Raw genomic sequence first — 72,089 nt, 5'->3', positions numbered from 1 at the left:
ACCCAGGCGCCCCCAGCATTCTTTTTATCAAATTTTTAAAAATTCTAGTATAGTTAACATAAAGTTATATTAGTTTCACTGTATGATATTCAACAATTCTATACATTACTCAGTGCTCGTCATGAGAAATGTACTCTTTAATCGCCATCACTTATTTCTTCCATCCACCCAGAATGTTGTAAATATTCTTACAACAAGAATCAGAAGCATGAAAAACAAAGTTTTCTTAGAAATGACAAATATTTCCAGACTCCCTGGGTGATTAGATTCCCAATTCTATATCTTACCAGCAAGTTATTTAACCTCTCTGTAAAATGGGCATAGTAACAGTACCTTCCAGAAAGGTTTGGTGTGAGTGAGCAGTAAAAATGTTATTGTATGTAAAGTGTTCAGAACAGTGCCCAGTACATATTTAGTGTTGAATAAGTGACCCCATCCGAAGGAATCACTAAAAAGGGGGTTAGGGGTAGAGTAGAATAAGAACTGGAAAGGAAGAGACAACCATTATCTTTATTTGAAAATACATAGAGCTAGCAAGTTTTGTTTTGTTTTGTTAAGATTTATTTATTTATTTATTTGTCAGAGAGAGAGAGAGAGAGAGAGAGAGAGCGCACGCAAGCACAGGCAGGTAGAGCGTCAGGCAGAGGGAGAAGCAGGCTCCCTGCTGAGCAAGGAGCCTGATGTGGGACTCGATCCCAGGATGCTGGGATCATGACCTGAACCAAAGGCAGCTGCTTAACCGACTGAGCCACCCAGGAGTCCCCAGCTAGCAAGTTCTATGGCAAATCATGTTGGAATACTGATTGGAATTGTGTTAAACCTATGGGTTCTCTAGGGAGACCTGAGAGTTTTACATTTCTGAATGTTGCTGTCCATGATAATGTTATGTCTCTATACTTACCATTTAGTTCTAGTTTAATACCTTGCAGTAAAGTTTTGCAATTTTCTACATAAAGATGTGCCATATTTTTGTTAGATTTATCCTAGGTCTTATTTCCTTTTGTTGCTACTATGTACTTTTATTGTTGTTCTGAATTACAGCACTTTTTATAAGATCGTTTTTTGTTTCCAGCTGGTACCTAAAAATGCAATCTAACTTTAAAAGTCACTTTTATATCTTTCAAACTTGCTGAAGGCTTATGAATTATAATAACTTATGAATAGGATTTTAGTTTTCCCATGTAGACAATCATATCACCTATCAATAATTATAAGTTTACTTCTTTTCCAATCATTTCACGTTTCTTTCTTGTGTTATTGTATTGGTTGCAATTTCTAACATGCTGGTGAAGAGATGTGGTAACCAGCACCCCTTTTATGTACCTAATTTTTTACAGGGGGTTCACCTTTGAGTGGAATGTTTGTTCTAGGTTTTATAGATACTCTTTAACTTGATATTAATTTGAATTTAGTTTTAGTATCAGTTTCCCAGGGATTCTTTTCCTTTTCATTTTGTTGAATTGCACATAGTAATCTTGTCAACCTATTTCCTTGACATAGATTACTACCTCTAACTTTTTAATGGAATTGTATTTTATTTTTTGGGTAAGTTAGATTTTTAATAACTTTCAGTTATGAATATCATTACATGACAGTTCAGAGGTATTATTAATAATAATAATGACAGCAATTGACTTTTCATTTATCGGTTTTTCTATTGTAGGCAAAGCATGCTTCTTGGTTTAGTTGTATGATTTATTCCTGCTTCTTTCGATGATCTCCAAATAAGTGAGCATCAACAGGTAAAATACGTTTGTTCCAAGTCCCTGGATAAAAACTCAGTGTGATATATTTTTATTACTCATGCTGGTCAGAAAATGTGATACTGTCTTTCTTACTTGATAGCTATGATACAATACAAACAGCCACTTTCCTTTGTTTACTATCCTGTCTGGAAGCACATAACATGTCATTCCATTAGCATTCCTAATTTTCTTCCATATCTACTCTTAAAAATTGTATTTGTCACCATTGTATTGTTTTTCCTATGGATGCTATCCTAAATAGGATACGATTTTGCACTTCTAGCCCTGAACTCCTGGTACTGGGGTTGCTAAAATAGGAGCCATTGAAGCCGGAAAGCAGACTGGCAGAAACCCACGTCTAAGGAAAAGGCAAGGAGTATTTGTGGTGTAGCAACCCAGCACGTAACTGGCTGCGTTGTAGAGCTGACAGAGACATACCTTGCTGCTTTGCCGATAGAAGCCAAACTCAGAGATGAGGTCCCATTGTGAGCTTCATGACCCCATTCACTATAGGGACAGTGAGGCAAGACAGGAGTTTGAATGGCAGAAAAAAGGATTTGCCAGAACCATGATGAAGATGTAAGGTTCTAAGCAGATGTAACAATACAGCATTCATGGTTTCAAGTATGCTTGAGGGGCACTTGGGTGGTTTAGTCAGTGAAGCCGCTGCCTTCGGCTCAGGTCATGATCTCAGAGCCCCGCATTGGGCTCCCCACTCAGCGGGGAGTCTGCTTCTTTCCCTCCCTCTGCCCCCACACCTTGCTCATGTGTGCTCTCTCTCTCTCTCTCTCAAATAACTAAATAAAACCTTTTTTTTTTTTTTAATTATGTTTGCAAAAGCAGCCAAACTCCAGAGAATAACCATGACTATTTAGGAAAGTCTTTTGTTTCGGGATTCAAACTCATCTGATGTGTTTGCTTGACAGCTGCTTTTGCATTTCCCGAGTCACTGAGTGTGCACGGGAGGTGTATGTCCTCTGCTGAGGCCCCTCCCGGCCTCCTGGACTGGAAACAACAGGCTTCCTATGCTCACAATAGGATGGTGCACTGGAATCCTCTGAAATAGTGCCCAGAATCATAGCCCACATCATGTGGCATTGTCATCCCACTAATTATTAACAACAGTTGTTTACAGTCTTAGGAAAACAACTCAGGATAATTTGAACCCTATCAAAGGAGAAACTTGCCCTTCATCTTCTCTAATACTGCACATGACAAAAACAAAGTAATTCAAAAACCAACACTTTTCAAAAGGAGAACATACATTTTAAAAAGGTGGCTATTACCATCTAAATCAAGGAAATATTTCAACCGATATTCAAGTTTTTAAAAGTTAATTATGGGGCGCCTGGGTGGCTCAGTGGGTTAAGCCTCTGCCTTCGGCTTAGGTCATGATCTGAGGGTCCTGGGATCGAGCCCTGCATCAGGCTCTCTGCTAAGCAGGGAGCCTGCTTCCCTACCACCCCCCACCCCCGCCTCTCTGCCTACTTGTGGTCCCTGTCTGTCAAATAAATAAATAAAATATTTTTAAAAATTGCATCCATAAACTAAATGTCAAAAAAATTAATTATAGATGTTAGCCAAATTGGATTTTTCCCACACAACGGCAACATGAATCTGTTTCTATAAAGTCTAATTCATAGAATGGAAGAACAAACAACCTAAGGGCATTTTAAAATGAAGTTAAAAATTAAGTAACAAAACCAAAGCCACATTTTCTAACTTGGGTACCGATTCGGGGTTAGCAATATTTCACATGATACTTGAATTCAGGCGTTGTTACTCATTATCTCAGGGTCCAGAGTCCCTCCAACATGACTCAGGGAAAAATCTTTTACACAGGAAAGTGAAGTTGTCATCCCTTCCCCCTGCATAATGAACCGAGACTATCAGTGCTTAAATTCCCAAAGTGCACATGGACAAATCCGTTTTTCTTTTCTCTTACAAAGACTAAAAAAACTTAACCTGAAAAAAAAGTGTGATAATGACCTATAATGAATGCTTGGAAAACAGGAGCTCTGAATCCCTAAGACCCAGTCTCCTCCTTCTGAATTCTTGAGCTCAGGGATGGATTGCCAGGCTCCCACTCCTCTACCGGGGAGCTGGGAGGTGGTTTACTCCCCCACAACACAGTTCAAAATAGGTATAGAGAGTCAAACTGGAAATCACAAGGACGTCTCCTCTGGGGCCATAAAAGAAGAAGGAACTTAAAGTCAAGGTGACGAGAGGCCTTGAAGCAAGGAGGGCTCCCAGGAGTCAGAACCAGGTTTAATTTTCCAAGACTGTAGTTCAACCCGAATGTTCTTACAGAGAAAGGTGTGCAGGTGCTAAGCACGGAAGAGGGGGGTGGAGGTGGGGAGCTGGGAAGGAAGCATCTCCATAAAGCTGGCGATCTGAAAGCGTTGCCTCATCTCTGAGATAAGGATGAGCAGAATTATGAACGAGCTTGGAGAGCAGTGAGGATGTTTTCAACCATATGGGGGTAGAGATGAAAACAAGTCAAGCAAAAGAAATTGAAAGGGCTTGGCCTCCATGGTGCCCATGTGAGTGTTCCCAATTCATGCCGTCCATTGTCCAAAGTGAGTTACAGAGAAGTCCGTACTGCATGATAGCAGGTGTAAAAATTTGGAAATAAGAGAAAGCGTTATTTTATGTAGTTTCGGAGTGCATCTATAGATAGTATAAAATCAAAGAATATGGAGCAACCTAATTTATGTGAAATGTTTTTGTTCTTGGGGGGTGTGTGTGTGTGTACGTGTGTATGCGCACCAGAGGACCAGGGAAAGCAGGCGCGAAATCCACGTTTACCTGTAATGTTATATCTCATGGATTTCCAAGAAAAAATTTAACAAAATTTCAAAGGGGGAAAAAAAAACACAAAGAAGAAAAAACATATTCAACTTTGGCATTTAATTATAATCCTTTTCTTTCTTTCACCTTTCCAGAACGGAACTGAAGTCATTAAAGATACCACAAAGCAAAGCAAAGGCCTCATGAGGATGTCTGAACTAGAGGACACACCTCGGGTTTTGAGGAGACTCAAGACGCTCACATCAGTAAGGAAGAAGGCAGAGCCGCGGAGGCTCTTAGATTCCAGGTTCTGAAAGCACACATTTCTGGAAACTTCCTCAGAGGGGGCCTGACCAGAAGCACCATTCCTTCAATTTCTAGTTCGAGGAATCTCGTTAACGATTAGCAGTTCCAGCCCTAGGGTAGCGAAGAATCCTCTCTGGTGGGCCAGGAGGTGCAGGGCCAGAGCGTGAAGGAGGAGCGGGTTCTCAGAGGAAGTCCTCCCTCAGACGCTAAGTTGGTAAGTCACTTAGCCTGGTGCTGATACGCAATCTCTCTAAGGGTTCTTTCTGTGTAACAACAGACGGTTTTGATACCCTCCCCGAGTCCCAGGTTTTCTCATATTGATTTTTTGAAAGGTGAGTGAAAATGTGAAAAACCCCTATTTTCCTAACCAGGCAGTGGGGAGAGAGGTATAAGCAGGCAGCTGAAGTTTTATGCCTGATCATCCATAAACATGTGGAAAATGTCAACTGTGCAAGCCATTTCCAAGAAATAGGCACTCTCATGAGGTATTTAGAAGCTGAATTCAAGGGATTAAATTCGGGGGCACATCAACAAATATCAGCTCTTTTATTTACCAACTGGCTGGCCTGGACAGAGAGGGTCAACATCTCCATCTAGGGTTCATGGCTAGTAGTTAGCAACAGCAGCAGGGATAGCTTCTTATACGAACAGCCGGCGGAATACAGAGGAAGAGTTGTAGGTTGGTTGCAAATAAATATTTCAGATAAGAAAAAAATGGGCAACCACACCTCCATCCCTTATGCCAAGATTCATTGCCTTTGAGAAGTCTGTACTGGGCTTTTCTCCCGGACAGGCTCACTGCAATTCCTGGGGGCCCTGGAGGGCCCTGGGGGCCTGAAGGACTCCAGCCTTTTGCGGTCAAGTTCACCCTTCATTTCCCTCCCACATCAAGTAGGGTCCAGGACTTTGACATAGACGGGGCTGGGGGTGACTCTGGTCTAAGACGGCATCTAGAGGAATGCTGAGTCATGAAGCAAGGAGATGAGGGAGAGTTAAGCAAACCGAGACGGCAGGGATGGAAGGGGAAATGTAGCGATGGGGCAGTGAGGGACACTAGGGTCAGAAGATGGAGGGCAGGCTGAGAGGAGTTAATCCAGGAGAGCCCGCAAGGTGGGAATGCGGGAGCTACAGGTTTGTGACGGTACTTGTGACCTCACAGATGGCGTAAATAGGATGCTGTTAGCAGGACACCCACAGCCTTTAACCCTAATGGTGGGCAGGAAGCTGACCTTCCCTGTGATTCCCTGTGAACACCGTTTTGAAGCAGAAACATCTCAGGGTGCCATATATAGTCCCTGGCCCAAGGAACCAGCAGTTTTCTGGGCAGTAGTGGAAAATCAAGGTTGCTATTGAAAAAAATTGCATATGGGGACACCTGGATGGCTCAGTCGGTCAGGTGTCTGCCTTTGGTTCAGGTCATGATCCTAGGGTCCTAGGATTGAGCCCCGCATTGGGCTCCCTTCTCAGCAGAGTCCCCCCGTCTTGTGTGTATGAGTTCTCTCTCTCTCTCAAATAAATAAAATCTTTAAAATTTTTTCATATATACATATATATGTATATATACATGTACATATATACACACAAAACATATATGCCACACAAAACACACATATGACATGATGATATACAATATATGTGTGACAACTTTAAATTGTTTCTTTTGCACAGCCCTAGGACTTGAAGGCTAGCCAGGGTGCAACTGTGTTACTGTTGCAACCCCACTGCTGGGCCATCCTGCCACAAGACCTTTTTGAGGTCACCAAGCTTTACTGGAGTAATGCTTGCCTACATGCTTCCTTGGCAGCCAAGTGCTCTTGGAACTTTCCCTTACATGGATTTCCATTCACTGCCCATGCCCAACCACCTGCTTAGCTGTGTGAGTAAATGCTGACAAAATCTCCTGGGAGAATGACCATAGATATGGTTGCATCTGCTTGGATTGGGCATTCAGCTTTCCAGGACAAGGCACGTCTTAGTTTTCTAGTATAGAGACAGTAGAAGGCTACAAGTACTTCAGATTACTTTACCCAACTTATTATTTAAGTTTCTGCTTCTATGAAAGCTGATATTCTGAGCACACTATGGGTAAATACTGAGATTTTATTTCACGGGTATAAGTCTTGAAAGTAACTTGAAAATGGACAAATGTCCTCCATGGACTAGAGAGGGTTCACTGGGGCTGCCATCTGGATGAACAGATTTAAAACTGGAGAGTTCAAGAACCCACTCCCACCATGATAGAAAGGTCCCAGAGGTACACCTCCAAGAACAGGCCAAGTTGTGGTAAACCAGGAATAGACATCCCATAATATTTTCATCCCATGGAATTTAGCATCAAACCCCAGGACAGGAAATCGCTCTCCATCTTAAGAGGTCAGCTGCTAGGTGGTCCAGGCATAAAAGCAGAGAATAAAGTAACCTCAATCTCTGGATCACACTGGAATTGCCCTGTGTTTTTGCTTGTTGATGAAATAATCATGTTCAAAGTTTGGCTGGATAGAACATCACTGACACACTTCAGTTCATGAGACATAAGCACACAATTCTTACGGTGTCCCAGAAAACTGTGCTGAGTACAGTTGAAAGAAGCCACCTAAAGGAGATAGCAGGACATGAAATCCAAGTAGTCTGAGAACCCTGTCCAGGCAGGCAATAACCTGATTGCTCATAAACCAAAAGGATGGACAGTATGTTACACAGGTCGGATAACAACAGCCCTGGAAATGCCAGTGAGCTACTGGTGCATGTAAGGATCCTTGTTTCCTAGAACTGGTCCAGGAGCCATGAGTCAGTGGAATTGAATAACACCTGGAATTTAATTATGGTGCTTGTGTAGGATGGAATCCCTCCTTATACTTTTCAGTGAGAACCACCACCTCTATGGAAAGTTGGAGGGCCTAATGAATGTCCCAATATACTCATTTTTGTAGAGGAGTTTGGACCAAGTATCTTATGCTAGAAAAAAAAAAAAACCAAACAGTAATGAACACGGATCGCAGGCACCAGATTTCATATCTATTCCTTCTGTATAGAAACTGGCCCTTTGCTTCCTGCAGGGGGCCACTTCCCTATAAATTGCCTCTTTGGAGTTCCTGAAATAGGGTTGTCAAGTGATAGAAAACCCTCTAGGAAAATGCCTAAATGCTGGTGGCCAAGTAAAAAAAGGTAAGTTCATCAATAAATAATGGCACCAAGTACAGAGGCACAAGGGGGAGATGTGTTTCCTTACCACGGTGGTATGTTGATGAATATTTCACAACTGGCTTTCCACAGGAGGAAAAATGCATGCACAAACACAGATAGGTATATTATAAATCTTACTGATAGAATCTGGGTCACAGTTTGTGAATAATAATAAAATATACAATACTGTTATTATAAGTTCTATATAGTCAATTGATTCTCTTAGAATACTGTGCTTTTTTCAGGTTTATTGAGGTATAATTAACAAACAGACATTTTATGTATTTAAGATGTAAAACTTTCATGTGCTTTTGTTAAACTCTGCACCTACAGGCAACCTAAGGTTGAGACTCAGACACAATCTGACAAATGAAATTGAATCTCAATCTGCCAATTCTTCTCAATATATTTGTTGTCATTAAATATCATAGATGATCTACTGTTGAATGATTTCTCTCTCATACAAATTATATTCATCAAACTGGAACCATCCTCAGCTTTAGCACTCTGAATTACAATAATCCAAAATTTTTAGTTGATTTTTAGTTTTTTAATTTAAATTCGACTAGCCAACATATAGTACATGTAGCGTTTGATAATTCATCAGTTGCATATAATACCCACTGCTCATCACATCCCATGCCCTCCTTAATGTCCATCACCAAGTTACGCCATCCCCCCAACCCACCTCCCCTCCAACAACCCTCAGTGTGTTTCCTATAGTTAAAAGTCTCTCATGGTTTTTCTCCCTCTCTGATGACCTCCCACTTTGTTTTCCCTCCCTTCCCCTATGATCCTCTGTGCTCTTTCTTATATTCCACGTATGAGTGAAGCCACATGATAGTTGTCTTTCTCTGATTGACTTATTCCACTCAGCATAACACCCTCCAGTTCCATCTACGTCGATGTAAATGGTAAGATTTCCTCCTTTCTGATGGCTAAGTAATATTCCACTATATATATATCCCACATTTTCTTTACCCATTCAACTAATGAAGGACATCTTGGCTCCTTCCGTAGTTTGGCTATTATGGACACTGCTGCTATAAACATTGGGGTGCAGGTGCTCTTTGGATCATTTCATTTGTATCTTTAGGGTAAATACCTAATAGTGCAATTGCTGGGTTGTAGGGTAGCTCTATTTTTAATGTCTTGCTGGACCTCCACACTGTTTTCCAGAGTGGCTGCCCCAGCTTGCATTCCCACCAACAGTGCAGGAGGGTTCCCCTTTCTCCACTGTTTAGCTTTTTTTGTGTTTGAAGGGATTGCTCCTACATTACTATCTGCAAAATGCATGAATTGCCCAATTTAAGTTCATGTTAATGAAACTCATAATACCACTCAAGTGTAACATAAAATTTCTGTTACTAATATCTTTGTATCATTTTTAAAATAACATGTTTTAAGTTAAAATACTTAGACCCTGTTTTCCAGTTACATCTATAACTTTGGTGTAATTTTCTATTTCTTGCAGAATTCACTCTGAATTTTTACAATTTTCTCACCAGCCATAGTGCCACAAAATCAGGCCACAAGTACATTTTTGATTAATAATTAGTTAAGCAAAAACATCACTCACGGGAAACCTCGGTGGCTCAGTCGGTTAGATATCTGCCTTCAGCTCAGGTCATGATCCCGGGATCCTAGGATCGAGTCCTGCATCAGGCTCCTTGCTCAGCGAGGAGTCTGCTTCTCCCTCTGCCTGCCACTCCCCCTGCTTGTGCACGCTCCCTCTCTCTGACAAATAAATAAATAAAATATTTTAAAAAATCACTCACTTCATCAATAATGAGTCTAGCTCCAATATAATATTATTCAATAAATTTCTTAAGTACAGGAAATCAACAAATCAAGCCCAAATCTGTAGCATTTGTGTCTTTGTGTGTGTGTGTGTGTGTGTGTGTGTGTGTGTGTGTGAAATCTCCAATTATGGCCAACTTTGACCTACTAACATGACATCACTGAATTCAGACTTAGGAAGAAATAGGCAGCAGCATGCCTTTATATCATTTTCCTACCATATAGATGCAGGAAACATGAATGATCCCGAGAGTGTACCTGATAGTAAAATGCAGTGAAATAATTACAAAGTCATGAGCTGTAAACATTTCTTCCCTTTTAAAAGTATAATTTATTTAATTCTGAATTTATATAATTTAATTGCCAGCAATGGCTGTTTTCAACAACCAGCTTACAAAATTCCTAAAAATGTAATGGTCTGCTTTTGCCAGCCTATGCGAGCTGACTCCAGTACCCCACTCCTTACGCTGTACTCACCTCTTGGGCTCTCTTGTTTTCCTGTCTCAATTCAAGCTCTGCCATGCCTTTGTCTATTTATATAATTTTTCCCTATATAAATTAACATTCCTGAGGATGTCTGTTTGGTTGTCTCATTTTTTTTTTTTTAGGACATCCACATCAGGTGCTTCTACAAAAAAGCTGACCACCCTCCATCCAGAAATTGTTGAATTCTTGGTGAGACAACTGTGAGATGTCACACGGCCCTCATCAAAGAGTTTAAGGAAGGGAAAACTAAGAACATGATCCAACATTAAAAGCTTAGAGGACTCAGAGTCTTAAGCCTCCATTCATGGTGGCTACAATGGGGTATATTCAAACATGGCGGTATTTTTAATCTCAGACCCAACTGCTAAAGAATGACATTTTCATCATCCAGTTTTATCTCCATTTCCCCCTGCTGGATAGTATATATGGTTTCAGTTTTTCTTGCTATGGGTCAGTTAAAACCAACTTCATAATCCCAACTACTGGTTAATTAAACAAGAGGATATTTATAACCTTAAACCAAACAGATCCTGTTTACGACAGAACTTTGTTCATTTGAGGCAGTCATGGTCCAAACTGTAGGGACCCCAAACAATACTAGTGTCAAGATCTCCATGTTAGTTATTTCAGAACTTTGTATACACCTCATCATCTGTGGCCAGAAATAATATGGGATTAAAATGATATTATCATATCATATCACACCATATTTGTGGTCCCCAAGTATTGGCGACATACATACAGCAACAATCTCAGTGGGTCAAATGGGAAAGAAGTAGGGGAATCATCAGGGGCACCAGAAGCCAGGTTCTCAGTGTGGTAGAGCATTCCAGGAGAGTACAGCTCTGAGATGACCCACATGGGTGGTGGTTCAACAACGATGACAATAAACCATGTGCCAACCACTTGCTGGGTGCCAGACATGAGCAGTCTACGGAACTCTTCTCATCCTTGATGCCGGTGTGGCGGCAGTTGTGGGGCTGGTTATTATTATTAATAATGGTTAAGAAACTGAAATACACAAATTTGCTCCTGGTGGCATTTGGCACATCGCGTAAATCATGAGCCTGGATTTGAACTTGGCAATGCCTAGCTCCAAAGCCAGCACTCTTAAACCGGCACCCAGCAAGCACTCTAGATCCTTGTAATGGACAGTTCCACACCTTAAGCGCAGTGCACATGTTGTGATGAGCCAAGAGGGAATAATGACCCTCCCTATACCCGACCCTGATGGAATGGCCTGGCTTTGGTTTGCTTGTTGCCCACTGCTTATATGTTTCAAAAGGGTCTCTTTCTCTTGGCTGACACCTGCATATTACCCTGACAGGTGAAAAACATCAGGGGGAAAGAACACAATGGCAGAGTCGAGTGCCACACTGGGGAAGAGGAAGTGCTCCCAAGATAGGCAAGTGGATGAGAAGCCCGTTTGCAAGAAAGGTAAATGCAGCTGTGACCGCTTGGTTTTAGGATTCTGTGGTGGGTTCTTTATGGGCAGTGTCATAATACAAATTACACCACCTTGTAAGTCATTTAATTCTTTTTTAAAATCAGATAATATTAATGCATGTTTTTCAAATATATGAAGAAAATAAATACCACTGTACTAAAAAAACAAGCCTTTTGGGCAACCCCCTCAGGTCCCCTCCCTCCTCAGGAGCTTTGTACTATCACTTTGCTATTGCTCAATAAACCTTGCTTTTGTTACCCACCAAAAAATAAATAAATAAATAAATACAATAAAAACGAAGTCTTTTATTTTTGATGATTATCTTCTAATCTTGGTACATATGCATTTACCTTTTTTTGATAATTGCTACCAAATTTGTATACACCTAGCATTATGTATTCTGCTTGTCATTGCATAACAATATTGTAAATATAATTGCATTGCTTAATTAGGTAAATTCAGAACATTTTAGTTTGACCACACACACCTTTCCATATTGCTTTATAATACTCAATCATTCTTCTTAAAGGATGCATATTATTATTCTAATATGTCCAATAGATAAAGCATTATTTACCTGAAAAATCTTATGGTTGGATATTTAAGTTAGAGTTTTGTTTTGCTAGTTAGCTATTTTACATATATGTTTTATACATATATAATATATCTGTATTTTATATATATATATAACACGTGTCTACAGTTGGAATTATTATTTCCTCAGTGTTTATTCCTAAGAAATTTAAAATTTTGAGGCAAAGGGCATAACTATTTCATTTCCACTGGCCACTACAGAGACCTTAGTTTTTCATCTGAATAAAAGTGAAGCCACATAGAAGATTTTGAGTGGAAGAGGGGGTGATCTAACGTATGCTTTGACTAGAACACTCCAATTGCTGTATTGAAGATTGACTGGAAGCAGGAAATCAAGTTAAAGGCTATTGCAGAAATCCAAGCAGGAGCTCTTGGTAGCTAGAACCCACTGGAAGCAGCTCCAAACCAAAAGACAAAAACGGCCCTGGTGAGAAGGGGTTTGAGTCTATACACATTTTCAGTGTAAAGACAACAGTATGTTCCGGATAAATAGGATCTAACATGCGAAACAAAGAAATCAAGGATAATTGCAAAGTATGCGCAAGGTTGGGATTTCTGTCCGCTGAGCTGAGAAACAACCTGGGTGAAACGAGCTGGGGGGGTGGGGAACTCAGACCTTCAGTTTAGAATCTGTTATGTTTGATTTTTTTTGATTCGTTGATCAATTGATTTTTAGTGGAACAAAAGATGACACATCTCAAAATCAACGGCATCTCTAATTTGACAAAATGCACTGTTACTGTATTATATCTAGACTTTATTTTTATTTACAATATAAGATATTGTTCCAACTCCATTTCTCCATATAGTTAATCAGTTATCTCAGAATCACTTACTATATAATTTAGATCTCCTCCATCAATTGCCACAATGTCCTTTACTCATGTATGATTTCTTTGCATGTTTTTCTACTGTTCCTTAGATTTTTCTGCTTATTGATGTCTGATTTTACTCATGAAAATTTCATTGCAGCATAATGCAAATATCTTTCAATGCTTGCCCTCCCTTCTAAAAAAAAACCCTCTTGTATAGTCTATTAATATATATAACTCACCTTTATTATTTTTTGCCTACTGTATTCATTTTCTTTTTTTTTTTAAGATTTTATTCATTTATTTGTCAGAGAGAGAGAGAGAGCGAGAGAGCGAGCACAGGCAGAGGGAGAAGCAGGCTCCCCGCTGAGCAAGGAGCCCGACGCGGGACTCGATTCCAGGACCCCGGGACCATGACCTGAGCCGAAGGCAGCCACTTAACCAACTGAGCCACCCAGGCGTCCCCTGTATTCATTTTCTATTCCTGTATACATATTACCACAAACTTACTGGTCTAAAATGACGCACATTTATTATGTTATATAATCTGTGGGTCAGAGTTTAAGACATGCTTTGGTTTAGTTGGTTGTTCTCTGCATCTCACAAGGCTGCAATCAAGGAGTTGGCCAGGGTGCCTTCTCAACTGGAGGCTAGACTGGGGAAGGTTCCACTTCCAAGCTCATTCAGGTTGTTAGGAGAATTCATCTCCTTACAGCTATACAGCTGAAGGCCCTGGTTTGGGTCGGATTTTGGCTAGAGGTTACTCTCTTGTCCTAGGGGTAGCCCATAGTTCCTTACCGTGTGGGCTTCACCAACTTTCTGTTTACTTTATTAAGCCCATGAGGAAAGGATCTAGCTTCAGTTTGCTAAGATGGAGTCTTATATAATGTAATCACGAGAGGGCATCCCCTCACTTTCGCTGGCTAGAAGCAACTCATAGGTCTTGCCGCCATTCAGGTGGAGGGGATTACACAAATTCGTGAACACCATGAGGTGAGCAACACTGGAGTCACCATAGGATTTGTTTGTCACATTAAGTTAAAAAACAAGTCTCCTCGACTGTGATTATAGTATTGAATTCTTTGACATAAGATTCTAGTTTCAAAAGTCCATGACTTCATGGTACCAGGGCTCTCTTCCAGTGGTTAAGTATCATAACTCCAAGATATGTATTAATTTGCACACACTCTCTCTCTCACACACAGACACACAAACTCAGACATTCTCAGGTAATCCTTAAAAGGGCAATCCTTAAGGGCAATCCTTAAAAATATTTCAGTCAGCATGACACTGGCACCAACCTATTAGGTGGACATGGCCGGAACTACTCATTCAGAATGGACACAGGACAGAAACCATCCTTAAGGACACATATAATAGCAAGGAATACTTACTACTCAGCAAGCATCAGGCTTAGCCTTTTAAATATATCCTCTAGTTAGTCTTTCAGTAATCTAATAGGGCAGATGTTTGACCCCCTCATTTGTGAGCCATTAGCCTCTTGGTTCACTGGTACTACTTTTCAGTAGCCTTTGGTCTTTAGGACCCCTGGGCAACTTGGAGAAATCAGAGACACCAAGAACTCATGAATTAGTAGTTGATTTGATTGACATAGAGATCACTACTTGGCCTTGAATCAGGAAGGAAAATCCTTATAAAAATATTATATTTGAGCTTCTCACTCATCAAAATTCTGCCCCCACCTTCACTACAAAGGCTTCTGCTACATTTAAAGAGAAAACAGCATGGCTTTTTTTTTTTTTTAAAGATTTTATTTATTTATTTGACAGGCAGAGATCACAAGTAGGCAGAGAGGCAGGCATAGAGAGAGAGAGAGGAAGAGAGAGAGAGGGAAGCAGGCTCCCTGCTGAGCAGAGAGCCCGATGCGGGGCTCGATCCCAGGACCCTGAGACCATGACCTGAGCCAAAGGCAGACGCTTAACCAACTGAACCACCCAGGTGCCCCAACAGCATGGCTTTTTGAGGAAGGCTCTTTTGTTATCTCAAGGTGACTCCCTCCTTGAAGTTATGAGGACTTTTTGAAGACACAGGGTGTCGACCTTCTATTCTACACCATATAGCCATATAAACCCCACAGATGGGTGCACTTGGTTTATGGCAAACGTATTCACATGGTGTCATCCAGGACAAAGGAAAAGCCATCATATACTTGTGGTACAATGTTTAAGAGCATAGACACCTGACCTACACCGTTAGCTGGTCTCTCTATACCTATGTGAAACATAGGTACATCTGTAAAATAGGGATAGTAGTAGTAGCTTCCTCAAAGGTTTGTGTAAGGATTAAGTGAATTGATCCTCAGTCATTATGTTACATGAGTTATCAGGACCATCTGACACACTTGCTGACTCCCTTCTCCCTAAAACCATTTTCCCCTTGGCTTCCAGGATACCACACTCTCCTGGTTTTCTTCCAAACCCTCTGGCCATTCCCTGGCCATTTGGCTCAGGTCATGGTCCCAGAGTCCTGGGAATGAGTCCCACATCAGGCTCCCTACTCAGTGGGAATCCTCTTCTCTGCCGCACCCCTGGCTCGTGCTCAATTTCTCTCTCAAATTAAAAAAAATTTTTTTAAATAAAAATAAATAAAAGCACCTTTGGTTCAACTCAGTGATTTCCTCCTTTTGTATCTTCCTTTCCTAAAGCCAGCAGAGTGCCATTTAAACCATCAAGGGATGGCCTGTGGTATTTTTCTGTATTACAACTTGTGAGAAACAAATGATGGCTTAATGAGGAAAGCCCTAATGTCACATTATAATCGTTCTAGGTCTAAGCTTATGCTCCACTCACTATGGGATAGACTTTACCATGCACATGTGCAACTTGGTAACGACGGCACGGAGTACTGTCATAAACATCACCATGGTAGCCATGGTCAACAGCACAGACCATTGGTTCCAGTTTAATGACTCTACCGAGGGGCTGCCTGGTGACTCATTTGGTGGCCCGAATAACGCCCCAGACAGTCTCCCTGCAGGGGTATGCAATGCAAGATTGAAGCTGTGCTCTTGTTTTTGTTGTTCATTTCTTTGAATGCTTTTTTTTGGGGGGGGGGCTTCTATGTTAAAAAATTGTATTGGGGGAAATAGTGATGTGAAAGCAAGTGAAAGATCTAATAAGGTTTTTTCAGTTATGATAGCACCTTCCTGCAAATAGCTCACCAGAGCGTTCTCTTGTCTCTTTAAGGTCCCTGTGTACAACTGGAGCGCTCAAATTCAGGGCATCATCTTTAGTTCTCTCAGCTATGGCTTGATACCAATGATGTTTCTCAGTGGATACCTGGCTGGAAGAGTAGGAACAAAGAGAGTGGTTGGTGTTTCTTTGTTTGCAACCTCACTCTTCACTATCTTCACCCCTCTGGCAGCCGAGCTGGGACTAGTTTCCCTCATTGTAACTCGAATTGCACAGAGCATAGGCCAGGTATCCAGATATTTTACAACTATGAGCTGGATGGGAGTTTCCACATGGCACCACACATCAAGAGCTCTAACTATGTTAATTTCAGGGATCAGTATTAGGGGGTCAGCACTCACTGTGGGAGAAATGGGGTCCTCCACATGAACGAAATCGACTCTGCTCCATCAGTTTATCAGGTAAAAACACAGAACTGAAATGAGTACATTACCATGCAACATCTGCACCCTGGGTTAGTTGATAACTTTTCTATTGAATGTTTCTTTGTCTTCTCCTCAGTGTTAAGCAGGTATTTATAAATTAGGGAGATGGATCCTTTGTGACAGGACTTTCAGTTGTTTTTTCCCCAAATTGTCATTTGTAACATGACTTTGCTTATAATGATTTTTCCTATTCTGAAAGAAACATATTTTTGTGTAAATTGATCATTCTTTCCTTTTATGGATTCTAGATAAAAGCATCCACCTGTGTTTTTTCTTGAACTTGCATGATTTCATTTTTTATAGCTAAATTTCTGATATATTGGAGTCTATTTTAGAATTCTATGTATAAAGTATGCATTCAACTTAATCTTTGGAATTTCTCTTAGCTTACTGAGAACTGCTTTCTGATTGTGATATGCTTAGGCAGTGTATCTGAAAGGAATATTCTGAAGAAAGAAGTCTATATAATTTTGGGGAAGAATGAAAAATGGAAAGAATAGAGCTAACAAACATGAAATTGGTCAAGTAGGTGCTGGGTAAGAAAAGAAGGGTAACTCTCCAGCTAACTAATGGATACCAAGAGAGCCAAGGACTCTTCAGCCCAGAAAACAAACAAGCCCCCCACCCCGCCACTTACAAACACACACAGCCTGACCGACTTCATACCCCCACAGAGCCCTTTATAATCTTGGAGGATTATTTTCAATCACCAGAGCTTGTATTCAGTATTCACTGATAGGGAAAGAGTCCACCAACTTGGACAAAGGAAATTCACATCAGCTATCTCAACTGACTAATGGAGCTTCTAAGTTTAACATCCCCTGCCCCCAATCATCGAACACTTGAAAGAAACCAAGAGCACAAAAGAGAAAGACCAAACTCAAAAACTGTAAGAATGAATCCAAATGAAGGAGAAATTAAAAGAAAATTTTACATGATTAACAAATAACATGGGAGAGATCCCAGCAAATATGTATAGTAACATTTATTTAAAAAGAAAAAAAAAACTGTCAAAAAGGCATTGGAGAGGATGTGGAGAAAAGAGAATCCTTGTGCCCTATTAATGGGAATGTAAATTGGTGCAGCAACTGTGGAAAACAGTACGGAGATTCCTCAAAAAACTAAAAATAAGAGTCCCATACAACACAGTTATTCCTGTTCTGGGTATTTACCTGAGGAAAATGAAAAACACTCATTCAAAAGATATTTGCACTCATATCTTGCAGCAATCTTTACAACAGCAAAAGATATGGAAGCAATCCGAGCGTCCATCAATAGATGGATGGCAGGAGAAGATGTGGTATAGACATCATGGAACATTATTTAGTCATAAAAAAGAATGAAATCTTGCCGTTTGCAGCAATATGGATGGACCCAGAGCTGTATTATGCTAAGTGATATAAGTCAGAGAAAGACAATGACCATATGATTTCCCTTATATGTGGAATGTAAAAAACCAACCAACCAACCAAATAACAGTAACAATAGGAAAGACAGACAGACTCATAAATAAAGAGAACAAACTAGTGGTTGCCAGAAGTGGGAGGGTGGGGGGAGTGGGGGGGATCAGTCAAATAGGTGTGAAGGGGATTAAGAGATACAAACTTCCAGTTATAAAATAAATAACCATGGGAATGAAAAGTACAACGTAGGGAATAGAGTCAATAAAATTACTATTGTATGGTGATAGAGGGTTACTACACTTACTGTGTTTATTTTGCAATGTGTGACATTGTCAAATCACTATATTGTACACCTGAAACTAACATACGTCAACTATACTTCAACTAAAAGTGTGAAAAAATAATTAGAAAATAGATGGTTGTAAAATAGTTGTTGATAAAATAATATCAGTGCTAGTATTTTTAACTGCAATGAATGGTCTGAATACCTAAATGAAGGAAGATGACCATCAAATTAGCAAATTGGACAAGTAAGTTGAGAGATTATCCCAGAACACAATACAAGAATCAGAAGATGGAAAGCATGCAGGAAACGTTTAAAATCTTGGAAAGAAGACAGCTCCCTTCTCTCTCATTTCCTGTTATATAGGCATAGAGCTACTGGAATAGGACGACTGACTGTCTAGAAGTCTCAGGAATCCACAAGTCTGCAAGTTCCAGAGGCTTCCTTGCTTTTGGTGTTAGGGGAATACCTTAGTGTCTCCAAACAGGTAGTCTTCACTGGCCTCTAGAAACCTTTTCTGGTTCAGAGAACACAAAGCCAAGGCCATCTGAGGGGCCAATGGGAAGCCACTGGAGGAACCCACTGGCAGGTGGAGTGGGCTAAGCCTGTAAGAACTCAGTAGTTCTTATAGAAATGGCCATTTCTGGGTGCACCTGGGTGGCTCAGTGGGTTAAAGCCTCTGCCTTCGGCTCAGGTCATGATCCCGGGGTCCTGGGATCGAGCCCCGCATCGGGCTCTCGGCTCGGCAGGGAGCCTGCTTCCCTCTCTCTCTCTCTCTGTCTCTGCCTGCCTCTCTGCCTACTTGTGACCTCTGTCTGTCAAATAAATAAATAAAAAGAGTCTCTTATGGTTTGTTAAAAAAAAAAAAAAGAAAAGAAATGGCCATTTCTGGTGATTCTAGGGATTTCAGCAGGCTGCCCTGGTCAGCAGAATGACTCAGCCTGTGAGGCTGAAGGACTATTCCCAGAAAACACCCAAAAGAAGAAGGGCCCAGGTACTGCCAGGCTCTAGGACAGCACATACTCTATCTTCCTCTCCAGGGAACCACAGAGGCACATCTATAAGCAGGAAACTTTCTAACCACTTACAGAAAAAAGACTAAGCAGATAAATATCTGAGCAGCTCATATCTGAGGTGACAGAAACACATACACACACACACACACACACACACACACACATTTAGTCTGAAGACAATGCAACAACATACAGCAGTGAAAATGGGGAAAAAAAAACACTGCAACTGCACACAGCAACATGGCTAAGTGTTAGAAACACAAATGCTGGATGAACAAAGCATGTCTATTGTGGTGGAAAATCACCTTGATGCAATTTTAGCCCCAAGTACACTACCCGGCAAGCTATCCCAGTGATCATGGTACAGATGGGCTCACAGGCCAAATGGGGTGCTCTGTTGTCCAGTTAAACTCCTCTAAAACTCACAGTGAAATGGAAAATGGAAAAATGGGGTAAAATAACACACTTAAGATACACTTTGCAATGTCCTAAAGAGAACAGCCAGGATGTTAACTTTAATAATAATTTTAATAAAATTCAGAAAAGACAAACATACCCTTGAGGTATACACATACACATACACATGGGGTTCAAGTTGCGTAAACAGGTGATAGTTTAAGCATTAATTTACAATACATATAAATCAAATGCTAGCTATGAACTATGAGTGGAGATCGAATGAACTCGGCAGAAATACGGCAAAGAACAAGACATACTAAAATCTCTCAGGATTCAGATGGTAGGGGCGCCTGGGTGGCTCAGTGGGTTAAAGCCTCTGCCTTTGGCTCAGGTCATGATCTCAGGGTCCTGGGATCGAGCCCCGCATCGGGCTCTCTGCTCAGCGGGGAGACTGCTTCCCCCCCCACCCCCCCACCCCACCGCCTGCCTCTCTGCCTATTTGTGATCTCTGTCAAATAATTTTCTTAAAAAAAGATTCTATTAAAAAAAAAAAAAGATACAGATGGTATTTGGTGTTTGAAGACCTTGGTTGAATGTGATCACCCAGAGAAGAAACCCAAGGAAATAGTCCCATGACCCTCCAATCTCTGGGCCCCAGAGGAGAAGGAGAGGTAGCGGGGACTGGGAAGCCTCCCAGGGGCCCTTGGACAACATTCAGTCTGAGGTGACAGGTCCATGGACCCACCTGCTGCTGGTCTGGAGAAAACGATGGTGGACGTAGCAAGCCAGAGGTCCTGAAAGGCCTTGACAAGGGTGGAAGGGCAGGGAGTGGAAGCACAAAAGGAGCAGAAACTGTCAAAGCACATGGAAGGAGTTCTGAAGAGGTGGAAAGTTTTGTTTGGTTTTGAGCCCAGGCTGCATAAAGGAAGATAAATCTGCATATGTGGATGGTTGAGAACAGAGAGCCAAGGAATTAAGCGAGGGTACAGACGTGAGGGTGCCTCCTCTGTGAATGGCCTGGGCCTGGGCCAGACTGGAGGAGACGCGGTCCAGGGGTCCAGAGGGATCTGGTCTTGGATGGTTGCGGGAACTTGTCCCCTACTGTAACTGGAGTAAAAGCAGAGTGTTCAAGGGGAACGTGAAGATTTGGTGGACTTCATGGTAGAAAAGGTACTGAAATGTTGAAGATGTTCAGTGTTCTCAAGGAGATGAGGGGAAAAAAAAACAGTATTTTTGGCCATTTAGTTTGGTACAGCCTTTTTGTAAGATACTTTGACAGTATCCATCAAAATGAAAAATGCGCAAAGTGGTCAAGCAAGGCCACTGGTGACAGCCTGTTGTACCAAAATAAATTATACTTATGTTCAGAAATAACACCTTAGTTTCAAAAAAGTTGTAAAAAGGAAGTGTGCCCTACTATGTATGAGAATACTCTGTGAGGTCAGGGAAATTAAAACAATGCTACTGGCCCCTTCACAGGCAAATTGAGCTTTCTGCCTGCATGGGGGACACATGCCTTTACAGAGAGGTAGGTGTGTGTGTCAGTATATATTAGAGATGTCTGCAGAGAAGAAAGGAATGCAACTCTACACCACATAATGGGGACTAGTTAACATTAGAGACCAGAATGGGAATGGGTTTTGGGGCACATGAGGGGAACTTTGGTTCTTTGTGGTAATTTACTCTTACAATAAGCATACGTCACACGACTTGCGTAGGTATAAATTAAAATAGCACAGAAGGAAGAAGCATACCTGTCATCTGCCATGTTATTAGGGAACTGTCAGAAAAATGGAGAACATGTGGAGGGATACATCTGAAATTCACGTATTCCAATATGCCTGTCTCATTATGGTTGGTGACGCTGGTAACATCCATCATTCTGTTGGTGTCTCTCTAATGGTGGTCCGGAGCCTGACAGCTTACTCTCTCTTTGCAGGAACGATATTGGGAACCTTCACCATCATCCTCCTGGGTGGCATGATCTGCCAAACCCTTGGGTGGCCTTTTGCCTTCTATATCTTGGGTAAGCTACTGTCTCCCCAGCCCCAGAGAGGTGGTTCGTGAGAGAGGAAAGAAAGACGTGCCGCCACTACTGTGTGTTGTGTCTCCCGGGTGAGAGGCAAGCTTCCTATGGAGAGAAAGCACGGAACACCAGCAGGGTGAAGACAGTGAGGCACAATGACCTGTGAGAGGTGAGGTCTCAAAAAGGGCGCAGGACAAGGGAACTCCGCAGAAACAGAATCGAGGAGACAAAGCTAAAACTTGGAGAGAGGAGAGCGTGAGGCAGAAAAGAGGGAACAGGAAACCCGGCTCTCTGCAGGGTTCCTCCCCACCAACTTGATCCGCAGTGGAACACTCATCAGGACATGTGTGTGAAGACATCATCTGAGCCCAGAGCGGGGAAAATCACTGGAAAAGATTAAAGAACAGTATCCAGGACTTACAAAGAATCAGAGATAGTGTCTCTGACCCCAGGACAGGCTAGAAACACTTAGAGGTCAGAGGCCATTGGGCAGAACTCTCCCCATTGACTTCCTCGGTAATGCAGAATCCTTCGCTCCAGAGGAAGTGCTGTGGGGGTCCATCTGACAAATGAGGACACAAGACCTGAAAGACTGAAATGTTCCTATGTAATTAACCTGCATCCCAGACAAAAGCTCAAAAATATTCAGCACCCAACTTGGTGTAATTCTTAAGGTCTGCTTCCAGTCATAGATCGCCAGGTATGGGGGAAAAAAAAAAAAAGGCAGGAAAACACAATAACACAATCCAGAATATTAATAATAATAATAATAATAATAATAAATCAATGAAAACCAACCCAGAATGGACACAAATGTTAAGAATTAGCAGACAAGGGCATTAAAATAGACAGTTATTCTAACTCTGCTATAACCTAAGTCTATCTGTTCGGAAGTTAAGTGGAGATATGGAAAAAATCTTTTTTAAAAGACCCAAATCTAACTTCTGGAGATGAAAACTATACTAAATGGATGGAGTTAAAGACAGATTAAGGTACCTAAAATTAGCAGTATAAATCATCCAGAATGGACCACCCTGAGAAATAAAGTAATAGTGAATGAGATCAGGACAGAACAGTGTGTCATTTTCTTCATGTTTCCTGTCCTTGAGGCCCATGGACCTTCTTGGGTCTGTGAGTTTGTAGTTTTTATTGACTTAGGCAACTTATCACCCATTATTTCTTCTAAGACTCCTTCTGTTCTCCCATATCACTCCTCTGAGCATGCAAAGACCTTGCCCCGTGTATTTCTTCATCTGGCTGTTCGTCTCTCTCCTGTATGATATCCTTTATAACAAACTGGTAAGCATAAGTAAATGTTTTCCTGACTCTTGTGAGCTGACTTTGTTCCAATTAATTATCAAAACCGAGATGGGGATTGTAGGAACCTCCACCTGTGTAGTCAAGTCAGAAATGTGGGTGATATGGGGACCCCCTGCTTGTGACTGGCCTCTGAAGGAGGAGGGGCAGTCTTACGAGACTGAGCCCTCACCCTGTGGGGTCTGTGCTAACTACCAGAAGTTAGTGTCAAAACCGAGCCAAAGCTGGTGTCTACAGAGCATTGGAGAATTTCTTAAAAGTGTTAAAAGAAATAGTTTTCTTTTGGTAATATTAAAAAGGTTGAATTACCAAGTTTTCTGCCATCCCTAGGGTCTGTGATTTCCATTCACACAAATCAAGAAATGTATTTTTTTAAAAAAGAGGTTTCTAGAAAGCTAGTCTATTCATGTGAGGTTTTTTTTGAGAAATGGAAAGGGGATATTTTGAGCAAGGGCTTTTCCCAGGATTCAAATGTCCTGACAGAAAAGAAATTCACACAGAAAGCAGAACCAGGCTCAGTTCCCCAATTTACCCTCTGCTTGCAGGAGGCATCGGCTGTGTCTACTGCCTTCTCCGGTTTGTTCTGGTTTATGATGACCCCATCTCTCACCCATGGATAAACGTCACAGAAAGAGAATATATCATATCGTTCTTGGCCGACCAGATACACGTAAGGACTCCAAGCAACTCCAGAGAGCTGTGTCAGCCTCTGGATTTCTCAGGGAGCCTGAGGTGCAGATCTCACTGTTCTAATCAGTACATTTGTGTTCAGGTCAGCCCTTGTAAGCAGCCTCTTCCCATCAAGGCCATGCTCAGATCGCTACCACTTTGGTCCATGTGTCTGCGGCTTCAGCCATCAGTGGCTAATGATTACACTGATCGCCTACACACCAACTTACATCAACTCTGTGTTCAACATTAACGTGAGAGGTGTGAGTGCCTTTCCTTCCATGCCTTTCTCCAGTGCGCATGACCCACCAATCATTTTGTTTTCACAAATCATTCCTTCCAGAAAAGTTTATCCTTTACCCCTACCACAAAATCATCTAGGATTTAACACTAATGCTGGTAGCTTTTCTAAGGATATGATAGAAGAGTCTACTGACTTTCTTCAGACCATGAGATCTCAGGATTGTCAGTACGATGATCAGTGGTTTATCAACAAAAGGTGTGGGCTCACTGTCCCTGTTATGATGGTTTACTCGATTTTTTCCCCTTCAGAATGGGTTCCTGTCTGCCCTTCCCTTTCTCATCGCCTGGGTCACTGGTATACTAGGAGGCCAGCTGGCAGACTTCCTCCTGACCAAGAATTTTAGGCTCGTTACTGTGAGGAAAGTTGTCACATTTCTAGGTAAGAACAGGGTTTGAGGGTCAGAATGATTCGCAAAGCATCCAACAGCCAAAGATGTATCTCATTGTTTAATTTGTTCCACATTCCCTAGGAAATTTCCCATCTTCAGCGCTCCTTGTGGTTCTGCCCTACATCACCCCCAGCTACATCACAATGACCCTCTTGATCCTCTCGTGTGGACTGAGCTCCTTGTGTCAGTCAGGGATCTATATCAATGTCTTAGATATTGTCCCAAGGTAGGAGGGTAATCTCCACTCTTATATTCACGTATTCTGAAAAAGATGTAGCCCAAAGCTTTCTGGGAGCCCCAAACCTTGGGAAATAATAAATCATAGGCAAGGACCGCAGTTGATCCTGTGGCCATTTTTTGAGGTACGTGGGGGAGGGGTATTTTTTGATTTGTCTCAGTGCCTCTCATTGAACATACACAGTGCAAGTCCTTTTTGATGTAATTAGAAGAGCAGGGCTGAAGGACACTGTGAAGCGCCTCTGGATCTAGCCTGGAACATTCCTGTCACCCACAGACATTCCAGTTTTCTCATGGGAGCCACAAGGGGATTCGCATTCACAGCAGGAATCCTGACACCAACTGTCAATGGATTTCTCCTCGATCAGGTAGAGTTTTCTTGCCACAGATTCTTCAGATGCTCTGCCATCTAGATCTAGAGGTAGTGGCATAAAGATGCTATTCTCATTTTAGAAAACACAATTAATTGTGGGTCCCCTTTGTCATGAAGATCAACCTGGCAAAGAAAAATGTAGAACAATTTCCTTCAGTCTTTAAAACCGAAACCACACAGCCATACGGGTGTCATGAGATGATGATTCTGTGCATAGAGGCAACTTGCCATGTCTTCTGCAACATTCTGGAATTTTCACTTGCACAACCATCCCCAAGCAAAGGGATAATTAAAACAGATGTGGTGGAGTGTGGGACACATGCAGGCATCATTATAGGAATATTGTATGCAGGAATATCACTTAATTACTGATTCTCACACCCACTATGAGGATGGTATGTTATTACCCTCACTTCCTGATGATTACGCTGAAAATCTGATAGAATAAGTCTTTCCACTAAGAGGATATAGAATCAGAATTCTTCCTTTTTAGACCTGTCTAGCCCCAAGCCTGCAATGTTGCCACCATGACATTGCAAAGCAAGAAAAAAACACTCAGCGTGTTTGATGTTGTCATGATTTGAACAAAAGAGAAAACATACGGCACTTCGGTAAACCATGACAAATGCAGTTCTATAAGCTAATCGTAAAGGTCCCTAAATCCCATTTATTAAGACTATTCCAAACCCACTTTGAACATATTATTTCTATCCAACTACCAAGCTGCTTGCAGGGATGAATTTCTGCACGGAAACCCACTAGCAAACTATTAATACAGCCTCACAGAGAAAAGGATGAAAGGGGGTAATATTTACTTGAGCTTTTGTGTCCTCAGGACCCTGAATTTGGGTGGAGAAATGTCTTCTTGTTGTTATTTGCCATTAACCTATCAGGACTGATCACCTACCTTATATTTGGAGAAGCAGTTATCCAAGACTGGGCTAAAGAGAGGAAACTCACTCATTTATGAAGGTAAAGGATAGTGATTTCGTCTGTGGATTTAACAACAGAAGCACTATTTAAATCCTTAATTCGATGTCAGTTTTCTTCCTTAGTTATTCTACCTTGCTATGATGGAAAGTTATTAGACACCTTCCTGCACAAATGGGAAGACTTTGGTGTTAAAAATACCAACAGAAAGAACTTCTTTTGTCTGGTTCTTTTCAAATCTGAGATCCGTTCTCTATGTCATTAAGCTTTCTTTCTGAGAAAAATGTAAGAAGAATGAAAATTCCAATAAAGTGACAGCCAAGTACGAAGTTGTCATCCTCAATGAATTACCAGTGGATTCGGAGGAACTGCGAGATCAGAGCCCACAGGCCAGACTCCCAGTTTCTGGATCTCAAAACAGGAAACAATGTTTGGAAGCTCTTTGTCCAGGGTGGTAACCTCAGTAGGACGATGATTTTTCCATTTGTAAAAGCAAATGTTCATTTATATTTGTTGGACTAGTCATTGGCCCCATACCCCTCCCTTTGTATGATCCGCTCTTCATCCCATTTAGGCCCCAGGAGGCTGACCTGCACAGTTTCCGTCCACACTGCCTTGTCCCCGGGCTCCTGCTGGATTTTCAGCGGAGGCAGAAGAGTGAGGACAGGGGGTGTCCATCTCTAAAGTCCCTCCCTGTGGGATCGGCAGGTGGCTGATTCTTCCCCTGCAGTTCACAGCCGCTGGTCCATCCACACATTCTGGTGGCTTCTCTCTTCCCTGTCAGGACTTTCTTGGCCTGTGCCACATTCCCAGTCCTGTGTAAGTTGTCTCTCTTAACACTGTCTTCAAATGCACTACTGTGAGTCTGCTGTATTTTCCTTCTGGGCTCCAACTGATTCGGTGGTTGAATCATCTATAAAGCTCCCAACGGGAGAAGGAGCAGTATTTTTGTAAAATGGGAATGTGTAGGTGTCAACGGGTCAGAGCATGTACGGGGAGCCGGGGCTGTTTCCTTGGTTGCTTCCTGCGGCGATCTTCACCACGGAGACGGTAGAGCCATGAGGTTATTTCATGTTGAGGTGATGGGATAGGCATTGTTCTGAGTGAAAAACCAGGGCAAGTAAACAGAGGCCAAATCTGTGTACATTAAAAGACCATGACTGAGGTCTTGCTCTCATCTAGAATCTAGGAACCTGGGACACGAAAGTGAACTGGGCACAGTCACTATTCTCCAGTCTAACATACAGGACAGACAAAATGGCTGCCAGGCCACTGCCTTAGGCACAATAGCAAAGGGACATACAGACCCTTTGGGGGGAACACACAAGCGGTTCTGACCCCAAGTGGAAGAGCACAGTGAGGAATCTTCCGCCACAAGAAATTCCTGAGCTAAATGGGTTGTTTTACGGTGAGATTTCTCACACTGAAGCCCAACGCATGCAAAAGCATGGAGACAAGAAACAGGATGGATTCTGAAAGGAATGACCTGCCTCCATGGTCAGTGAGGAAAGAGCCAAAGATGAGATTAGGAGGGTGAGTGTGACCGGCACATGAAGGACGTGTTTGCTACGCTAGGGAGACCCTACAAGCAACAGTGACATGGAGAGAAGAAGAGAGACATCCGTAATGTTCAGGAGGTAAAGTTGAAAGGTCATGGTATTTGGTTAGATGGATGCCGAGGAATCTGGGTCTCTAATCTGAGAGATTGCAAATAGAGTGTCTGAACAACTAAGCCAGAGAATGCAGGAAGAGGAGTCTTTTTTAGAGGGAAAACAGTAAGTTGATGTGGGGCCATGTTGTGTCAGTGGTAATAATGAGGTAATCAAGTGGGCGTGTGTATTCGTTTCCTGGGTTGGCCATAACAAAGTGCTACAAACTGGGTGGCTGAAAAGCAGTAATTTATTGTCTCACAGTTGCAGAAGTCTGAATAGAGCAGCGGATTTGGTTCCTTCTCAGTGTTGAGGGAGAATCAGTTCTGTGCCTCTCTACTGGGAGCCTCAGGAACTCCTCAGTTTGTAGAAGTCTTTCCCCCTTTGTCTTCATATCGTCTTCCCTCTGTACATGTCTCTTTGTCAAAATTTCCCCTACTTGTAAGGATGTCCCATGTTAATGACAGGTTTTTTGTTTTTAGGGGGTTTTTTGAGAGAGAGAGAGAGAGAGAGAGCATGCCATACATGGAAGCTGGGGGAGGGGCAAGCAGAGAGAGAGAGACAATCTGAAGCAGGCTGCTCCACGCTCAGCACAGAATCTGACCCAGGCCTCCATCTCACAACCCTGAGATCATGACCTGAAATCAAGAGTCAGATGCTCAGCCCACTGAGCCACCCAGACATCCTGCTAAGGACAGGTTCTTAATGTCATTCTTGAGAGTACTAAGTGGATATGACCAACATGCTGAAGGCCCTAAGGGTCCAAGGCTGAGCCATGTGCTTCTGAGTCTCTGGTATAGGTACTTAACAAATACCTGATGAATCTTAATATAGGTACATTATCATAAAGCAAAAACATAATTCTATGTATTAGGAATCAAGATGTTTACTGTATGACAAAAATTCAGGAGCATAAAGTCAAAGAAGTTTTAAAAATCACTCTAACATTCAAATTGAATTGGAAATATCAGTCAGAATTTGTAATTTTTTTCTTAAAAAATAGTTCTTTTAAGTTCTTCTGCTGAAAGGACCTAGAAGCAATGAGACCTAGGAGCAAGGAGTACCTCGATGTTTGGAGTGTGGTCTCTGGCTGTTATCTGCTACTGAAAGGAACCAGCACTCCATAAGAAAGCCCAGGTTCCAGAACAGGAAATACACTAGAGAAGTCTGGAGTGTGTGTGTGTGTGTGTGTGTGTGTGTGTGTTAGAAAACAAGGAAGCTTTCCCAGACAACTAGGGTCAGGTCTTAATAGATAGAAACCAGCTGGAGTAGCCTCCTACTGGCCAGAGAAGGGACGATTTGAGCATCAAAAAACAGGGACTCAACAGATTGAAACACATCAAGTAAAACCCATGAAGTCATAATTTTCCTTGGTCAACTTCACTAAGGCACTAAATTATTATTCTACAACTTCATAAAGTACCCTGGCTTTCTTATTTTTTTAAGATCATTTATTTATTTGAGAGAGAGAAAGAGAGTGCACACAAACAGTAGGGAGGGACAGAGGGAGAAGCAGACTCCCTGCTGAGCAGGGAGCCAGACATGGGGCTCAATCCCAGGGCCCTGGATCACGACCTGAGCAGAAGGCAGATGCGTAACTGACTGAGCCACCCAGGCGCCCCAGCTTTCCTGTTAAATCTGTGTTTCAGGTTAACAAAATATTCAATTAAGCAAATATCCTGTTTTGCAGAAGGCTTCAGTTCCTACACGAAGAAGGCAGGACAGAATTAGGAAACCATTTTGTAACTTCTAATAAAATAATGGCTCTAGGCAGCATTTACTAACAACCATCAAAGTCCGCAGGCAAAGGCTGCTGAGAACTTCATCGGTGGATAAATCAAGCTGAGACTATCTGAACCCACCGAGCAATCTTATCTCACTAAAGATGAGCCAAGCTGCCAGCAGCTCATGAAGTATTCTTGTCGTTGGTCTAAGCAAGCCTCTCCACACACCAGCAGCTTCCAGAACACAGGGAATAAAAAATTTATCAAATGACACTGAAAGGAAGCAATTAGCCAAATCAGACATGAGGGTTACTCTGCAAATGAGCGTGTTTTGTTACTACTGTTGTTTTTAAGTAACAGCCAATACAAAACGAAGGAAATGATGGTTATGAAGTTACAGAGAGGTGAGAGCCTTAACAATTATGGACCACACGTGGATCTTGTTTGGGTCCTCATTTAAATAAACAAATGATTAAGTAAATAAATAAATACATGAAGTATTAAAGGATAACTCTAAAGCAATTGGAAACATATTCATAATAACTAGCTATTAGATGGTATCAAGAGATCATTGCTTATTAGATGGGCTGATGGCATGTTATGTTTTTTAAAGCACTAATGAGTTCTATACCCAGGCTGTACTTTTTGTGGGAAAAATAACATAACATTTGAGATTTACTTTAAAATACTACAGAAAACCACCACTGGAGAAAAATATATATATATGTATGTATAAAATTATATATATTGGTGATTGTTGAAGCTGGTTAATGGGCACATGGTTATATTAAACTGCTCTACGTTTCTTCTATGTTTGGAAGTTTCGTATACAGTGTTAAATTTAAAAACTTACTAAGAAACACAGAATCCAGATGTAGAATCCAGAAGTGATTTCGAAACATATCACAGAGCAACATAAAGCTTTGGGGTCAGCATACAAGAAGATCATTCGCTCTGGGTAATCAGTGATGAGAACCCGAGACATGGACACCAGATGGGAATGCTGTTTATTTAAAATATGGACATTGAGCAGCTGCTGATCTGGGGCTCCCATCACTAAAAGGCTGGAGAATGCCAGAAATGGCCAGCCTTGTCATCAAACTGTACAAACATGCAGGGATAGCCAGGACCTAGATTTCCGATGGAGAAAATATCCAATGGATTATATAAGACATCAGAGTCTTTGGCGCAAACAGGCTAAAGGTTTTCAACATTTCTTTAGAGAAAATGACTGGGTCAATTAACAGAGTATCTGCTATGTGCCCAATATTCATTAGGCACTTTATAAGTATAATAACATATCTCTTAAAAAGTGCTTAAGTATGTAAGAAACTATATGTCATACAAAGTCCCTGATTTAAGGGCTTAGATGTTCCTATCCGATCAATAGGTTCCCTTCAAAGAATTCCAAGGTAAAAGCGCTCCCGGGTATCACTACGGGTAAGTGGCAGAACCAGGAGAATGTAGTCATTGCAGAAGCTATAGGGGAAGTCACTTTCTTTGGAGGATATACCTTAATAAAATGTACATCTCTCTGAGTAGCCTGAGTGTCAGGCAGATGTGGCCTTTGCAAAAGAGAGAAAGGGGGAGGGGAGGGAAGGGAAGAGGAGAGAACAAGAGAAGAAAGGCAGGGCAGAGAGAAGGGAAAAGAAGGAAAAGGGATGGCAGGAAAGCAAAAGGCTAATAGGGTGTTTATTGGGCATTTAAAAAGCCATAGCCTTCCTGTCAGAAGAGTATTGCATACCCCGAGCCATGCTCGAGCGAAAACATCTACCCTGGGAACACTTACGCAACAGTCTGGTTCTCCTTCCTGGCAGGAGGAGATGAACGATGTCTGGCTATAGGGTCGTGAACTTGATGGCTGATTTCCAGGAGGTTTATAATTTGCTGGAAGATTGTAAGACTCACATTCCTCACCTGAAGATTCAAGAAAAGGTAAAAGTGAAGTTAAAAATTAATCCTTTTAACTTGGATATAATGAAGTCAAAGGATTGGGTGAAGGATTAATGGGACTGAAAGTGGTAAATCCAGAAGTTCAGTACTTTTTAAAGTTCAAAGGCTTCGCAGGGGAAGAAGGAATCACTTGTCTCTCCCAAATCAGGTCAGTCTTACTCTTATGTTGATACTAAATGAAATTAACAATTCCCCAGAGTGATAAGGGGGACTTCTCCATTAAAGACCTTATCAAGGGTGTTTAGCAAGCTCAGGAAATTTGGGGGAAAATATATATTTCCACAGATTCTTTCCAAAGAATAGTAAAAAGAACCTATTTCTAGGGATTAATGTGATGTGGACAGTTGTGTGGACAGTCAAGGAAAGAGAAGCGTGTGGTGTGTGCTGTATAGTGCTTGTGTATCTGTGAATGGTGTGAGGTGTTTGTGGTGTGCATGGCGGCTGGTATGTATACGTATGCATAAGTATATTTCATATAAATGTGTTGTGTTGAGATGTATTTGTGTGTGGTTGTGTGTGTGTGCGGAGTGTATGTGTGTTTGTGTAGTATGTTTGTGGTGTGTTGGTATGTGTGCTTGTGCATGTGTGAATTTGGAAATAAACAGCAGACCCAGGAGATGTTTCAGCATGCAATAATGGTGGTTGACCAGTTGCTCACTCAAAATATTTTGCAAATCCAACCTTGGGAATTTATCCCTGAGCATCTGGTCATTCAAACTGATGCAGCTGAAAAACTCAAGGTGTAGACAAGCACATGACCAGTGCCTGTAGCGTACCAACTGGTCTGTCCAGGAAGGACCTATGTGAGAATGACCTGCTGTCCTCGAGGAGGCAAAATTAATAAGCAGATAGTTGTTCTTTAGCCCTATTAAGATGTAAAAAATAATTTATTTGATTTTACTTACTCCTCTTCCAATGTTCTTTTTGTACATTCAACTTTCTGACCGTGAGCGATCTCCTCTTGCCTGAAAAACACGTTTTAATATTCTTTGAAGGGTACGTCGACTGTCAGTGAATTCCTTTAGTTTTTGTTCGTTTCACTTTTGAGGAATATTTTCACTGGACGTAGAATTATGGGTTAGCAGGGTCTTTGTTCTTTTTTAATAGTTTTCGGGGGCGTCTATATTTTTAGTCAACTTAAAAGACATGAGTGCAAAGGAAGCACATGGTTGAGTTAATGGGTACTGGTGGGAGGAGAAAGCTTCCCTTCGATGCATGTTTTAAATCAGAAAAGAGGACTGGGTGGTTTCTGGTCAGTTGTTCCCTGCACCATGCTGACGCCAATGTGTTTTACACTTGCAGTGGAGACCAAACCCTTCAGTAAGAAGAGAAGAAACCAGAACCACTTATGCGAATGGATAACCAGTTCCCTCCCAGGAAAGGTACAAATTATTCTTTATCCCAGTGCATAGGCTTTCTTCTTCTTAAATATGACATCATAGGCGCACCTGGGTGGTCAGTCAGGCCTCTGACTCTTGATTTTGGCTCAGGTCATGATCTCAGGGTCATGGGACTGAGCTCCATGTAGGATTCAGTGCTGGGCGTGGAGTCTGCTTAGGACTGTCTCTCTCCTTCTGCCCCTCCATGTGCATGAGAGCTCTCTTTAAAAAAAGAGAGAGAGAGAGAGACATCATAGATTCTAGGTGAGAGGATTTTCCCATAAAAACATATAAAGGGTTACAGTGCCTGGGTGGCTCAGTCAGTTGAGCATCTGACTCTTGATTTGGGCTCAGGTCAGGATCTCAGGATTGTGGGATTGAGACCCGAGTCGGGCTCTGTCCTCAGCATGGAGTCTGCTTGAGATTCTCTTTCTCCTTCTCCCTCTGCCCTTCCTCCCACTTGTGCTCTCTAAAATAAGTAAAATCTTAAATATATATATATATATATATATATATATATATATATATATATGAAGGGTCTTAGAAATGTTCAGGGAAGAATGTGAAAAAAATTAGTCCTACTCTAGTTTTCCATTAGAAAAAGCCCAAATACAAAGAATTCACTAAGTTATTTTGATTCTTATATATTTGTCAGTTGAATCACTTGGTGGAGAATATCAGAAAGAGGTGCACAATTTTTTTTGCATCTCGAAGAGAAAGAGACAGATGCCCAGATGGAAGCTGGGCAGGATGAATATTTTGAAGTCACTGCATCCTTGGACAGCAACACTTGCATATCCTGAAAACTTTTTTTAGCCACACTGTTTATCTTGAGCAGGGCAAGGGAAGGGCAGTAAGAAATTACCACTATTGTGTTAGAGTTATGTGCATGTCCAGGGGAACACAATCTAAGGAGAGAAAGTGGGCAATGAATTATGTTCTTTTTCAATTTATGTAAAGATGAGTGGTCTATTCACTTCTAAGTTTCTTCTTGTATTTTTTTTATATTTAGTGATTTAGATAGTTTTCTATTGTTCATTTAATCTATATTCAAACTTATATACAGATATACAAAACATTTAAACATATAAAGCATATAAACTGATATGTATATATCATTGATTTCTGCCATTTTTCTTACCATTTCCTTCCTTTTCGGTTCTTTGGGTTTTTTCCTTTGTTAATTTTCTGTCTTTGAATTCTTTCTTCTTTTTTGATAAACATTCTCAGGGTATACCTTTGGCTCTAACTGTCCATGAGTTGGACACGCAGCATCTTAGTGTTGCTCATCCCATGCACTTTGGAATTTCTCTTGGTTTACTTTTTAACTCAAGGCTTATTTAGAATTAATTCACGTTCTTCCTGGAGCAATGCAAAGGAGACAAGTGCATAAACTCAAAGGCCATCCCTGACAATGACATCAAGTTCTTCTCTACACATGCTGAGGACTGCCTCCCTTCTCTAGAAGGATTTTTATTTTTTTCTCTCTGTCTCTTCCAGGGACTATTTTCTGTTAGTTTTCCAGGTCCATTCACCTTTCTTTTGATCAGCTTTGGAGCAAGCCATCCTCAGTGTGTGTGCATACGTGTGTGGTTGGAGACGGTTTTTTCTGATGGCCCAGGGATAGTGAGTTTTAGGCTGCAAGCCAAAGGAAGGACAGGCTGATGACTGAATTGCTTTCTTCCCTCCACTGAGCTCCAGGGTTCATTCACCGCACGCAAGTTTCCACAGCCCTTCATTGAGCCAGTGGTCTTTGGCATCTAATTATCTGAGAAGAGGGTCTCTTACTAGACCCTCCCATTGCCAGGGTCTTGGCACTTGACTCCTGTTGTCTCTGTGCCCTGGGATGCAGAAAACAAGAATAACAATTTTTTTTTTTTAAACGCTGGTATCAAAGGTCTTCAGAGAAAAATCTGCCTTCAGTGATCAGTTTATGCCTTTAGGAGCCCATCTCCACCAAACCCTTGGCCTGAGTATTTCATTTTTCCTAGCAGAACATCCATGCTTTTAATGAAGTAACTTACTTGATTGATTGATTTTTAGTTGTCTAGCTTCAGAGGGGAAGGACGAGAATCTCAAGTCCGTTCCGTGCCCAGTATCGAGCCACTACAGGGCTCCATCTCTTGATCCTGAGATCATGACCTCAGCTGAAATCAAGAGTCACATGCTTAACCAATTGAGCCACCCAGGTGCCCTGAAATACTTTATTTCGAATATATTTCATCTAATATTTTTATCTGTTACAAAGAGATCAGTCCAGAAAATGAATTTTCCAGGCATTAGTGTAAATCCACTTAGCAGTATATCCAATATTTGTCTAGGTGACCTTCAAAACCCTTACGAGTCAGCAACAGCCTTTTACTCTCCCCCTCCCCCTTTTGGAACTGGAACTTCTGCAACAATGACCCAATGCCTGTCCCACCTCTGTATGGCAAGACAAAGTCCCACCTCTGAGAGGCAAAGAGCTTGCTTCTCCTTTCACAAGTCCACAGATACAGAAATATTATGCTCCCGTGTGACCCTCCTTTACATCTGTTCTAGATCATTTCGATGAGTAAGATTTGTGACTTTAAGCTAATGAGATTTTGAGGAGGAGACAGAGTTGAGCTGATACTGTATTATAAGATGAGACTTTCAAGGAACCCTGGAAGGGGGTGTGTTTTGCATGTGGGATGAATATGAATCTTTAAGGAGTGGAGAGTGGGCCATGGTAGCCAGAATCCTAAGATCACCCCCAAGATTCTGACCCCTAGTGTATACGCACTTTTCGCTAGTTATTCAAACAAACACTAAGCTAGGTGCTACCTCAAGAGATTTAGCAGATTTAAGTAGGGTCCCAAATCAGCTGGTCTTAAAATAGGGAAATTATCCAGGAAATAACCCCGCCCTTAAATCTGGGTCCAGAGGTCAAAGACCAAGCAGTTAGAGAGACTCAGTGTGAGAAAGTTCAATGTTAAGACAGATTCTTCCTGGCTGGTCTGGAGCTGGAGGAGGCCATGTGACAAGTCCCATGAAGCCTCTTGGAACAGTAAACAGCTCCCAGCTGACAGCTGGCAGGGAGTCAGCAACCTCCATTCTGCATCCATAGAAAATTGAGTTCTTCCAATAACCTAAATGAGAATGGGAATGGACCCTTGCTGAGAACTCATCTGGACTGAACCCTTGAGTTTTAGCTGTTGAGACCTTGAGCAGAAAACCCAACCATACCACGCTAAACACTATGCTAAAGCTTCTGACCTACAAAACTGTGAGTTAATAAATGGGTGTTGTTTTAAGCCATTATGTTTGCATAAAAAAAATTTTTTTTACACAACAACAGAAAATGAACACACTTTGTAGAGCCTATCTACAACAGAACCTTCAACAAAGCATTATCTGAAATGTACAAACATTAGAATCACTCCTTATATATCAGGAACACTGGTATAAAATCCAGGGATGACTGGTACAACCAACAATACGCTGGTGGTTCTGCTCCAAGGAGAACATGAAATTAAAAATCCGAGGGTAGCAAAAGATGATATAAAATCGTCACTATTTGCATATTCCCAACATAGACAACTTCCCCAAATTAACAGAGGTATTTTTAAGAAATAGCAACTTTTGGCTAGCTGGCTGGATATAGTATCTATCTTTAAAAGTCTAATCCATTTCTTTATACCAACCACAGACAAATAAAAAATGTAACTAAAGAGACACCAAATTACCCTATTACCCTCCATTGGGTTGTAACAATGTAGCTTCTCTCTTCTTCTCTTTGGGGCTGGCCAACAAATGTGCTTTTGGATCTATGCCAATCTGATACATGATCATAGTTTCTCAATATGTTTCAAAGATTTATCGAAGTATCATTACATACAATAAAATCACAGATCTCGGGTGTACCCTTAAATGAGTTCTGACAAATGCATAGACTTGTGAGCAACACTCTTAGAACATTACATTACAGTTCCATTAGGTTCTTTCTGGTTCTCTTGCCTTGAGGGAATTGCTGTATTTAACCACACAAATTAATTTCGCCTGTTTTTAAAAGTCATAAAAATAAACTCTCTAGTGTGCACTTTTTTTGGTGTCTAGCTTCTTAAGCTGAGCATTTTTTTTTTAAGATTTTATTTATTTATTTGACAGACAGAGATCACAAGTAGGCAGAGAGGCAGGCAGAGAGAGAGGGGGGAAGCAGGCTCCCTGCTGAGCAGAGAGCCTCATGCAGGGCTCCATCCCTGCACCCTGGGATCATGACCTGAGCCAAAGGCAGAGGCTGAGCCACCCAGGCGCCCAAGCTGAGCATATTTTTGTTGACATTCATCTGATTGCTGAGTGTGTACTTCCTTCCTTTACATTTTTGAGTAATGTCCATTGTATTACTATAACACGGTTCATTCTAAACAGTCAGCTATTTTGAATAAAGCTGCTATAAACATTTTGGTACAAGTCTTTTTGTAGACCTATGTTGCTATTTCTCTTGGGAAAATGCCATTTATTGAAAAAGGCTTTATTTTCCTCCACTATATTGTATTTAGTGCATTTATTCAAAAGCGTTTGACCATGTCTTTGCATCTGTTTCTGGACCCCCTACTCTCTTCCACTGATGAATTTGTTTGGCCTTACACAAACACCATGCTCATTATTCTAGCTTGAAACTACCTCACAAAGTAATTACATTTCTTTTAAATGTAATTTTCCTCTGCAATGTGCTTCTATGACTATTCATACACTATTGATACAAATTTAGAGAATGGAAGAGTTTCCTTGAAAGAAAGTCTTCATTGTTATTAAGGGGACTTACTTCCAAAACTAACCCAGAGTACTTGTAAGTAGTCCCATTAATGAGACAAAGTATCTAAAGGACGGTTTAATTTTCTGAGACATTCTTGTTGGGATTATATGGTAGGAAGGTATGGGACTATTATAACAATCACATAGCTTCTTATTGTATCATAATTTCTTTAATGCCATTAAGTAAAATGAAATTTTGAATTTAACAATAAAAAATTTAAATTAATATCTAGGGTTCTATAACATAATACTATATGTCAGCTATACCTGAAAAAAATGATATATATAACTGATTCTATACATATATGGTTCCATACGTATATAATATATATTATATATATGGTTCCAAATTTCTGAGTGCCCTTCCTGAAGCTGCTGTATGGTTTTATCTCAGCTGTGTTAACAATGGACACTTTGTTTTACTTCTTAGTTCCAAGTTTTTGTTCCTTACGCTACGGATTATCTCTCTTCTTGCATTTCTGCAATGTCATAATAACCGCACAGCGCATGTGTCTGAGCCTCACAATGGTAGCCATGGTGAACAGCACAGATGCTCATGGTTTGGCCAACACCACCACAGAGGAACACCTGGATCACAATAAGGTATATAAAAAATACTGTCTATAGTCACAAGTTTAAAGTCCTCTCTTGCTAATCGATTTGTGTGGCAATTGAATGTGACCATAATTGATGTGACAGTAATCATTAGAAAAAGAAGTTCAAGTCTTTATCTACCTTGCTAATAGTAACCTAACTAAACATGCCCCCATCTACCTTGCTAATAGTAACCTAACTAAACAGCATGCCTTATATTTGTGAAGGGCTTTGTTATGTGAATCCTTCTATGTGAAGAATAAAAACCAAGCATCAGGGTTCCTAGAATTAAGGAGTTTGGATAAGAGAAAAAAAGAGAAAGCATTTCAAACCAGAGTGGAAGTAAAGACACATTGTTTCTTTAAAAGTTTTTGAGTATGTGGTATATTTACATGTTTCTCTAATTTCATCTCTGGAAGGTAATGAGTTGCTACTTATCAGAAGATGTAGAATAGGAAAAAAATGGAAACGAATGGGAAGAATATTTTTTCATTCTACTCTTCCTATGTTCTGTTATGAATGCACAGGCAAGCATGAGCAGTTTCTTATTTTCACCTTTTTTACATTAAAAATAACACTTTATACGCAATGTATGGCACCTTAATTTTTTTTTCATAATCAATAGAACCAGGCTTAGATATGACACATATGTAGGAATTCCCATACACGGAATTTAAAATAACTATAATCAATATGTTAAGGCTCTAATGGAAAAAGGTGGCAACACATAACACCAGACGGGTAGTGTCAATAGAGATGGAGGCTATGAGAATGAATAAAAAAGAAACAGAAATCAAGGCAACTGTAACATAAAGAATGCTTTGACAAGCTCCTAAGTACTCTCAACATAGCTGAGGGAACAATCAATGAACTTTAATATGGGTCAATAGAAACTTCTCAGGCTGAAATGAAAGAGAATGGAGGAGTCAGGAGAGAAACTTAAGAGAATATGCCAGAACTGTGGAGAATATCAACAGGTATAGGGGCACCTGGGTGGCTCAGTTGGTTAAGCATCAGACTCCTGCTTTTGGCTCAGGTCATGATCTCCCAGTCATGAGATCTGGCCCCATGCCAGGCTCGACACTCAGTAGAGAGTCTGCTTGAGATTCTCTCCCACTCCCTTTGCCCTTCCCCCACTCTCTCTCTCAAATATATCTTTAAAAAAGTGGGGGCATAATATATAAATGGCTAGAATATGAGAAACAAAAGAGAGAGAGAGTGGCAAGAAGTAATATCTGAAAAATCAACGGCTGAGAACTTTCCAAAATTACTAGTAGACAACCAAACCACAAATCCAAGAAGCTCAGAGAACACCAAACAGGACACTAAAAGATAAATAATTAACAAGAAAAACCAAGCAGACATACATATTTACACTGCAGAAAACCAAGACAAAGAGAATATCCTGAATGAAGCCAGAGGGGCAAATATCTAACAAGGGTAAGAATTACAGAAGACTTCTTATCAGAAACCATTCAAATAAGAAGAGACAGAAAACACTCTTTTGGGTATTGAAAGAGAAAGAATCTGCCAAGTTAGAATTCTATATCCAATGAAATTACCGATAGACTATTTCAGACAAAAAAAAAAAAAAAAACTGAGGTAATTTATTGCCAACAGGCCTGCCATAAAAGAAATGTTAAAAGATGGCAGATTTTAATCCAACTGTATCAACTTTATTTATTTATCTAAAGAGAGAGAGCACCTGTGAGCGGGTGGCGGGGAGAGGCAAAGGAAGAGAGGGAGAGAGAATCTTAAGCAGGCTCCACAACCAGCATGGAACCCAACACAGGCCTCAATCTCACAACCGTGAGATCATGACCTGAGCCTAAATCAAGAGCTGGACCCTTAGCTGGCTGAGCCATCCAAGCACCCCTCAATAATCACTTTATTTTCACTTATTTTTAATAAATATTCTTATTTATTTATTTCAGAGATAGAGCATGGTGGGACAGGGCAGAAGAAGAGGGGAGAGAGAAACTCAAGCAGACTGCATGCTGAGTGCAGAGCCCCATGGGGGACTTGAACCCACAACCCTGAGATCAGACCTAAGCTGAAACCAATAAATATGTTCATCAATAGATAGATATGCATCAACTATGGTACCTCCATAAAACAGAGTATGACTTAGCACTAAACAGAAGTGAACTAGGGACACACAGAACAACATGGATGAAACTCAAAATAAGTATGTTGAGTGGAATAATCTATATACATAGTGCATGACTCCATTTATACAAAACTTCCAGAAAATGAAAATGTTGTCATAGCGACAGGCAGATCAGTGGTGGGAGAAAAGGAGGGAGGAATTATAAAAGAAGTAAGGCAACTTCTGAAGGTAGATAATGCATTCATTGCCTTGATTGTGGTGATGGTTTTGTGAGCATACACAAAATTAAAAATTTATCAAGTTGTATGCTTTATAACGTTATAAAGATTAAATATGAAGTTCACCGTGTCACTTGTCCCTCAAAAATCTTTTGAGCTCTTTTAATCCAAATTTTCTCTTGAATTATATTCTTTAAATATTTGTACTAGTCCAATGCTTTGGTTTCAATATTGAAAACCATGTACTAGAGAAATATCTACTCCAGGGGCCATGTACTGAATCCTTCACCATAGCAAAAAAGGAAGGAGCTCGAGCTGTGTGGAGGTCCTATAGAACCTCCCTCTGTAATGCAGGGAAACCGATCTCCTTCAAATGTGAGTCACAGAAAAGGAATTTTCTTTGCTGCCATGCAAAGGCACTAGATGAAAAAAATGAGAAAATATAGCATGTAATTATTCCCAAATATGAGGACTCACCAGAAAACTCTTTCCAAAGAGCAGATCTAAATTGTAACCTGAAATTACAAAAGGAACCTAAAAGCTCATGAAGCACTTATAATTACGGAAGGAGTCAGCACAGGGAAGAACATACAGCAGCTCAAAGCCAAGATGGTCAGGCAACAGGAGGCTATGCTCTGGCCATAGACAGATGAAGAAAAGCAAGCTGGCAAAACTCAGGGAAGGATTATGGAAAAACAAGACATTTAGAACATTTTATAAAAGAAGAGACACCAAACCAAAAAAAAGAGAGAAATGGCCTTCTCCCTTCACTGTATCATCCAACCATTTCCAGTTCAGCCCATGATCGTCTTTTTGTGATTGGATCTAACACTATATCCTCTCTTTGGGAGTAGCCTGGATGTGGGGGAATGTTGTTTTGTGGATGAGGTTAACTTACTGGAGGAGTAAGAGGACAAGAAAAGGCAAGAGGACATTCATGACTGCGGTGGGTGTAGTGGTACTCTACAGAAGGGCTGACATGCAGCGTGGCAATGTTCCAAAAACAAGTAATAAATGTCCATGCTGTCCTGGGGCCACAGAGGGTGCTCTTGATGGCAAGGACTTTATATTATAGTTGAACAGGCCACTCTTACATGACAGTACACACAGGAAAAGATGTGTCGAAGGAACAGCAAGGATCCCATGATGAGAATGAGGCAGAGGGGAGCTCTGTGGGCCGGTAGAGCAGGTCCCCCGCATCTCTATCGCAGTAACTCACAGGATGCAGAGCGGTTCCACGTGTCTCCTTGTTTCTTTCAGAACCCCGTGTATAACTGGAACCCCCAAGTCCAGGGCTTCATCTTCAGTTCCATCTTCTATGGTGCACTCATCACCCAAATTCCTGCTGGATACTTGTCTGAAAAATACTCCATCAAGAAAATGATTGGCTTTGCATTCCTCCTCAGCTCTCTGCTTAGCCTGTTAATGCCAATGGCAGCTGAAGGTGGAGAAGCTTTCCTCCTGGCATGCCGGGCAGCCCAGGGAGCAGCCCAGGTATTCAGATAATGCAAATACTGAACAGGGTTTAAATTCACAGACAGTATCAGAAATCAGATGTCCCAATCCTTCTGATTGCAGGGGTTGGTATCCATAGCTCAGCATGTCATGTGGGTCAAGTGGGCTCCTCCCTTGGAACGAGGCCGACTCACCTCCCTGAGTCTATCAGGTAATGACGTAAGGCCCAGAGTGTTTGAATCCTGCTGCCATGTCATTCTGTCATGTTCTCCTTGACCTGTAAAAGATGTGTCTTTTGAAGTGTCCAGGGCTTTGGAAACCATCTGTTCCAGCATCTTTGCTTTAAAGATATGGAAACTGTCTAGAATAAAGAAAAGCCTTCTTTATCTCAAACAAAAGAAAAAAAAAGGAAAAAATATTTCATTCTTTTCTGCTTTACATTCAGTATTCTGCTTTATGAATGTATTTCTCTGGAAATTGTTTATTGCTACCATGAGGCTATGTTATCTCTATTCTCAGATGCCTGTATTCCTTAGGGGTGTTCTTTGTGTCTTCTGATTAGGAATTCTACTGGGGTCCTTCATTGTTCTGCTTGTGACTGGATTCATCTGCCAGTCCCTGGGCTGGCCCATGGCCTTCTACATTTTTGGTAAGTCTCTTTCTGTAACATCCCAGTCATTATTCAGAATTGAAAAAAAGATTAAAAGTAAAAACTGACTATCAGGTAATAATTTATATAAAGCTAATGACATTTAAAATCATGAACCTCATTGAAAGAAAGAGAAAAGGCAACATTCATTAATTTCACATTACAAGCAGAACTATATATGCATTATTGTACAGAAGCTCTGCAAATCTATCATGTAGGTACTAGAGATCCATACCCCTTATAGGAAATCCTTGGGAAAAGGGATGAGCCACTACTGTTCATAAAAAGGAGCATACAGACTGAAGCAATGCTACAAAGGACATATGTCAGGGAAGACCCCCCAATCTCACTCAACTCTCTTCCTTACCTTCTTCTCACGCTGCTTGCCAAATCAATCTAGAAAGCAGAAAGCACAGGCACCTGGTGATGTTCCTTCAAGCCAGCCCTCTGTGACCAATGCAGGATACAGAAGGGTGAACAGTGGGTCTAGAGGGACAAATGGAACACACCCAATGCACACTGCAAGAAATGGCAAAGCCACAATGTGGAAACATGCCTCAAGTCCTCCAAATTCCATTGCTCTTCATCACTAAATTAGTCATCAATAGTAAGTGATGACAAGTATAGTGACAGTACCCAAACCCTGCACCAGGAAGGGGGCCAAAAGAATTGGGACTGTCTAGCCTGGGAGAAAGAGCATGCACAGAAGAAAAATGCACACCTGCTCCGTATTACAAAATTAAAAGTAATCAGAGAAATAACAGGGAGCTGAGGTTTGCGCTCCTTGAAAGACACGCTCGATAATTAATGCTGCCCATCAGCGCTGATCAGAGGTTGGATGACCTCCAACGCTCATGGCATATTCATATTCCAATGTCATAAACATGTGCACAGTGACATATGTTATTTGCTGTTCTCCCGGGTGGCTCCATGAAGCTCAGAGACAGGCACTATGCGTTGTCTTGGTTCAGCAGCTTTCCCATGAACTGCCTCATATGGAGGCGCCTGGAATGGGGGAAAGGCTTAGAGGGTAGCAGGGTAGGGATTTAGGCAACTGCCTCCACAAGTCTTTACCATGAGGCATCACACCACGCCCACAGAGGCCAGATGGCCGGCCCCGGTTTGTGGCAGAGGCAAGAGGAAAACAAAACGGTTTTGTTCCATCTGAAGGTTCTTCTCAATCTTTATTTGTTCTTCCCCATAAATAATAATAATAAATAAATAAGTTAGATCCACACCACTTTAAAGAACAAAATAACGTCTGCCTTCAAGCAGCTTCTAATTGCTAGAGAAAAGCTCCCAGAAGAGCAAATGGGATCATAAACTCACATTTGTGCTTAAAACAGCTGTCCAGCCTGCTAAGTCTCCCTCCACAAGGACTATTTTGAACTTCTCAAAACTTCTCTAGTCTCCTCAAACCTCGAAAATGGCTCCCTTTTGCCTGCTTTCTCTCTCATGTCACCTCCCTTTGAACACTGGAAATTATTGCTCATCCTGTCCTTACCTACTACCCCACCCTTCCAGACCTCTCAACTTCTGACTTGTGTCTGACCCATTCTGCCACTGAGACATTAATTTATTTGTGAGTATGTGAGAGAGAGCACAAACAGGGGGAGCGGCAGGCAGAGGGAAAAGCAGACTCCCCTCTGAGCAAGGAGTCTGATGTGGGACTCCATCCCAGGACCCTGGGATCATGACCTGAGCTGAAGGCAGACGTTCAACTGACTGAGCCACCCATGTGTCCCAAGCATCGAGCTACCTCTTGACAAGATCCTTTGTGGCTTCCCTCGGAGCTGCCCTGATTCCACACTGAGCCCATTCTTGGTCCCCTCCAGCCAGGCCCTCTGTGTGGTCTGTGGGGTCAAGATTATACACTCTCCAGAGCCCATGTCCATCACTCCTAGTCATCACTACCGGAATTTTTAGCTCGAAAACCACCAAGGCTTTTCAGACTTCTCAGTACTCTCCGGCACATCCACTGAATTTAGACTTGGCCAACGAGGGGCAGGCAAAACTGCTTGCAGATGTAAATGGAGTATGATGGGGAAGGCAAGAATTTCGACAAATAACCAATTGAAACTTCTAATGGTGTGGGAACAGATCTGGGTAGGAACAGGAGGTTAAGCCTCAGACCACAGTGACCAGGGATTTGTGACTAGTGGAATCTAAGAATTCTAATTTTAAATCTCACTCTTCCTCAGGTTTCTTTAAAAAATTTTGTCTTCGATTTTCTGTAGTTTGAATATAATATGACTTGGTGTAAATTTTATTGTATTTACCCTTTTGGTGTTCTCTTGAGTTTCCTGTCTCCGTGGTTTGGCATCTATCATTAATTTTGGAAGACTCTAATTAATCCTTCAAATATTTCCCCTGTTCTTTCTCTTTCTTCTCCTTCTGATAGTACTATATGTATATATTACACCTTTCGTAATTGTCCCGTAGTTCTTGGATGCCTGTCACTTTTATTCTTTTTCTTTGCAATTCAGTTTTGGAAATTTCTACAGACATTTCTTCAAGCTCAGTGATTCCTTCCTTGGCCATGCCTAGTCTACTGATGAGCTCATTAAAGGCATTTTTCATTTCTAGGTTAGTGTTTTTCATTTCTAGCATTTCCTGTTGATTTTCTACTTAGAGTTTCTATCTGCCTGCTTATATGAATCATATATTCTTGCGTGTTGTCCCCTTTTTCTATAAGAGCTCTTAGCAATATAATCATGGTTGTTTTAAATTCTTGATTTGATAATTCCAACATCTCTGCCATTTCTGAATCGGTCCCAGTGCTTGCTGGCTTCAAACTATATTTTTTTGTCTTTTAGGAAACCTTGTGATTTTTTGTTGTTGAAAGCTCCATAAGATGTACTGGATAAGAGGAATGGAAATAGTCTTTCGATGTGAGGTTTTATGTTTATCTGGCTTTGCTAGGGGTTAGGAATTGCTTATTGTGTTATAGCTCTAATTTCAGAGATTATAATTCCCTCTTTTTTTTAAACAGTATTCTTAAATGAGGTTTGACACATGCAGTTTTTCCATTTGTATTCCCATTTTTATACAGGGAAACTGCTGATGTGGTGGTAAGGTGAATGTGGGGAAGACAGTGTTCTATAGTCTTATGGTTACTCCCAGTCTTTTGGTGAGCCTGTGCCTCTGGGCTTCACCTTTGGAAGTCCTTCCCGGTGTTCTCCCCTAATGTAAGACAGGAAGGCCGGAGGGAGTAGCAGTTGAGTATTTCCTCTCACTTAAGCTGCTTAGACTCTGGTAGAAGTTTCCCTTCATAGCAGGCTTTGTTAAGAACAGAATGCTCTAGGCATAATTCAAAACAGCCACTTTTCCTTTCTCCTGCTAAAAGGATGTAGGAATTTTTGTCTGATCTTCACCGTGAGAACCTGGCTAGGTCTCCTGAAGGTAGAACTCTCAAAAGTGTGAGGATCCCTCCAGGATTCTCCCCACCCCAGATTTTTTTAACTCTCAAACTTGTCCACACAGCCTACTGCATAATTGCCAGGATTAATCAATTCCCAGGCTTTCTTACCCTGGTACTTGTTCCCATGCAGTTTTCTGCTTCGAGGCTTCTGTTCCAGGAAGTTGTGATTCTCTGTATCCACCTGTCTCTCCAATTTTGGGTACAGTCATTTGCCCTACGACCTCAATTTTCTGACGGATCAAAGAAGAGTTGTTGATTTTTACTTTGTTCAACATTTTTCTTATCATGAGGATGGGAGGGATGACTATCCAGTTCCTTACATGCTGGGTCAGAAACCAGAAGTTTCTCTCCAGGTCATTCTGAAGTTACATTTTTGTCAACATAGGATAAGAAGGCACACTTTAAGTTTCTTAATAAATCTGTAACTTAAACATTCATGTGGATTTCCATGTCTCGTCTTGCCACAGGCCTCACAAATGTTAGAGCTGGCCAAACCTCCATGCCCATAAGCCAGATGGAAGTTCTCCGGTCCACATTTGACCTGAGCTCTCAATCACATCTATCACCAGTGGTGCCTACGCCTCACTCCCTGCCCTGGACCCTGTTCTTCTGCCATTCCGTCTCAGTCTTTTGCAAACTCATCCTCTTCTACTTCCATTAACTCTTGTCTTTCTTCAAAGCTCTGCCCCAGGCTGCTCCTCAAGGACTGTACTCCAGTCCTAAAAATATAATTCATTCTAAGTGTCAATTACCACTTATTAACCGTGTGTTCCAGGGCAAGGATGGGACCTTTCTGAACATCATATTCTCATTTTGGAAAAGAGCTAATAGTCCCACATGAGTTCCTGAGTCGACTGAAATAATATATTGAAATGTTCATATTACACATGTATTTATTAGATAGTCACTTCTCTCCACTTATGTTTTGCCTTGGGACTGGGTACTCAGGTCACAGAATGACATGGAAAGAGTATACAGTAGAAATATCCTTTTAATGCTGTTTAAAAGAGTGTTGTAAAAGTCTAAGATCTTACAGTGGTTCCAGGTTTCCACACAGTCTGATCCTATCACCTCTCATCCTCAACCTTTCCCACCATCCCCTTGTTTTCTCTCCAGTCACACTGGCCTCATGATCTAGGCCTTCTGCACTCTCTGCTCCCTCTGTCTGGAATGTCCTTGCCCCATATCCATGTCCCAGCCTTTACTGAGCATGACACTCCCCACCCCACCCCTGCCCCCATAACTTCTCTCCATAGCTCTTATCACTGACATTTAATACCTTTTACTTATTTACTTTTCATCATCCCTTTCTCATCCACTAGAAAGTAAACTTTATGAAGACAGAATTTTGTGTTTTATTCATTGCTACATCCCCAGTATGTAAAATAGTGAAAGGTATATCATGAGCATTTAATCAATATTTGTCAAATGAATGAATGCATTTCCGGAAGACTGACTGGGTAGTACATACTCCCTGGTCCTAACACATGATTCCTCACAGAGGACTTGTATAATCCCTCCAGCCCGGGCTGAATCTTAAGAGCACGGCCAAGACGTAGCTCTCAAAGGTAGGTGATTGTCAAGCCCTGGGAGGGCTCAGCTGTGCCACATTCTCACAGTGGAAACACACTGGGAAACTAAAGAGATGAAGGCCTAAGAGCAGGGAGTCCCACTATGATGACTGGAGGGATACAGAGGCTCCATCAGGAGAGGCTAGAGGGCTTCCCACGCTCTCTGCAAAACTCGCACTGTAAGCAGAGGCAGCTGCAGATCCAGAGAGGACTTTCAAAAACATAAGCCTTGTTGCAAAGTTCTAAAGAAGAGAAGTTCCAGGTTCTTTGACTGATAATGACAAATGCCAATTTGGGAAAGAGACTTACTACAGACAGAAGCAATTTCGATTCTAACCTGTCCTGCTTTGATAGGTGCTTGTGGCTGTGCCCTAAGTCTTCTCTGGTTTGTTCTGTTCTATGACGACCCAAAGGACCACCCATGTATAAGCATCAGTGAGAAGGAATACATCTTGTCCTCCCTCAACCAGCAGGTAGAACACAGATGCTCCACTGTGGTATCTCCCAGATTCTGTGACGAATGAAACCGTGTTCCCACTTGTCCTAATGTGCTAACAGTTAAGCGGTTTTGTTTTTTTGTTTTTGTTTTGCTTCCAGGTCAGCTCAAGGACAGAGTCTCTGCCAATCAAAGCTATGATTAAGTCTCTCCCAGTCTGGGCCATTGCTTTAGGTTCCTTTGCTTTTCACTGGACAAATAACATCATGGTTTTGTACACTCCAACGTTTATCAACTCCAAGCTTCGTGTGAATATAAAAGAAGTAAGTCAACCTGTGTTCTCCTTTTAACTTTAGGAAGGACTCTGCTCATTTCTTTGTTTCTTTTGACTCTAATCCTAGCTGTTGCTCGCCCCTACACTGTTTAGCTGACATTCTGTACCTGGAGACTCACTGTTTCCAATTCTTACGTTAACATTTCCCAGAACAAAGGGCGTAGGCACAGTATCTGGCCCTTCCACAACAGACACACTCATGTTCCCACAGGTTCCCTACCTCCCATTCACTGCATGATCACTCTAATTAGTATTAGTTAAGGCTCAACGCCATCGTTCCCTACAGAGACTGGGATCCTTCCATGACATCCTTCCCAGCTCACAACCAATCTATTTCCTGGGATAAGGCAACAAGTCCTGAGTTGAGAACCCATGACTCAGGTTTTGCTTTGAAAGGATGGGCACTCTCATTGCTTGTCTGACTTGGAAAACCACTCTTCCCTGAACATTATGTTCAAGGCCATAATAACCAAAAAGACCCCTATAGAAATGGAATGCCCAAAGTGCCATGCGTTAGCCAACCTCCAGTAACCCAGCCTCAGGGCCAAGTGCTCTCTGATTCAGTGTTATCCTTTGTGAGGTCATGGATGGTTTGAAAGGATTAAGAGCAGTGGTTCAAAACAAGCACCATACGAATGTCTGTAATCGCTGTCATTACTAGCTCTACCACCTTGCCTAGGGCCTGCATTCCCCATTCCTGACTATAGTCTTCTGATCTTGATGCTCCAGTACTTTCAGGTCCTGTGACACTAGGAAGAGAACACTGGACAGACTCTGACAACTCTTCCTGCCCCCAGAACTGTTTTCCTCTTTCTTACGGGTGCTGTGGCCCCAAGTGGGAATCCTGAGGTTGCACGTTGATGGCTGATGTATGGCAATTACAAATTTTCAGTACTTGATTTTAGTGTCGGGGTGACTCTACCTATCATACTCACCCTCATATTAACATTTACTTCCCAGAACGGGCTGCTGTCAGCCCTCCCCTCTTTGTTTGCCTGGAGCTTTGGTATCCTAGCAGGTCACCTGACAGACTTCTTCCTGTCCAGGAATATTCTCCGCTTAGTTACCATCCGGAAACTCTTCAACACACTAGGTAAGGAACAGCCGGGATGTTCAAGCACCTTGCGGCCCGCTGCCCTGTCTTTGGGATGCCCCTAACTGTGGGGTCTGAATCCCTCCCCAGGACTTCTCCTGCCTTCCTTCTTCGGCGTGTGCCTGCTCTACTGGAGTTTCAGCTTCTCTAGCATTACCATCTTCCTGATACTTGCCAGTTCAACAGGAGCCTTTTGTATGGCCGGAGTACTCATAAATGGCTTGGATATTGCTCCCAGGTAGGGTTTTACAAATCTCTTTCCTGCACCTAAGCTCTCGAGGGTGTTTTAGGATTCCAACTATTTCTTGTTCGTGGTCAGCAGGCCAAAATGCTTCCAGAAGTAGCATCAATATAGTTCATTCATATAATGTAAGTAATCATTACATACCTAATGATAATATTAATGTTTGCAACTCATACATGCACACACACAAATATATATATGTGTGTGTGTGTGTGTGTATAGTATAGCCCAGTGATTCAGAGCACAGATTCTAAAGTCAGAAGGCTCAGTTTAATAAAAGCATGACCACTCTCAAACAAATTACTTACCTGCTCTGGGCCTGTTTCACACCTATAAGGTGGGAATGATAAGGGAATGCTTACCTCATAGAGTTATTAGAGGGTGAAATAAGTTAATTTAGGTCAAGTACACAGAATAGCGCCTGGCCCATAGCAAACACTGTATATGGGGTACCTGCTTCCCATTGCCCTTGTTATTGAATGCATGTTTATATATTATGACTCCTCATGACAACCCACCAGGTAGTAATACTTAAGGAAACTGAGGGTCAGATACTCGTCAGCCTAAGATCTTACCACTGGTTTGGGATCTTACGGGGGAGTTTAATCCAGATCTGTCTGGAAAGATCTCTTGCTTTTATTGGGATGCTTTTTTTAGAGATACACTAAGTGGGGTGCCTGGGTGACTCAATCATTAAGCTTCTGCCTTTGACTCAGGTCATGATCCCAGAGTCCTGGGATCGAGGCCCACATGAGGCTCCCTGCTCAGCAGGAAGCCTGCTTCTCCCTCTCCTACTTCCCCTGCTTGTGTTCCCTCTCTCTCTGTGTCTCTCTGTGTCAAACAAATAAATAAATAATCTTAAAAAAAAAAAAAAAAAGATACACTAAGTGTGACTGATGGAAGCAACCCGGCCATTTGTACAACTCTGGGGGCACTGTTTACATTATGCTTTATGGGACTAGTAGTCCTGGAGAACATGGATCCAGTAGGAACAGAATTCTCTGAAGTTTAGCAAAGCAGTGGCCGTGGGGTAGAGAGGTGAAATCAATAATGAATAATCTCCTTATCTTGATTCTTATAAAGAGTCTTGTCCATTACATCTACACAAGGTGAGTGCCAGAGTAATGAGGACGTGAGTTCACTTGTTTTGTTCAGTTCCAAGACCCTTCTTTAAAATGCCCACTGGTATCCTGATTACTTGGAATTATATCAAAATATACAAGGATTATTTGATACAGAAAGCACAGTGTCAACTGAGCCATATGCAGTTTGAAATCAAGAATGTATTCAGAAATAGGGGTGCCTGGGTGGCGCAATCGGTTAAGCATCCGACTCTTGGTTTTGGCTCAGGTCATGATCTCAGGGTATTGGGATCGAGGCCCACGTGGGTCTCCATGATCAGTACAGAGTCTGCTTGAGATTCTCTCTCCCTCTCTCTCTGCCCCTCCTGCTCATGCTCTCTCTAAAACAAATAAACACATCTTTACAAAAATAAAGAATGTGTACAGAAATAGAGAAAGGAAATTACAAGTAGCTAGGATTTACAGAGTACTTTTTATGTGCCTGTCATGCCCCAGTTAAATGAGGTATTACCCACATAGTATGGGTGGGAAAGCAAAAGACCAGGAAAAGAATTTATGTAAATCACACAGCAATAAGCACTGAGCACTACGTATGTCTGCTTCTACTGCTGACTAGCTGTACTCACTCCATCACCAGGGCTATTTGCTAGCATCTGGTCAGTAGGATGTGAAATAATCTCAACCAGCAATGGCTTGAATTATACAGGGCTTGGTCTGAGTCGCATCATTCCGATGGACCCAAATTCCCTATCAGCCAGATAATTTTGTAGTCAGAGAGAATAAATACACTAAGATACAAACTGGAAAAAATTCTTAAGTCTCTTAAGCTAGCTCATCCTCAATCTTTAGGGCATATGTGTGTTATAGGTCAATCATACCTCTTTGTATTGCTTAAAGTATTGTTTATTGATGGGATGGAGACCAAACTTATTTAAACAAGACATGTTCCTAATCATATACCTCCCTTGCCTATTACAGACAGCTCCCTTAGAGAATAAATTTCTAATTTGTCTTCTTAGGGAAATTCAGTCTTTGTTAGAACTAAAGAGTCTGTCAGGGATTACATAGGTTGGAGCAGAACAAAGGTGGCAAGAAAAAAGGTCTGGAAGGAAAAAGAAACACACATGTGATCTTATGAAGATACTGTTTGAGAAATAAGATTGAGGGAGACAGAGACCTAAGAATGGAGTGGCTGCCATCACTCTGGTGGGCAGTAAGAGTAGAAAAGCACGGAGACCTCTGAAGAGCTCTGTAGTACATTAGGAAGAACCTGCCATTGCCTTGACATTCTTAAATGGAGGCTCCAAAAAAGACTAATTGCTTTTCATTATTTTTGACTGATTGGATGGATTGTACACCCTTGAATTTCCCTCCATAGTAGAGTTCAGACATCAGAATCTTCTTTGGGCTCTACTAAATCATAGTATGCCAAAATATGAAATCAATAAGAATTGATTGTCAATAAAATTGAAAGTCTACTTTAATGGCTATTTAAACTTTCAAAATGTCTCTTAGCATGGGCTCTTGCTGCTGAAGGATAAACCAATTTAGAGCTCATTGTTGCCCAGAAAATTATTCTGCATTAGAACAACCTTTGTTTTCACTCTCCACATCACATACCTACCGTTTGAGGACTGAATGGTATGAGGATTAGACCATAAAACGTTACCACCTACTCTCAGATCAGAAGAACTGCTCTATTCTATGGATGAGGAATGGTTTTCAGAGGAATTGTCAAGGCACTCAGGCTTCTTGACACTGAGGATTCTGTTTATTTCTCCAATTACGGAATGAAAGTAAAATTTCATAGTAGTAGTAGTAAAATTGCTAAAACTAGAAAGGCGGGGAGGGAGAAAGAGAGATCTCTTAAACACAGCCATATGCAAAAAGCACATAGCTTTCAAAGAAGAAATAATAAGACTGTGAGCTGCCTTCTCAAGAGAAAAAAATGAAAGCTAGAAGCCAATCTCTAATATGAAAAAAAGAAAATCACCATTAATTAGAGGTCTATATCCAGCGAAAAGTTCCTTCAAGAATTAAGGTAATATAAAAATATTTTCAGGCAAATTGTGGGAATTCATCAGCAAAGACCTCCAATGAAAACTTGTTAAATGGGAATTCTTTGGACAGAGGCAAAATAATCACAGATAAAGCACAGAAATTTAGGAACAAATAAAGATAGACGGAGAAGAAAAAAATAGAGTAAATCTAGTAATTACTGAATTCACAAAAGGAAAACAATACCTCATAGGATACAAAATACATGTAAATTAAATGACAGTAAAAAGCACAAAAGATGAGATGATATAAATATGTGTCCTAAGGTACTTTCATTAATGGGAATTTATAAAAATATTAAGTTATGTTAAACTAAAATATATCAAGAATATGTGTATTAATCTCTAGGGTAACTACTGAAGGTTAGTAAAAGTGTAAAGGAAATGATACTTTAAAAAAACAAAGAAAAAGAAATCAAGAACATTGTTTAAAAAGGAGCATAAAATAGGTGGAAAAAACCAAATGAGGATCATTTTAAGTCAAATGTATCAGAAAAACATAAAAAATAAAAGGACCATATCTTCCAAATTTTGAGTTAATCTGAATGGAAATAAAAGCAAAAACAAAATGTAGCAGATTATAAACAAAACAAAGGAAAACAGATCAGCCAATCTAGACTTTAAGGCAAGATGAGAAAGAATTTTTTAAGAATGACTTTAATTCACTAGAAGATATAATATTCTAAATTTCTATGCACCTAACATTTTACAACTGTAAAGCAAAATTTGAGAAAACTGTTCAACTTCCACATAGGATTGGGCAGCTGTGGATGACTGACATTCCAGCTGGAGAAAATCTGAAAAGACCAAATAAAATGCCAAAAATAGGGGTGCCTGGCTGGCTCCCTCAATGTAGTGTGTGACTCTTGATCTCAAGATTGTTCAAGATCAAGGTTTTAGCCCCACACTGGTTATAAAGATTACTTTAAAATTTAAAAAATAAAATAAAATAGCCAAACTACTCACTAAAAGTCATCAGATAACATCCAAGGCCTATAAGACCAAAGAAACAAGAGGATAGCACCTCTAAGGTGAGCTGACCATTCCCACCACTTTTCCCTGGAGTCATGTGACAAAAGGCTGGTAATCCAGGTTTGGCCGGGACAAGCCTGCTGCTCTGGATGGAGAAATTAGTGAAGCATTTGGGTTGCACAGGGCTGGAGTGATAACATTGAAAATTAAGAGAGCTTAAACATAAAGTCAGTTTCTTTCTTTGAGACAGTTATTGAATTCTGAAGTTCAATGGGGCAAGTGGCCAAACAAACAAACCCCTCAAAACCAAACTAAGCCAAGACCATGAGAAGTATGGCAGAATTTCCTATACTGTCTATACCAAGGAGACAAGAACTACCAATCCCTGGAGGGAACCGGTTGGATATACTGAGCTCTCCATTTAACAACATGGAAGGCAATACCTAAGCAACTTGGGGGAAGGGTAAGTACAGGTTTTGAGTCTTATCAATACTGAAACCTAGCCTCATCTCAGTTCATTCACTAATTAGATTAAAGTGATCCATTCCCTCCCCTCCAAGTCTATTTATTAGAGAAAAGAGTGAATCTTCTCTTACAAAGCATAACACATTCTTGAAGTCTCTATACATCTTATTAAAAATGTCCTGCATTTAATAAAAATTACTAGGCATGACAAGGGATAGGGCCATGTGGTCAATAACTACAAAATGCATTAGAAATAGTCCTACAACTGAAACAGATATTAAAGTTACCAGGAAAGAAAAACTTTGAAATATCTATGATTAATATACCCAGGAAACCAGGGGAAAAACTGAAGAAGCGAGAAGAAAAGATAAAGAACTCGATCAGTATTAGAATCTATAAAAACAATCAAATGGAAGTTCTAGAACTGAAAAAATAAAATATCTGAAACTGAGATCTTAATTGATAGGTTTAATGACAAATTAGCCACAAGAGAAGATAGGATTGGTAAATAGAAAGGCATATCATAAAGAAACATCTAAATTGAAATACACAGGAAAAAGAAAAAAGAGCATAACAGAAATGTGGAATGAAGTAAAAAGGCTAACAAATTTGTACTTGAGTCTCAGAAGGAAAAGAAAGATAAAATGTAACATAAGCAGTATTTTAAGAGAAAACCACCCCAAATAATCCAAAAGTAATGAGACAGTAAACCACACACACGCAAAACTCTGTAAATGTTTTAAAACATGATGAAATATAAATTATAATATATAATATATGAATACATACAATACAAAATATATAACATATAATATATTAATATATAATATAACATATACAATATATAATACACACACACACACACACGTATATATAGTAGGAATGCTAAAAACCAAAGACAAAGAAAAAAATCTTAAAAGGAACTAGGGCAAAAAGGCATGTCACTTTCAAGTAGCAATAATAAGCCTGACATCTAACTTTTCAACAGAAACCACAAAAACCATAAGATAATGATATGAACTCTACAACATGCTAAAAAATAAATAAATGTCAACCTAGAATTTTATGCCTAGTGAAAATATTCTTCGAAATCAAAGCAAAGTAAAAATATTTTCCGACAAACAGAGAAACTGTCACTAGTGGATCTTCACTAAAAGAGATACTAAAAGAAAATGTTTGGGTAAAAAGAAATCCCTACTGAAATCTGAATATGATAGAAGGACTGAGGAGCAATCAGGGAGGGTGAGTATGTGTGTAATTACAGAGACTATTGATCTGTAAAAACAACAGAGAGTAACTTGTGAGCTGAAATGCATATCTAAACAAACTGCATTAAGGAACTAAAATACAGGATGAAATAATGCAAAGAGCAGAAGGGAGATAAACAGAAATGTTAAAATATTAAAATATTAAAAATGTTCTAAGCTCTGAAATAGAGAAAATACTAAAAGTATAATTCATAATAAACTTAAGTAAAAAGTACATGTTGTAACATCTTCAATGCTTGAAAAGAACAGTTGAAATAATAGAAGGAAACCATAGAAAGAAAAATAAAATGGATGAATCTAGAAGAAAAAATAGAATATGAAAAAGTTCAAAAAGTAGTGAACAGATAATCACAAGTATATCAGTAATTTTATTAACTTAATATAGATGAAATACTCTAAGTAAGTATCAAGGTTGTCAAAGTCAAAAATAAAGGAAATGCTGCTCTATGCTGCAAATAAAAGACACACATTAAAGATGAGGATATAGCAAGGATGCAATGGAAGAATACAAAGAAGTATTCTAAACAAACATTAACCAAGAGAAACCTGAAATAACTATGTTAGTATCTGAAAAAAATGGAATACTACTAGAACTAAAGGGTGTTAATTCATAATGGTGGAGAGAAAAATATCAGAATTATATGTTTGAATCCAATAACACAGCTTTAATTTATGTTCATTATGAATTGACAGAACTCAAAGAACTAGACAAATTTACAATGTAGGAAGAACTTTTCATAACCTCTTTCAATAGCTTGGACAAAAACAGGTACACAAAATCAGTAAGGATATGGATGACTAGAACAGCAACAAAAATGAACAGAGTTGGTCTGATTGACATATGTGGAAGACCACACTTCACTCAACAAGGAGAGGATTTAAGTTATTTTCACTTGCCTATGGGACAGTTGTTGAAATTGGTGATACGCTGGGTCACAAAGCAAGCTGCAATGGATTTAAAATGCTTGAAATTATTCAGAATATATTCTTTGATCACAGTGAATTACGTTTACCATCAAAAGCAAAAGATACATAACCCCCATTGCTTTGAGACTAATACTTAAGTCGAAGGAATCACAATTGGAATTAGAAAATACTTTGACTAAATCATGATGAAGTAGGATATTTCAAAGCATATGGAATGCTTTTGAAATCATGCCCAGAGAGAAATGTATAGCTTTAAACATATGTATTGAAAAACAGTTAAGTCTTAAAATCAATAATCATGTTTCTTATCTCAAGTAGCTAGAAAAACAGCAAATTAACCCTCCCCCCAAATTATGAAGATCAGGACAAAAAATTACACATAAAATCATCAATGTCAAAAGTTGGTTCTTTGGAAATTAATAAAAGTAATTAAATAATGAAAACTGATTAAGAAAAATAGGGGCACCTGGGTGGCTCAGCGGGTTAAGCCTCTGCCTTTGGCTCAGGTCATGATTCCAGGGTCCTGGGATTGAGCCCCACATCGGGCTCTCTGCTCGGCAGGGAGCCTCCCTTCCCCACTCTCTTTGCCTTCCTCTCTGCCTACTTGTGACCTCTGCCAAATAAATAAAATCTTTAAAAAAAAAAAAAGAAAGAAAGAAAGAAGAGAAAAATTATCAGTATCGGTAATGACAGAGTGTGTATTACGGTAAGTCCAGAGTATGAAAAAGAAATAACAGAAAGCAACTTCCTGCCAGTAAGTCTGAAAATTTAGATGAAACTGAAAAGTCCCTCAACACACATATACACAGTCATAAATGTAACTTTTAATTTTTTTATGGGGAAAGGGGTTCATGAAGGCAAATGTGACAGAGGCTCACAAAAGGCATATGTAGCCCAATTCCCACAAAAACCCTAGGAGTCCTATTGCTAAAATGAAAAGGGGAACTATAAATTCTGGGGACAACCGGTGGTTTCTATACCAATCTACATCTGCCATTGCCAATAACCATAAATGTTCTTTATACATTAGAACACACTCTCCAGCTCCCCCTAGAAATCAGATCAAATTGCCACCCAGTGACCTCATACAGCTCAACATGCAGGGATTCTCAGTCCATACGTGATGCCTCTCTGATTAAGGGACGGACAAACTAATAGACAAACTACTACCTCCCATACTTAATAGGTAAAGGCAGAATAGGAATAAAATAGACCCGGGGAAATGACATGAACAGAACAAAACAAAACAGAAAACCCTCACTCTTGGAAGAAAAGGAAACAGAACCTTTAATGGTGAAATCTGTTGAACAGGAAAGGCAAAGACTCCCCACCCCCGTGCACACCTGGAGAGAACTAATCTCTTGGTAAGACAGATTCTGCTCGCCAAAAGGCACTTCCCCGTTCTCTATGGCTGATGGATTTGACCCCTACTCTATTGATCATTCTCCATGGTTTTCCTGCTTTCTGCTGAGCTGGGTTTGGGTACCCAGGACTGGCCAAGGACAGTTGCTCAGACGCTAAGCTTCCGGCTTCCTCATCGATGTACTGGGAGCAATCACTGTGACCAGTAGCTCTGGAACTGTGGGAAGAGACTGGGTGAACAGAGTTCTTCACTTTTGTATTGATTCTAAACCAGTTTCTATTACCAGTAAACATCACCTTGATTTTCTCAACTGGATTCACAGATTTCCTAATTGTGCTGGCTTTCACTCCACTAGGCTCTCACCTTCTCAATTTCTGAATCGTTTCTGCTGTTAAAGCCAACTTTTCTAACTTTGTACTGAAACCAGAAAGTTACCTCCATACACATCATTTTTCGACATTTTAATGGAATTTGAGAAGGGATGCAAAATTCAGGAAATCAACAGTTACCACTCTTGAACCTCATTTCGTTAGGTTGGCTTTTCCTGCAGCATGTGTCTGACTTTATATCTGTGTCCTGTCATTCTTTTTTGCATAGTTATTACGGATTTCTTAAAGGAGTTACAACTTTAATTGGAATGATAGGAGGACTAACTTCTTCTACTCTGTGTGGCATGATCCTTAATCAGGTAAGAAAGCTCCAGGCATGGGTGGTTACTTTTCTAATATTACTTATACAGAGAAAGAAAGCAATATATATACAAACAATTGTAGATATGACATCAGCAGGAGATGAGTAATGAGATATTCATTCACATTAACCTTAGTCAGATCAGGCATCCCTCCAAATCTATAGATAATGTAATTTCTTTCTCATTGGATATCAAGTAGTTGTGCTGGGAACACTTTAGTCATTGGTCTTGGGAACAGAAATGGACCTCTATAATTTTTAACAACGAGCGTGTGGTTTGATCCAAACAGGAATTTGGCTAGGTGAATGGTAATATGAGTAACAAGATACAGTTTTGTTAGAAAAGGAATGAAAAATCAGGAGCAAATAGAATTAGAGATCAAAAGAAACCCTTCTCTAAAGGAGCACTGGGTATGGTGCATAAACAAAGAATCTTGGAACACTGAAAAAATAAAATAAAATTTAAAAAAGAAATAAAAAGTAAACAAAGGCAAAGTAAATAAATAAATAAATAAATAAAGGCCAACTTGTGTTTCAACAAGTGTCCTGGACAAGGTTACCTGAAATCCTTCTCTTAAGGATATTAAAATGCCCTAACAAATTGAAACAATCATTTTCAGTGCATACCTGATCTTGAAAAAGATGTAAAAGAAAATTTCAGAGATAAAAAATGAAGGAAGAGCTTGATCCCAGAGAGGTCAAAGCCCGATGAAGCCCTGTGTAATGACCCTTGCTGGGCGATCTGTTACTTCAGCTGTGATGAACAAAGCAAGAATAAGAGATAATATCCCCAAACCACTCATAAGACAAAAAAACAAAAAAACATCAGATTGGAAATGCTGGCAAAAATCTGTAATCACAAAGGACTACACCCTCACACCATAGTACCATGTAGCTTACGGGCAAACTTAGTTTATTTGGAGGAAAAGCTATGAGCTGAGAAGTAGCAGTGTTTACACAATTCTTCTACATGCTCCTCATCTCATGACTTGGGTCAAGGAGAGATGGTTTGCATTCACCACAGACAAATTTCCTAAAGAAGGGTGCCTGCCACCATCATGTTCTATGTACTCATGGTATCGGAAAGGCAGGAAAGTCACTATAACCATGGAATCCCCCTGGTCAGAGAAGTGGTCTCAATAGAAAAGCAGTGTTCCAAGAGACCAGGCTGATTTCTCCTCCTCAGTATAGGGCCCACTCAGCTTGTTCTTCCATTTAATTCACTTGGATGTGCTGAGTGAACTTCCAAAAGTTGTGAGATGAGCTAACTTCTCTGCTGACTTCCACAAGGTGCGAGGAAATACACCTCTAGATGGTCCAGAATTATCTCTGCCCAGTAAGGAAATTTGTCTGTCTCAGCCTCAGCTTCAAAGGGAGAGGAAAAACCGAATAAAGACTCTTCTGGACATCTGGAACAATGAACCAATTTTCACAAAGGTTTGAGGCCCAAATTCAAACTCTCTTTCCAACACTGTAAGCCCAGCATTGAATTGCGAGTAGTCCAGAGAGGTCTAGTGGAAGCAAGTAAGATTTTTCTGGAGAAACTCACTCTAAATTCATACTCTAGGGTTTTCTCATGCATAAAGGTTTAGTGAGAATGGTTTTACAGTCAATCAAATATCAACAAACACGTGAAGAAATAAGGTGTCAAGTGAGAGAAGAATAAAAGAAGCTTAGCATCAGATCCTCAGAGTTATTGGAAATCTATGCAGATGTTTAAAGGCAAAAAGAGGATTGCAAATATAAATAAGAGGCATAAGATCTGACAAAGAACTAAATCTAACCTCTGGCAATTAAAAATAGAAAAATCGAAATAAAAAATTTCATATGAAATACAGCTAACAAGAGAATTAGTGAAGTTTCTGATTCCACTGATGACAGTAAGTAATTTGGGCCAATTCTCTTAGTAAAAGCAATTTACAAGGTTGGAAAAATGTTGAGAGTCTTCTGCGAAGCTTCAGAGAACCAAAGAGATGAAAAACTTTAACAGGCAAGATGTAGGAGAAGCCAGGAACTAAAAGAATTAGGCAAAAGACTACGGGGTATTTTCCACTGGGCTGAGGAAAGCAGATTTTTTGGCAGCTTTTGAGGATCTGCCAAGCACGAGGACCCTGATATATTAACTCTTGTTTTAGCCTGAGACCTTCCAAGAGTTGCACGGAAGGAGTAAAGGTGAAGAGAAATACACCAGTCCTCACACGGCCTGCTCTGAGTCATTTGGGCAGACCGGAACATAGCCAACGTGACTTTAAAGGGCTTCAGACTTACCAGTGTCCCAGAGGAGTCTGAGGAAGCCATCAAAAACAGCACTTTCGGGCAAAGGCATCACCAACCCGACTGTCCCTAGAAGTATTTTTTTTAAGTGCAATCTCCTGCACACAACAAAAGATAACCAGGCACGTGAAAGAGACAGAGCAAAAGTGGGGAAAACTGGCAGAACAAAGAGCAAACAACAGTGGCAGGAGAACGGGGACCCCAAAGACAACTGGGACCACCAGCTCACGTACACTGCACTGGGAAGGATAAGTGAAGCTTGGAAGTTTCTGTAGGAGGCTCTGACTACAGGAAGTCCCGTAGAATATGTGAGGAAGAAAGGACTAAAACTGAAGTTTAAAAATGCAAAACTGTACAAACAAAATTAGGAATTCACTGGATGAATTAGACAGACACAGTGGCACTGCTAACAACCCTAAACCCCAGCCCAAAACTAAGGAGGTCTTTCTTACTCAGCTGATAGATCCATCTCCAGTCAGTCAACGGGCTAACTGGGGAGAGCCCGTCTTCTACGCACTCCCAGTGGCTAAGGCAGAGCAGAGGTGCCTGGGTGGCTCATTTTTTTTGGAGACGTAGATTAAAAGCTAAGAACACTAAGAACAACTCTATGCTAAAAATCTGGGAAAACTGGATATATATATTCATTTTTATATATATGAATATACAAATATATTCATATTCCTAAAAATATATTTGGTGTGTATTCAAATCTCAACTCCACTACTTATGAGGTATGAGACCCCAGAAACATTTCTCTAAGTCCTGGTGTCTCCAGCTATAAATGGCAAAAATGACACAGAAACCTCATGGGGCTTAGGGGCTTACCAAATCAGATCATGGGTGCAAGTGCCAGATGCTCATGTATTCAACTCATAACAGAAATTAATATCATTATTTGCATGCCCTTTTAAATGTTGTCTATCTAACACAATTGGTCAAGAAAAGTAAGCTACGGGTATATACAATGTAAATGCAGAAGAACAAAGTAACATTATGTACAGAGAACAGACTGACGGGGGTGGGGAGGGGAATCAAAGTTAGATATTACATCATACAAATATCTAAACCACAGTATCAACCAATATTACAAAGTAATATTGAAAATTGTGGAAACTCCATATGAAGAAAACTGCACACCTTTTAAAGCAACACAGTAAAACTATATGAAGAGGGAGGCATATCAAGTTTTTATGTTGGAGTTCAGGTCCAAATCACAATGAATTCTATTAACTTAAAACTATTGAAAACTTTATTATTTATCATTAAATTTCTGGGCACATCTTGGTCCTTTTCTTGACTTTCTGTTTGCCAATGACCTGTCAAGCTTGGCATGTTTTAACTAGAGAAATCACTATAATTAAATGCATTTAATGTCTTAGCTGAAGGAAACATATTGTTTTACTTTTTCAATGTCTACTCTTAATTACATTTTATTTTTCCAAATTTAATTTTCTTTTTGAAAGAGAGAGCAAGTAGGAGTGGAGAGGGGCAGAGGGAGAGGGAGAGAGAGAATCTGAAGCAGGCTCCACACCCAGCATGGAGTCATTTGTGGGGGTTGATCTCACAACCCTGAGATCATGACCTGAGCAGAAATCAAGAGTCAGACTAAGTTTGACTGAGCCACCCAGGCACCTCTACTCTTAATTATATTTTAAATAAAACTGATGATGACTTGATCAAGTTCCAAAAAAATACATTCTGTATGATAAAGCTTCATTTCAAACCGGAGGAGATGGATTTATTTTTTTAAAAAACATAGTGGGAAGCCCACTTGTAGAAAAATACAATTATATCTTATTTATACAAAAATACAAAAATACAATTATACTCTGACCCCAAAATTAATTCTAGATGGTAAACAATGTAAGTGAAAAAAGGAAACAAAGAAGATACTAAAGTAAAACAAGACTTAGTAATTAGATAAACTTTGGGTTGGACATCCTTCCAAAGCTTGGTACCAGACACCTAAACCCAATCACGATGCTTTATACATTTAACTACATAAAATTTAATCTGGGCTGGTAAAAAAGGTAAAAAGCGAAATGGTAAACAAATCTCAAACATAATTAAAATTCAATGTCATCTTTGAATATAGATGCAAAATGAAATAAATCACAAGTATATAGACTCTACCAGCCTATGACACCATGATTAACTAAGGCATTGTCTAGGAAAGTAAAAGTGGCTCAATATTACAAAATCTATTAATGAAACTGAAAATGTTATATATAAGGAAAAGGTATTGGATAAATTTTATTCAAAAGCATTGATGGGTATGTAATTAACTACCAGGATATTCAGATTTGTAGCTGTAAAAAGTGAAAAACAATTTAAATGTAAAGAAATAAGTGATGTTTTACAAATTTTATAAATCTAAACTCTGGATTACTAATCAGTCATAAAGGTTATGATATAGCCAAATATTTCTTCATATGCAAACATGTTTATATTTCTAAATAAAAAACCAATGCATTTCTGGCTTCAGCACTATGTACATTATAATGTTATTTTTATACACAAAAAATTATATGTACACAGACATAAATCAAAAAGTAGAAGGACAGAGGGTACCTGGGTGGCTTGGTTGGCTAGGCATCTGACTCTTGATTTCAGCTCAGGTCACGATGTCAGGGTCCGGAAATCAGAGCCCCATGTCTGGCTCTGAGCTCAGTGAGGAGCTGGCTTGCCCCTCTCTCTCTACTCCTCCCCCCACCCATGTGTTCCTCTCTCTCTCAAACACATCTTTTTTAAAAATAGAAAGATAAATGATAGTTATTTTTGTAGAGTGAAATTATCAATTTTTTGCTCCTTATGAGCATGTTTTTCCATGTTTATTAAGTGACCTGTGTTGAACGTATACTATTTTTAATATTATACTAGAATTGTTACAACATACCTCAAGCCCATTAATTTATAATCACTTTGCACTATAACCCCTCAGGATCCAGAATCTGCCTGGTTTAAAATTTTCTTCCTGATGGCTGTCATTAACGTGATATGCCTACTTTTTTGTCTCGTATTCGGAAAAGCAGAAATTCAGGACTGGGCTAAAGATAGACAAGAACACACACGCCTCTGAAGGTAAGCAGTGACCAGCTTGAGGTTAGATTTTGAAACTGGGGGTGTAGGATAGGGTGGGGTTGAGGGTGACAGGTTGCTAAGGTGGGGAAACATTCAGATTTGGGGGAAGAAGGGGACCATGTCAAGTCTAAAATTCTCTGGTGTCCTGATGGACATTCAGCCCCGAGGAGGTGCTGCTCTGGGATTCTGGGGAGAGAGCGGGTCCAGGACATAGAAATTTGGGAGTCAGGGCCTCTCTAACATTAAGGGTGAGGAGGACAAGGGGACACTTTCAAGGGGATGGGAAGGACGCTTGATGGAACAGGAAGAACATTTGAAGAAATGTGCTAGCTCAGAAAAGAAGTGAAAAAGGTGCGCCTGAACACCCCTGGCAAACACTACCAAGGGATCAAACTGCATGAGGTCTGAGAATTTACCCATGGATTTGACCCTGACTAGAATGAATAACGGAAACAAAGGGTCCATTAAAGGTCGAAAGAGAATCCAGTATTGTGCTTTCCTTCCTGAAACTCTGTCTGTGGTAAATAAAGAGTAGACATGTCTCTTTGTAGGATTATCTCAGCTAATACAGAAATAAGAATTGGTCTTGGTAGAATATCCTCAGTTTGCAAACTCCAGGGAATGAAGGGATCCAGGATTTGAGAATCAACAGCTATTAACATCACAAAGAGAGATTCAGACATACTGTGTACATCCTGATGAAAGAACACACCACCACCAAGGTCTTTATGTGAACACCAACTGGGTACACCTGTAAAGACAGCTACTGTTTTGTAAGAAATACACCACAGAATGCAGGAGGATGTGAACTAAATCCTAGGGACACGGGGGCACGTGCGTGGCTCAGATGGTTAAGCACCTGCCTTCACGTCAGGAAACGATCTCAAATTCTTTGTGTGCGTGCTGGTTCCAGATTCTCTGGCGCAGAGGTTCACCTTTAAATTCTACCTTTCTGAGTCATTTCACTTAATACATGTTTCTTACAAATATTTCACCCACTCTGAGAGCTGCCTCTTTTGCAGAGTTTAAGCCAACAGCTTAAACTTTTGTTACCCTTACAGAATGTATTTTCTGTCATTTGATTTTCTATCCCCTTCAAGCAGTGTCCTCCATACCTCTGTGGTCCTCCCACGCCTGCCCCCTAGCCCGCCGCTAGTAACTCCGGTTTTGTGGTATATTTTAAATGCTGGTTGTGTTTCCAGGCTCTGGTGAAATCTTTGAAAATGCCTCCATTTTTCATCAGCAGGCACTGGCGAACACACCGGACTTCGCTAGTAACTTCTCTCCTGCGGGGACCGAGTCGGCCTCACTTTGTAATTCCCCACACAGCCCCCGGGGGCAATTTCCTGTCTCTCGCTTACCTTGGTGGCCTTTCAGGGAGCGAGGTCGCTCGGGAGGCGTCTCTCTTGGCCCCCCGCTCTGTCTGGCTGCACTGAGAGGAGAATGGAAGGTGTCTTCGACAACCTGCGTGTTTAACAGTTTGCAGCATCGGCGGTGGGTTCCGGGCCCAGGCGGACACGTTGTTCCGGTTGGTCTACCTCAGCCGCGCGTCTTGATTGGAGGAGCTGCGGGGCAAACCGGAAAGGGCGGGGTCTTAGTCACGCGTCTCCCCCCCCCTCCCCCTCCGGCCCAGAGCGCATGCGGCCAAAGGGTGTGGGCAGCTGCACGGCAGGCGTCCGGAGGGTGTCCCGTGCGCGCTAAGCCCCACAGCTCTCGCTGGGACCCGGGTCTCTCTCCCGCTAACCCCCCAGGAAGGAGCCGAGCTCAGGAGTCCGGCAGGCAGCTGTGAGTTGACTGTCACCTTCTGTTTGGGTCCTTGTCTCGACATTAGCAAATAGTCCTTGTAGGTTCTGGCGTGAGGTGGTTCCCTGGTTTTTCTTGTTTCCTCTGTTGAAGTTGCCTTTTAGGGGTTGGGGAATGCACGCTGTCCGAAGACAGCACAGGACTGTAGATACTGTTGGTACCGCGGGGTGAGCCTTGTCCGTGAGGCTGTCCCCTAGTCTGCATAACAAAAAAACTGGGCTAGAGAGTTTGCCCATGAAGAGGCAGAGTTCTGTGAGCCTGGAATCTTCTAAAGCTTCGCATGTTATGTGTTGTCGATATCCGCGGATTTTATTGGACCAGTAGATTGCGGTGAATGTATTGGGGTCTGTGAACAGAAACAGGAGGTACAGTTCTGCAGCTGTCTCTGAAGCCGGGGACAAAGTGAAGCCACTAGAGGGACAGAAAAGGCTCCCCTCGCCAGGGCACCCATGGGTGAACTCGGTCCTATGGCTTCTCCCTCTGACTCCCTCTGGCTGACAGTTCAGCCACCTGGCGTGTCGCCCAGCAGGATACCGAGGACTGTTGGCAGAGTTTAAGCTCCTGCAAGCTTTTTACTTTGACTTTTCTTTCTTTTTCTTCTTTTTTAAAATTTTAATTCCAGTGGAGTTAGCATCGAGGTTGTATTAGTTTCAGGTGTACAAAGGGTGATTGCAGACTTCTCTGTATTACTCCCACAAGCTTTGGAAATCGCTGTGTCAGCCAATTAGGGCAGCCCCCCTCCGGCCTTACCACCATCAAGGAGTCCGAGCTCACACAGAGGGGAAAGCGGGGAAAGAAGAGTTCCTGGGGATTCATGGTTTCTTTACCGTCTTAGTTCATCTACAAATGTTTAGTGGACAGCTGAAGTAGGGATTTGGATTTGTTTCCCAAGCCAGTGAGTTTTGATCACATCATTTTTTTTTTTTAATACTTCACATTTGTTCCTCTGACTTAAAATACCAACTTTTGGTAAAATAAACTTCTACTTATTTGTATGTGTTTCTGGGCTTAATATATAGTTTAAGATCTGTTGGTACTGGGACCTGTTGTGTAATATATTGATGGGTCTAAATTTTTAATATATGTAAATACCAGACCAATCAAACATTTTTCATTTGTATTTTTGAAGATGATCTTGTATAATATCAGCAGTTTATTCTCCTGGGAAAATTTATAATCATTGGGCCATTTTAATAAAGACTGAACTGCAGTATTTAAATTGCACCAAATTGCAATTTAATTGCATTAGACTGCACTAAATCTGTTTGGGGGAAACTAAGTTCCCTGTACCAGCACGTTCTCCCTTAAGAGTACATAGCGAGACACTGCCCCCCACCATGATGAATATGGGTTCAGTTTTTGAGTCCAGTGCTGCACTTTGCTACCTGTATTTAGTATACATTTCTTAACAAAATTTAATTTATATTTCCTGAATGTTTTTCTTATTGTAATTTCTTACATATTTGGGCTGGGATGTAGGGAAGGTATTGTTTGAATATATTTATTTTTTAACTGAAAAATTTAACCTGTAGCTAAGCTATCTCCTTCGGATGGTTTGGGAGTTAATTCTCTAGTTTCTAGGTAGATAATCACGTCATTTGTAAATAATAATAATAATAATTTTCTTTCCTCCCTTTTGATATTTTATCTTTTCCCCCCCTTCTTGACTCATGGCCCTTAGAATTTTCAGAACAAATTTAAATAATGGGTTAATGTTAGTATTCCTTTATTCTTTAGGCCTTTAAATGCATATACTCTAGTTTTATTCTTTTTTCAATATTTTATTTATTTGAGAGAGAGAGTGAGCATGAGCAGGAGGAGGGGCAGAGGGAGTGGGAGAAGCAGGCTCCACACTGAGTAGGGAGCCCAATGTGGGGCTCAATCCCAGGTCCACGAGATCATAACTTGAGCCGAAGGCAGTCACTTAACTGACTGAGCCACCCAGGTGCCCCTTCTAGTTTTACTCTAATAAGTCAGTTGTTTACTTTTATCTATATAATTTTTTATGAAGAATAATTGACATACAATGTTGTATTAGTTTTATGATAAAACATGATTCAAAAAAATGTAGTGACTTGATATATATTTACATTACAAAATGGTCATGGCGTAGTTGCAATCTGCCTTCATACAAAATTGTTATAATATTATTCTTATATTCTCTATACAGGACATTACATCCCTCTGTCTTATTTATTTTATAACTGGAAGATCATCCCTCTGAATTCCATTTACCTGTTTCTTCCATCCCTCTGCCCTCCTTCCCTCTGGCAACCATCACTTGTTCTCCGTATCTCTGAATCTGGTTCTGTTTTGTGTTGTTGGTTGGCTTGTTTTGTTTTTCAGATTCCACAAATATGTGAAATCATTTGGTGTTTGTCTTTCTCAGCCTGACTTAATTTCATTTAGTGTCTAGCTCCGTCCCCATTGTTACAAATGACAAGATTTCATGCTTTTTTATAGCTGAGTAATATCCTGTTGTATAAATATGCCATATCTTCTTTATCCATTTGCCTATCGATGGACATTTGGGCTGCTTCCATATCTTGGCTGTTGTAAATAATGCTACAAATCATAAGAATGCGTGTGTCTTTTTGAATTGGTGTTTTCGTTTTCTTCAGGTAAATACCTCAAAATAGAACTGCTGGAGTCTGTGATAGTTCTATTTTTTGTTTGCTTGTTTATTTATTTTGTTTTATTTGTTTTTTTAGCATGGACCCCAACAAGGTGCCTGAACTCATGACTCTGAGATCAAGACCTGAGCTGAGATTAAGAGTGAGATGCCCAACTAACTGAGTCACCCAGGCACCCCTGTGATAGTTCTGTTTTTAATTTTTTGAGGGACCGCTGTACAGTTTTCGTAGCTGTACTGTTTTCCCAGAAACTGCGCCAATTTGCATTTCCACCGACAATGCATGAGGCTTTTTTCCCATCCACATTCTTTTCAGTATCTGTTGTCTCTTATCTTTTTGATCATAGCCATTCTGACAGTTATGAGGTAATACCTCATTGTAGTTTTGTTTTGCATTTCCCTGATGAGCAGTGATGTTGAACATCTTTTCATGTGTCTCCTGGTCATCTGGATGTCTTTAGAGAAATGGCTGTTCAGGTCCTCTGCCTGTTTTTTTAATTGGATTGCTAGTTTTTTAAAAAACATATTGCGTTGTATGAGTTCTTCATGTATTTTGGGTGTTTACTTCTTATCAGATATGTCATTTGTGAAGATCTTCTACTCAGTAGGTTGCCTCTTTTGTTTTGTTGGTAGTTTTCTTCACTGTGCAAAAGCTTTTTAGTGTGATATCCCATTTGTTTATTTGTTTATTTTTGCTTTCGTTTCCCTTGCCTGAGGAGACAGATCAAAAAAAATACTGCTAAGACCGAGGACAGAGAACCTTTTGCCTATGTCTTTTTCTAGGAATTCTATGGTTTTAGATCTTACATTTAAGTCTTTAATCTATTTTGAATGTATTTTGTATATGGGATAAGAAAGTGGTCCGGTTTCTTTGTTCTGCACGTAGCTGTCCAGTTTTCCCTGCACCATTTATTGAAGTGACAGTCTTTTCCCCATTGTATATTCTTCCCTGCTTTCTTTCCCATGCTCTGACACCATTACCCTGGGGCACCCCTCTTGGACCATGGAAACCCTCTTCATCTCTCTTGGGTGCTGACATTCTACCCTAATATCCAAGATGAACAAAGCTAGTTGTTATTTAAAGTGGTAAGGACAGATTTTCATCAGTCATATACTGTTACAAAAAGCAAATGAGTCTAGAGAGATCCAAACTCAAATTTTTATTCATACAGAGGTGAGGGGCATAAGGAGAGGGAACAAGGGAATAAGGAGAAGGGAGAAGTAGGGGCTCAGGAGAGTCAGAACGGTGAAGAATTACAGAAAGCAGGAAGGCGGTCGGCCCACGGGAGGGTCACCTGGGCTGGCTAACTGGTGCTCATGGACGTTGGCCTTCCTCACCTGCGTCACCTCCAGACCCTGTGCCAGGCTGTCAGCCAACACAGACATGGCCCACATCCCGGTCAGGCTTCAGCACGTTATGCCAGGCTGTCCTGTCCCAACAGTCCTGACCTCCCGTGGCCTCCAACACTCCTCATCCCAGCCTGCTGGGCAGCCCTGGACTCATCTGTCAGGCGGAGGAAGGATATGTGTAGAGCACTTGCCCTTTCTGGATTTTGTAACCAGGTGAAGCTTGGTTGCAGTCCGGTCTGCCAGTTGGCATGGGCTCCAGCAGTTTGTTCCTTGAAAGGACGGGGGTGCATCTGAACAGGACCAGAGTGTGTGGGGGCACGATGGAAGTCTTCATTTCACAAAATTGGCATTTGCCAAAGTACACAGACTGTGCCTTATTGTTGCTGTAGATAACACGTATTCATATTAATAAGAGAGGGCAGCAGTACGAGACGGCTTCAGCTGCAAAGCCCAAGCTGCCCAATGTTTCCAGACACCACAGAGACAGGGAGCAGGGGATGGATGGTCTCATGCTGTGTGCCTGGACCTAGTACGATGTTGGCATTGTTCACCAGTCATATTTATTTTTATGTCAGGAGGAGAACAGAGTAGCACATGCCTGGGATAAGCTGTCATCAGGACAAGGAAGATAGCTGGAGAAAAATACACTTGGCCAGACTGGTGCTTTGAACTGTTCTGAAAGCTTTCCTTTATCCGCCAGGACTCACCAGTGACATTTGTGTGCACTTTTTTCTTTCTCTACAAAACTTCGTGTAAAGCAGAACCCTGGGAGAGCCTGGGACTGACCTCCTCACTGACGGGAAGAGGGACCAGCCCTGGAGCTGGGACTGAGGGGCAGTAAGCGGCCCAAGAAAGAAGATGGCGTGCACCTTCCTAGGAGGTCCCACCCCACACCCCGTGTGCATCTCTTTTGTACCATATATTGCTTGTACCAGCTAGCAGGTCTGAATTTTAAATGTGGATTTTTTCGTCTTCCACTCCACATTCTTTGCTTTATAAATGATTGCTGAGTCAACCAATAAACAAGTGCAAGAAAATCAATTTTATTCTAAGATTTTCTGAAAGACCTTTTCCCCACTTTTCAGCTTTCAGTCCTCTGTGTTGTCAGTGTGTGGGTCAGTGGGAAGTCTGAGAAGGTTTCTGTACTTTAAGTGAGCCATTTGGGGGAAACTGTACTCATCAGACCCTGGGGAGGAATCAAACTTGTTTCTAGAAGCAATGAAAAGTGATAGATGAGGAAAAAACAGAAGAGTCCACCGAAGGAAAGGAGCAGAATTACACACCAAGAGGGGTCGTTTGGAAACAAGTATGAGCCTCTGCCCTGATGGGCGAACCCCGTGATCCTCGCTGCTGAGGGCCTGGGGTTGGCTCTGTCATTGTTGGAGACGTGGATCCAGTCTCTCAGTCTCAACACCAGATGGGATAAGGAAGGGATTTGGTAGGTTTAGATAATTCTATGTTCCGAAAAACAAAGGAAATTAAAGAAGAATTGGGTCCTTTACCTTCTCAGCCAATTCTTCTCTAACTGGTCTTCCACACCACCACAGGCCATGCACTGAGGCACACAGTGATTGAACACCTACACACTCATATACACACACACACACACATATGTATTGATACTGTGTGCAAGACAAGGTGGTTGTTGTGTTTAAGACATTACAAAGTAGTATGTGTCATGGTTCCTGCAATTCCAGAGTCTGCAGTCAGATGGGGTGGAGTGAACTGTCCTAAATGAACCGGGGTGGGGGCTTGGGGGGGAGAGGGAGGAACTAGGGGAGGTGTTGGAGGTGCCCTGAAGGCAGGACACAGTCTTGAGCCAGCTGTGAGAGGGCAGGAGAGGCCCTCACGCATCTCTAGTCATCCACCCAACTGGGCTTCGGCCCAGGTTCCTCCCGAACCCTCAAGCCTTCTCAGGAACCATGCTCATGTGTGTTCAAGAGTCCATTTCGTTTCTTCCCCAGGTTTGAACCATGCTCACTTTAAGCTCCTTTCCTGCTCCACTCCTTTTTGAAACACGTCTCTCTTCCCTCTCTGAGCACCGTATTCTCTTGGTTTTCCTTCTCTCTTTCTGGTCTCTTCTTTTTTCCCTTTTCTTAAAAAGGCTAATGATCCCCCAGGCTGGCCATTCAGTGTTGGGACTTCTGTAAGGTTCTCGACAGGCGTTCCCTCCCTATGCCATCCTTTTGCCCAGGACAGCCTCCGCTGTGCTAAGCATTTCAATCACTGCCTGTATCTAGAAGCTTCCTAGATTTACATGTGAAGCCCAGATCTCCCACGTGTCTACTTTCTTTCCTGTCATCTTCACTTGGGTATGATCTCAGTCTCCTAGGCATCTCCATCTGGACAGTACCAAACCAAAACCTGGGAGTCA

General features: G+C 40.9%; 2 protein-coding genes across 2 annotated transcripts; both read left to right on the top strand.

Annotated features, from left to right (window-relative positions):
* Window positions 1-11,665: 11,665 nt before the first annotated feature.
* Window positions 11,666-26,185, top strand: SLC17A3 (solute carrier family 17 member 3; the record flags this gene model as incomplete). The annotated part of the gene is given in 12 exon segments (XM_080805969.1): window positions 11,666-11,747; window positions 15,951-16,162; window positions 16,370-16,603; window positions 16,689-16,776; window positions 21,841-21,927; window positions 23,790-23,914; window positions 24,017-24,078; window positions 24,080-24,176; window positions 24,466-24,595; window positions 24,687-24,831; window positions 25,120-25,210; window positions 26,051-26,185. Coding segments are annotated over 12 exon segments (1,488 nt in total).
* Window positions 26,186-32,819: 6,634 nt separating this feature from the next.
* Window positions 32,820-63,928, top strand: SLC17A1 (solute carrier family 17 member 1; the record flags this gene model as incomplete). Its single annotated transcript, XM_080806273.1, has 11 exons — window positions 32,820-32,853; window positions 38,057-38,229; window positions 41,809-42,042; window positions 42,127-42,214; window positions 42,566-42,652; window positions 47,999-48,117; window positions 48,242-48,403; window positions 49,375-49,507; window positions 49,598-49,745; window positions 58,483-58,573; window positions 63,791-63,928. The coding sequence occupies 11 exons, from the start codon at window positions 32,820-32,822 to the stop codon at window positions 63,926-63,928; spliced, it is 1,407 nt and encodes a 468-aa protein (XP_080662399.1).
* Between the last annotated feature and the right edge of the window lie 8,161 nt (window positions 63,929-72,089).

This window comes from Martes martes (genome assembly GCF_963455335.1).
Source record: "Martes martes genome assembly, chromosome: 6".
NCBI classification, from domain to species: domain Eukaryota; kingdom Metazoa; phylum Chordata; class Mammalia; order Carnivora; family Mustelidae; genus Martes; species Martes martes.
This window is presented reverse-complemented; position numbering and strand designations above follow the sequence as displayed.